Raw genomic sequence first — 70,091 nt, 5'->3', positions numbered from 1 at the left:
GATGATGGTGATGATGAATGGTGATGATGGTGATGATGGTGATGATGGTGATGATGGTGATGATGGTGATGGTGATGATGGTGATGATGATGGTGATGATGATGATGGTGGTGATGATGGTGATGATTGTGATGATGATGGTGATCAAGATGATGGTGATAATGGTGATGGTGGTGGTGATGGTGATGGTGGTGGTGATGGTGATGGTGGTGGTGATGATGGTGATGATGGTGATGATGGTGATGGTGGTGTTGGTGATGACAAGATAATGTCATCTTGCATCAGAGTGGCTTTCACTCTTAACTTAGTATTTAACACATGTACCTCACATCCCTGCTGGGTTAGATCTGAGACACAGATAGTCCTGAGACACCCATCCACTAAACTGACTTTTGCACCCACTAACTTAATGGGTGTTTTGCTTGGTGGACTTTCCTACCAAGAGCAAGAAACAAAATGTGAATCGTGTCTGCAGTTAAAGTTTAGACATTCAGAGGTATGTCTGATGACCTGAGAGATTAAAAACAATGTGTGTGTGTGGGGGGGGGGGTAATGGAAGTAAAGGAAGACACCCAGGCACAGGAAAGGATGGCTGTACCCCTTAGAGAAAATTTACCAAAAGGTGAATTGTGTACATTACATTGCGTCAAACTCAGTGGTAGGGCTGGATGGCCAGAGTGGCCCTGGGAACATGGATCCCTCTCACCCAACTTTCCAGCAACACATTCATACCCTGGTAAGGGGGCAAGTAAAGGGCTATGATTTCTGCCTCATGGAATGCTGTATAATTTCAGGGTCTCATGAGCCCTAATGTGTGAGCTATCCCATTTTCTGAAACAACAAGGAAAGAACAGATATTTTTCCCCCACATCTCACTGTTCAAACAACCTTTGATGGGCCACCATGGTGACAGTGATGGGCAGAATAATGGCACCCCAAATTGTCTCCACCTCCAAATCCCTGCAATCTGTGAATATGTGACCTTACATGACAAAACAGTCTTTGCAGATGTGATTAAATTAAAGACCTTAGATGGAGAGATAATCCTGGGTTATCCAGATGAGCCCCTAAGCAATCACAATGGCCCTAACCAAAGTAAAGTGTGTTTGTCAGGTTGTGGGCAGTGGGGAGTCAGAGTTGGAGAAGGAAATGTGACAACAGAATCAGAGATCAATGTGGTTGCTGGCTTCGGAGGTGGAAGGGAGCCATGACACAAGAAACGTGGGTAGCATTTGGAAGCTGGAAAAGGAAATGACTCATCCCCTAGAGCCTCCAGAAGAAACACAACCCTGCCAACCCATACGTCCACTTTAGCCCTATGAGACTCATGCCAGACATATGATCTGAAGAACTGTAAGATAGTAAATGTGTGTTGTTATAAGCTGCTAAGTTGGTAGTGATTTGTTATAGCGGCAATGGGAAACTCGTACAGTTACGTAAGAGTGTGAGGAGAAGCTATCATTGCCAGAGTGAGGGCAGGAGCTCCAGATTCATTGCTGGAAGGTAGAGGTGGTGGAGGCTGCCTCGAGCAGTCCAGGTTGGTGGACAGACAACCTTAGGGTGGCCCTCATGAGGATGGAGACCTACATTCAGCAGTCAAGACCAGGAGTGAGAAGAAGAGCAGGTCTGGGGGACAGGCTTGTGGATGCAGGATGTAGTGAAGTCTTACAATTTTATGTTGACTGAGCACCCATTCTGAAAAAGTTTCACTTTTTCATACCCAAATCAGGGCTCAGTGACCGTTGATACACTTTCCAGTTCTACAACACACCCAAATGGTTCAAGCTGGTGGCCAGAGATAAGAACTCAGAGGTGTGACTATCTAAAACTAGCAGTGACCATCTAAAACTAGCTGAGACAGACTTCATTTTCCTATCTCAAGTTATTTCAAAAATGTCTTGCAGTGTGGAAGCTTAGCATGGGCAGAGAGAGAGAGAGAGACAACCATGCCCTCTAGATGACGTCAGGGGCCTGAGCATTCTCCAGCAAGGTGCTGGATCCAGATTAGACCAATCAGAGGACTAGGTTCAGAATTGACCAATCAGCTTCTGCCTTTATCAGCCAATCAACCCTCATCTGTTCCAAGCAATGGTGCCACTTCATTACCATATTTCTCCTAACTTGGACATAGCCAATCCCTTATCGCCTCCTCATATGGCCTGATTCAGAGCCAGCCAATCAGGTTCACCTAGTGCCCCTTAAAAGCCAGTACAGCCCCAAGTTCTGAGAGACAGATTTGAGAGCTGTACCTCCTGTCTCCACACTAGTCAACTTCACCAATAAAGTCTTTCTTCTCACAAAAGCCAGTGCCATCGGGCAGTGAGCCCTTGCATGGTAGCAGAGGCATCTCTCTCCCCTGGTGGACCCGGGGAGGGAGCACTGTTCTCCTGACTCATTGCAACCTTCTTGCTCAGGATCTGTAATTAAAAATCTGTGAACTTATTTCTCATTGTGGTGGTGTATTGGATTTGTGCCTTCCACCTAACCAGGAACTTTTCCACACCTAGTTTTCCTCAGAACGCCAGAGAGAACACAACGGCAGGGTCCTAGAGGTACAGTGATGGCCAGGTAAGCATAAACTGGACACAGCTCAGACAACAGCCACAGGGCATCTGCCAATACAAATAAATTTCCTGTGCAAGGAACCCCTTGGTTGCGGGTCCAACAACTAGCCATTAAAAGTGTTGGGCAAATACACCCAGTTCAGTAACATGTCCCTACAGTTCACCACTATCTGTGAGTTTGGTGCTACTCAGAGGTGCAGAGGCAGAATTTGATCAGGAACATTCTTTTCTGAGAGCCTGAACAATTCTGCCAGCATGTCACTGTGGAATTCTAGAGAAAGAACTCAAAGGGAGAAGTTGCCAGTTAAAGAAATGTTTTGACATGTCGATCCTATCTGAAAAAAAAAAATAACTTGCAATGTTCCGTAAGCATACTTAACTATAAAAGTTATTAATAGCTCCAAGTTACACAGATTTCAGAATTTATTAAATACCTAAATGTATAATTTAACTGTGCTTTAAATAATTCAGCCCTTCAACTTGTAGTAAAATTTTTGCTGCAGAATAAGTCTGGAAAATTCTTAAAAAGGAAGAGTTTGGCATTAACCTTTGAAGTAATTTTTAAAAAATATTCCAGTTTCAATTATTTGTGAGGTGTGGTTCAGGAGATCTAGATTGGCTGCAGCACATCTATTTACCATTTGTATGCCCTGAATAAATCACTTAACTTCAACATGTTAGTATTTTGCATCTAAAATATATGCAATATGAACAGGATATAAGATAATTAACTAAGCTCACCCATGAGCTAGGTGATGTGCTCTTGCGAAACAATTTCAGAAAGTTTTTTGCCTCAGTTAAATTTTTAAAAAATTACAAGAAAAAAAAACAAACTAGGCATTAAGCCATCCGCCAGGTAAGAGAAGTATCCTGAGAAAGGCACACTGTAAACAACCACATCCAGCCCCCTTCATTTTCTGTGAGGGCAGGGTTGCTAGGCACTTTGGTACTGGAGCCCCAGCTGAGTTCCCAAAACAAGGCGGTGAGTTCAAAAGCTAGAATTCCTGTGTGGCAGGGTGAGACCTTAGAGAGAGTAAGATTGGTGAATGTTATCTCTTTTACTCCACAAGTTGACCAGACTTGGTGACAATTTTGTCACATTGTGTTTCAAGTCACCTCATTTGGTCATCAGAGAAAAGTCCTGAGTGACCGTGCCTTGTCCCCTGTCATATGGTGGGGGAAGAATTCTGACACAAGGCTTAGTTCCAGAAGTCCATCCCCCACACACGTCACCTTTGAGTTCATAAGGGACAGTCCAGCATTCTGAACACCACACATGTCACCTCTGAGTTCATAAAGGACAGTCTGGTATTCTGACCAGTGCACATGTCACCTCCAAGTTCATAAAACACAGTTCAAGCAGACCAACTATGTTGAGCAGAGTCCTTGATAGTCGCACATGTTTGGGTGATAATAATATTTTTTTTTCAGTAAAACATGTAGTAAATGACGAAACAAAAGACTTGGAAGATAATGGAAGCCTTTGTTTACTAATCCAAAATTGTGGACTGAATTCTATCAATTTGGGAGCCAGTCCTGAGGGTTGTGCCTGGAGTGACGGGACTCAAGCTAGACACCAGAAGGCTGGCTGAGCAATACCGTGTCACTGATGCGTTCATGTGAAGACTGCAGTAAGGAGTTTTGACGATAGTCCAAGTGAGGTCTCAAAATTGACTTCAGAATCAGAGCAGTGGTGGACTAAGAATGGGAAGAAACAGAGGAGAGAGGTCAATGTTGCAAACACATTTCAACATAGCTTTGTGAATGATTAAAAGGAAAGCAAGGGAGAGTAGGTATCGAAAAGGCATCCTAGGGCCGGCCCGGTGGCGCACTGCTACAGTGCTTCGCTTGGGAGCGTGGTGGTGCTCCCGCCGAGGGTTCGGATCCCACATACAGACCGGTTCCCGCTCACTGGCTGAGCAAAGTGCGGGAGCAACACCAAGGGTTGCGATCCCGTTGCCGGTCCCGGTCCGGTACTGGCTTGACACTGAGGGTTGCGGTCCATTGCTGGTCACGAAAAAAAAAAAAGGAAAAAAAAAAAAAAAGAAAAGAAAAGGCATCCTAGATTTGGGGGACTGGGAGCCTGAGAGGGCAGTGGCAGCATTAACAAAAATAGGAAAAGGAGGAAAAGCAAAATGTAGGAGAAAGATGATGTATGGGTCAATTTCCGCTGCAGTAACAAACAACCCCGGTTTCAAAATAAATGTGCCTGTTTTCTAGGAAGGCTGCAGGTCAGCTACAGCTCAGATGGTCTCTGCTATTCTACCATCCATATGTTATCTCTATACTTTTCCCCATAACCCCATAAAGTGAGTGGTGCTATCCCTATTTGACACACAAAAAGAAGCTCACATGTATGACACCCATGTTCCCACAACTATTAAAAGGCAGGACCTAAACTCAAGCCCATGTCTCATCCATTCAAAGCCCTGTTTGGTCTGCTACGTTTTCCTAAGCCCCCATCACTGGGCAGAACACAGCAATGCACACAAGTTCTGGTTCTGATTCTGCTACCCTGCCTAGGACGGTCAAGTCACAGCTGAAGCCATGTCATTGGAGCCATATCGATGGAGCCATATCATTCTAAGCACATTTCCCCAGAATTTGACTCTCCTGAGAGTCGTTGCAAAGCTTGAATAGAAAAAGGTATGTGAATATGCTTTGGAAACCATCAGTATTCAAGCAGTTGGGGAAATCATAGCCATACGTACAGAAACAACCAATAAGTACTAAGTACTTGTAATGGGAAAAAGCTCTGTTCTGAGCACCTTAATTTATAGTCTCGCGATGACATTAAAAGGTGAATATGTTGTAAGATTTTTTTCTTTCTCGCAAATCTGGAAACAGGGGAATAGAGAGCTTCAACACCACACAAGGTTTTAATAGCAGCATGGACAGGTACCACCTAATATGGTGGAAGTTATCCCAATAGATTGTCTAATAGAGTGTTGAATCATAAAGAAATACCCAGTGGATCACAGTATAGATTTGCCATACCACATCAGGGGTAAGTGGATTCCAGTGCTAAACACTAATTCTTCACCCCAACCTTGCTGTGGATTATAGTCAGCTGGGCTTCCCTCTCAGAGATTTTAACTTGTTAGAGATATGGCTAGTGTAGTGGATGGAATGGCAGCTGCCAAAAGACAGGTCCACTTCCTAACTCCCAGAATTTATGAATCTGACCTTATTTGGATAAGATGTAATTGAGTTAAGTGTATCAAGATGAGGTCATCCTGAATTAGGACCGGACTTAAATCCAATGACAAGTGTTCTTATAAGAGACAGAAGAGGAGACATAGATACAGAGAAGAAGCCACACGAAGACGGAGGCAGAGACTGGAGTGATGCGGCCACAAGCCCAGGGACACCTGGAGCCACCAGGAGATGGAAGAGGCAGGAAGAGTCCTCCCCTGGAGAATCTGGAGGAAACTCAGCCCTTCCACACCTGGACCTCAGACTTCTAGTGTCCATAACTATGACAGAATACATTTCTGTTGTTTTATGTCACTGATTCTATGCTAATTCATTACAGCAGCCTCAGAAAATAAACACACCTGGACATGATGATCTTTTAATCAATCTAGGGATTATAACATGAAGCCTACAAGAACCATTGGTTTATTGTTTCCTAAAAAGGTTAAAGAAAAGAAGACTGCTAAGAAGGAAGTGGATCAGCCCGCCTCTGACAGTGGAGTTAAATTGACCCCAGACACAGGGCGAGGTCTGGCTGGCCATCTGGGAACTCACCACCCCTCTGAAGGTTTATCATAAACCTATTACTGAATTTACACATAGGAGAGACATGGGTTTACATGGCAGAGGTGCAGAAAAAGCTCCCAAGGGGTTCGGCATTTTCAGATTGAATCCAGTAGCGGGGAGAGACACCCCTCACCTAGTCTAACACCCAGGTCTGTGTCATTAAGACAAACCTCAAATTACAAACCTCAGAGAGAAATAGACTGGTCTCAAAGAGCATAGCCTAGTTTGGGTTTTGTTTTGCAATGAAGACCTGGAAACAATTAAATAGTGACAATGGACTATTAGCTAAGGATTTTGCTTGTGCACACAGATTTACAGGCACATATATGAGATGTTAGAAATTAGCTGTTTGTGTGTGTGGGCGGGGGGCAACACCAGCTATCTCTTTGTTAGTATATTATTTACAAATAGTGATACAGCATATGTGCTTCCAATTAATGATCTGTCCAAACCACACATATCCCCATTGTGGGCAAACTGGCTTAAATGCCTCTTACTATGACTAAGCCACAAAGAACTAAATAGCTTTCATCATAACTGTTCCTACTAGAAAACTTTTAATATTTCTATTTGTTTACCAGGGCTGTTATATAATGAATCACCCCAAACTGGGTGGCTTAAAACAACAGAAATTTATTTTCTAAGAGTTCTGGAGGCAGAAGTCTGAGATCCAGGTGTGGCAGGGCCGTGCTCCCTATGGAGGCTCCAGCGGAGGATCCTTCCTGCCTCTTCCAGCTCCTGGTGGCTCCAGGTGTCCCCAGGCTGTGGCCGCATCACTCCAGTCTCTGCCTCCATCTTCACATGGCTTCTCCTCTGTGTCTGTGTCTCCTCTTCTGCCTCTTATAAGGACATCTGTCATTGGATTTAGGGCCCACTTAAATTCAGAGTGATCTCATATTGAGATTCTTCATTTAATTACACCTGCAAAGACTCTGTCTCCAAATAAGTGCGCATTCTGAGGTTCCAAGTAGACCCCAGGTTTTTAAGGACGTTATCCATATTCAACCAAAAACAAAACACCTTTTGGACTCTAGTCCAAATGACTGTGATTTTTTATCCATCAGTAGACACCAGGTCCCTTGGCTTCGGGCTGTAACTTTCTTCATATTTCTGCTGTCAAAGGAGCAGTTCTTACCTCCTGTCCATTTTGTTTTGCCCAGCCACCCTTCCCTTCTTGACTGGGACATAAAAATGTCTCTCACATGGCCATCCGACCCGGTCTTGTAGTCCCCTGGAACCCAACTGCTCTCTGAACCACCTTCAATATTTCTAAGTGTTTCATCAGACCATCCCCTCATACAAACACAGAAATTTGGGTAAATGGGATTTTTTTTTTTTTTGCCATTTTTTCTGGATGAAATTGCACTGAGGTGTGTCTAGCAGAGGAATCCTCTATACCGAGGTCGCTTTCCGTCCCTGGATCTCAGCTCCCACCTCCTCGCACTGAGGCAGGCCATGCAAATGAACATATTTCTAAACCTTCTTGCTGTGAGTGTTTATCTAGCGTGGGGTTTTTCCCACAGAAAATATGTGGCCATGTCTGGAGACATTTTTGGTGATCAAAACCTGGGGCAGGGGGTGTTATTGTCCAAGGGGGTTGGAGTCTAGGGACGCAGCTCAACCCCCTACGGTGCACAGGACAGTCCCCACCACAGAGAATCATCCAGCCCTGAATGTCCACAGTGCTGAGGCTGAGACACCTTGTCTTAGCATGAGAGACTCTATGAATCATCCATCATCTGCCAGTCATCTATCGTCTTTCTATATCCCTATTGATCATTGATTTATCATCTACCTATGCATCTATTAACTCTCCATCATCCACCTATATGCGTCATCTATCTATATAACTGCCATCTCTCATTTGTCTGTCTACCTATGGGTTTACCATCGATTTTTGGCACGAGACTGTCTATTTCTATATCTAAACGATAGTCATCTATCCATCTATCAATCAATCATGTATCCGTTCATCTGTCTACCTGTCCGTTTATCCTGCTGTCTGTCTGTACCAGGGCATTTCAAAGAGTTAATGGAAAGATATATATTATCTTTAAGTTATATTTGTCCACAAACTTTTTGTGTATAAATAAATACAAACTTTGGATGTATGCATTCATAATTTATCTGTACGTGTCTATATCTCTTTATCGATTTATCATCTCTCTATTCATGTATCTACCCATAAATCATTAATCAATCATCTTTCTGTTTAAGCTATCATATCTATGTATATCTATTTTCTGTCTACCTAACACTAATCTTTCTAGCTATGTATCCACCTATCAATCATCTGTCTAGCTAGCTGTCTGTCTGTACGTACAAGGGTGCTGCAAAAACCTCATAGAAAGGTTCTTATTATCTTTATTTCTACTTGTTTACTATGGGGATCTGAACCTTTGACCCTGGTGATATAACACTACGCTGTAAGCAACTGAGCTAACCGGTCAGACCCGACAAACTTTTTGAAGCGTCCTCTGATGTGCATATCTGTAATCTATCCATACCTATTTCTGTCTATCCATCTATCATCTGACTATCATCTATCCAATCTATCATCCATGTTAGTGACTCTCAGGTGGGGGCAATTTTATACCACCACAGGGGTAGTTAGCAATGTCCAAAGACATTTTGGGGGTTTCACCTGGATTGGCATGTACTGGATGGAAAGCAGAGATGGTGCTCCACACCCTCTAGTGCACAGCATGGCCCCCACCACAGAGAATCATCCAGCCCCAGATGTCACCAGTGCTGAGGTTGAGACACCCTGCTCTAGCAGTAGGGCCTGTCTTTTGAGCCTAAGTGCCAGGAGTACAACCTGTTTCCTACACATCTCCATATTCCCAGGGCATCTCTTTGTGCCTGGGATGCAGTAAGAGCTGTGCATAGACAGCAGATAAACACAGTGACAAATGAGACTCTGTGCTTCCCAGAGTCGTAAAACACCAGGCACTCTTCCGTTTCAGCGACTGGCATTCTTCAACTGCGGCTGGCACTGCCGTTCTTAAAGTGCAGACTGTCCTGTTCTTCCCAAATATTTATCTTAAGTTTGCTTTTTTTTCCCTTCCTCTCAGAGAAATCAAAAGAATGATAGTTTTGTGTATTTGAGGAATGCCAGCACTTGGACCCTTAGATGTTTTTTTTTTGCAAAAATAAAAAGAAAATTTCTGGAGGATGTTCTGTACCTCTGTTGTCTCGTAGTCCTTATATTTCTGCCTCTGTATGGGAATTGTCACCATATGAAACCGAGGGTCAGGCCCTGCCTTCTTGTCTGTCCAATACGTCATTTGAACCTCTGCCTTTGACTCAGTTTCCTTACCTGTTGAAAGGCTATAAAGAATAGAACTATTCAAACGTAATGGGTAAAAGCAGTTTTTCCAACCATTCTGATTAAAACCCAAATTTATTTGAAGCTCTTAAAAATGTCATTGTCACCACTGACCAGTTATTTGGAAAATATTATTTTATTATCAAATGTACACTATATGGACCTTAAAAATACAGTAAAGCAGTCATGGAAATAACAGCTCTTGTACTGTCTGTGGGCACAGACTGACCCGGGGCAGGGGCTGCTGCTTGGACTGGATGGATAGCTCGGACACTGCAGAGAAGTTTCCAGGCTTTTCTGGAAGCTCTGGATCCAGTTCTCTGGGGTTGAGACTTAGCTTTCTCCTTTCTGTACTCTCATTTCCCTTTACCACCGCTTTCAAGATAAACTCCATATACAAGGAAATCCAACATCCCAGCCTCCTGGGAAAAGTAATATAACAGTGGTTATTGAATTTGAAGGAGGTGGGGGAGGCCTTTTTTTAAAGTTATTTAATTGCATTTCCATGTCTGCTGTAATGTATCCAAGTCTTGTAAAGACCAATAATTTATTATTTTTAACGAGACAAAAAGTATTTCTCTTTCTAGTCTCATCGTCTGATTAGAAAGAATATATATATATATTTTTTTTTCTATATTTTATCACTATATAAAAAGAACTCCAGGGAGAAAGTTGTGGCTTTTTTTTTCTTTTTCTATTTTTTTCCCATATAAGATGGCACCTGTAATGTGTGAAACTGGGAATTGGAAAAACAAATGAGCAAAAATAGTCGATCACTCTGGTTTTAAACCCTTACTGGGCAAGCTGGAAGTGATGGAGGAAATCATTCAAAGATGAGTCCTCCTTCTGGCACGTTCAATCACGTTAAAACAGCAGCGGGTTAACTAGGTGATGCACCTTCAGTGGGGTGTGGAGGCACAGTTAACCTCTACTAGGGTTTATTCTCAGTGAATTGTCATGAGGGCGGTCCAGTGGCATTTGCAAAACCGAAATTGCAGCGAGAACCCAGGTACAGGCATGCTGCAAACATGAAAGAAAGTTCGCGCAGAGGCTCAGTTCCCCTTCCCATGTCTGTGTCACTCTGGTCAAGGTCACCCTCAACTTGAAACCCACCGGGGGGCCACCACGCCCCTTAAAGCTGCAAATCACCCCCCTCCCCCCAGGCCTGGCTTTCCTTACAAAGGCAGCTTTGTACTCCCTGGCTAAGCCACGCGCTCCGGTGGGCGCTTCAGAAGACGTGGACATAAGTCGTTTTGGTGTCGCTGCCCAAGATGTTCTTCGCGGTGCACTTGTAGAAGCCCACGTCCCTCTGCGTGGCATGTTGGATACTCAACGACCCCTGCGGGTGCAGGAATCTGTTTCCGTACAGGCGGGCCTGCGCTCCGGCCGACAGCTGCGATCTGTCCGGCAGCTCCCACGTTATCTCCGCTTTGGGAATCCCCATGGCCATACAGTTGATTTTCACGGTGTTCCCGGGCCGGGTGTAGATGACCGGTGTGAGCTCGCTGGTGATCCGAGGCGGATAAGCGATGACTATCACCGGGATGCTGGTGACCGAAGGCCCGTACTCGGTCTCCATCCTGCACACGTACGTCCCCCTGTCGAACACCGAGGTCTCGTGCACAGTGAGGGTGCCGTTTTCCAAAAGGGAAAAGCGCGCCAGGGCTTGGGGACCCTCCAACACCTGGCCGTTGGGCAGAGTCCAAGAGAAACGTCCCTGCCTCCCCCCTGGGGGGACACAGTGGAGCTGCAGGGTCTCCCCGTTGATGATGGTGACCAGGTTGTGATAGTGGTGGCTCGTCTCGGGTTTCAGCCCCACCTTCAGGGACACCAGCCTCTCCGTGTAGCCGGCCGCGTTGCGTGCCACGCAGCGATAAGCTCCCGCGTCCACCGCCGACAGCCCGCTGATGTGCAGCATCCCGTCGCTCTTGTGCAAGAAGCGCTGCACCTGCTGGCCGCTCCGCAGCTCCGTGCCATTGGGGAGGACCCACAGCAGGCTGGGCGCCGGGGTCCCCGTGGCAGAGCAGTTGAGGCTGATGGTGTGTCCCGCCGTGGCGGTGATCTTCTCGGTCACGGGGTCGTGGAAGATGGGTTTCTGCATCGGCTCCAGCACCGTGAGCTGCACAATGAGCCGGGCCTCCCCGCCCTCATTGCGTGCCATGCACACCAGCTGCACCGAGTCACTCTTTCTCAGGCTCCGGATGTCCAGCGTGCCGTTGCGATGCACGGTGACCCGGTTTCCGTAGTAGGGGGCCGGCAGGACCACGCCCTCTGGAAAAGCCCATAAGACGGTCGGGGTGGGGACGCCCTCCGCTTTGCAGTCAATGACTTTCCGACTCCCTCCGGCCGCTATCTCGCGCACCGTGGTGATGCTGTCGGGATTCCCGTTGATCTTGGGCGCCTGCACGTTGACGTGAATCCACACCGTCTTTCTGTCCTCCCCTGCGCTGTTCCTGACCAGGCAGGTGTAGTTGCCACTGTCCGACCGCTGGGCTTTCTGGATAAGGAGTGTGCCGTCCCGATAGATCTGGTACTTCTCAGAGGCGGTGGGGATCAGCCTGTTGGTGGGTGACAGCCAAGTGACCCTGGGCACAGGCTCCCCTTGGCCTTCGCAGGCTACGGTGACCACATCTCCATAGGGCACCTGGACCACGGAGTACGTCTTGTTGCGGATGGCTGCGGGCCCGGCCACCACTTTGACGCGCACTCGCATCTCGTCCTTCCCAACCTGGTTTTCGGCGAAGCAGGTGTAATCTCCTTCCTCCCTCATCCCCACCTCGTTGAAGTAGAGGGTCCCGTTGTTGAAGACGACATAGCGCTTGGTGCGTCCTCCGCTGTCGTCTGACTGCATGAAGGAGTTCACGAGGCTCCCGTCGGGAAGGCTCCAGGAGATCTCTGGGTTGGGGAGCCCGGTGGCCACGCAGTCGACTTTCAGGTCACCCCCATAGAAGACCCTGTGGTCGTTCTCCTCTTTGTGCTCGATCTTGGCTGGTTTCATCACCACGTTGACCCTGAGCACGACGTAGTCGTCACCAACCTTATTCCGGGCCACGCACAGGTAATCCCCAGCGTCTTTGTCCGTCACCGATTTCACCACCAGTGTCCCGTTGGTGAACACCTTGACTCTGGTATCAAAGCTGACGAAGAAAAAGAAAAAAAGAAGATGTCAGTCTCCCAAAGGCTGTACCCTGGCTTTGGGTCACTGGAGTGAAACAAAAGCACTTTTTCCTGAGACAAATCAGTGCATTGGCTGCTACTTGCAGAATGCGCAATAGTTTTTGCAGGCTGGAGAGGATTGTGTCCAAACGTGAAAAGGCTTACTCCAAAAAACAACCGCCTGGGTGCATCTGACCTTACGTTGGCCTGATTATTATTTCAGGGTGTGAAATGCATTTGAAGACTTCAGGCCTGTTTGTGTGTGTGTGTGGGGGGGTATCTCCGGGACAGTCATTGCACAGCTTATTATAACAACAGAATCAGATAAAATGCTACACGCATGGAGGGAATCAATCTGAGTTAACCTTTTTAAAGAGGTTAAGTTGTTCCTGAAGAAAATGCTTGAGACACTATTTTTACTCTTTCTGTTCCCCCACATGAAACCCAAGCACCTCCAAGTTAATATTTAGGAGAGGTTTTCAGTTTAAAGAGGCAACACAGAAAGAGTGACAGGAAAGCCTTCACTGTGCATGTGACATTTTTATAAACACTGGAGTATTCTTGACACACTCAGAACTAATGTTTTGAATAATCCAGTGAAAAGATTTGGGAGATTCTGACTTTAAAAGTGTCCATGTGAAAAATGTCAATTACACATATATTATAAAGGTGTCATGGGAAGGTATCTTTGCATTTTAATCCTTCCATATTTCCTAAATACTGCATTATGCTAATTGCATGTCCAGGATAGTACTGTGGATCTCTTTTTTAAGTGTCTATGATTGAATTCAACTTGATCATTGTTAATAAAAGCATCTACTGCAATGACCAAATGGTTTTTTTTTGCCCATAAGTGAGAATCAAGTCAACATAACTCAGTAAGTAATTTGATAGTAATTTTAATGTGCCTTGGAGTTTGGATCCAAAAATGTGTACAGGAGCATGTGTCTATAAACATCTGCAAGCTTCTATAGCAGTGATCTTCAGCCAGAATCAACTGAGCAAATCTGAAAAACACACGTGCTTCTATATCATGAGGAATTTGGCTTCAAGGAGTGAAGCTCCAATATCTGTATTTTTAAATAGTCCTGACATGTAGCCAGAGCCTCCCATGGGTTGTTTAATGACACTTTACTAAGAATATAGTAAGTCAGAATTTAGTCACAATAAAGCCATGGAGATAATTATTTATGACTTATTTATGATTTATATGGAGAGACTAATAGAATGGCTCAAATTCACACTGAAACTACATTCTTGGACTACTATCCATTCAACACTTCTATAGCCATGCCAAAGTCAAGGGAAAACAGTTCTCCAAATGGCAGGAAGCCTACTCATCTGGAAGACATTCCAGCATAAATTGGGTATGTGGTATTCTGGATTGATTGTGCAAAATCCTCTCGGCACCACCCCGCCATCTAAAGTTTAAAATACAGGCTGGAGGAAAATTTCTTATCCTTTCTGCTGCATTGGAAACAGTGCAGGGAGGCCAGAAAAAATGGCCCTGAAGGAGCCTTGAACATTGATGCTGCTCCAGTCCTGGGCTGGGACCCATGCTGAGGTGCATTCCTGCCTGAGCTGCTAAATGCTGATAACAGAGCATCAGCTGGGGATTCACCACCACATCACCATTGATGTTTTTTGATTCCATTTTCCCTTTCCTCTATTGTCTCTTTCTTTTATTTTTTGAAACACTTATTAATGCCTTTCCTTAGAGACATTAGCTCTTTGGGATCTAGCCCAGAGTTTCTCACCCTCGATGCAATCAACACCTGTGGTGGGGACCATCCTGGACACTGTAGGGTGTTAAGCAGCCCCTCTAGGTTTTACCTACTAATAGCCAGAATGGGCTACACCCCACCAGTTGTAACGCCCCAAAATGTCTCCAGGCATTGCCAAGTGTCCCCCAAGGAGAGGCACAATTTCCCAATTGAGAACCACCGCTATAAAGAGATGATACCATAGGTTGACTAGGTTGATAGAAGATAAATAGGTGATAGATGAAATAAGGAGATGATAGATAAATTAGTTAGATAGGTAGATAGATAGGTGATAGGCAGATAAATGACATGGGTAGATGATAGATAGATGACAGATATGATCGATTGCACAGAGACATAAATGCATAGATAGATACGGACTCTCTGTGCTAAAACAGAGTTTCTCAGCCTCAGCACTGCTGACATTTAGGGCCGGATGATTCTCTGTCATGGGGGCCGTCCTGTGCACTGTAGGGTGTTGAGCAGTGTCCCTGGTCTCTGCCTACTAGATGCCAGTAGATTCCCCATCCCCATGCCATGTCAGCCAAAAATGTCTCCGGACATCGCCAAGTGTCCCCTGGGGACACAATCCACCCCTAATGGGAACCATCCCCATATGCCTACATGCTGGGAACTGAAGGCACTTGATTAGAAAGTGTTGTCATCATGCCTTTAATTTTGTTAAAATTCTTTCATTAATGCCATATTCAAAGAAGTCCTGAAATGTCTCTGCATTTTCTTGAAATTGATAATGGAAATAGAAAGCAACCTAAATTGTTTTATCTAATGTGAATATTATCTCATAAAATACAGTTTGAATATAATCACTGAAACAAAAGTCTCTGGGTCCATGATCTTTTTTTTTTTTTTTTTTTTGGACGGGCTGAGGGGCAAGGGGGAGAAGAAATCAGGTATGTTTTGGATTCCAGTTTATAAAGATAAGATTTCATTGCATGCAAAAGCGCACACAGGGCGGAATGTCTGTGCGTATTTATTCTGGAGAAGGAATCATGTCGTTTTTAGCCACTGGGATTGCTCCCAACACACAAGACGAGTGCAGGGGCCCAGTGACTCAAGGGCATCCAGGAAAAGCCACCTACCTGAAAAGCGCGTCAACCATCCGCTTGGACGGCAGCCTCCAGAGGATGCGCGGCCAGGGGTCCCCCGAGGCGCTGCAGTCCAGCCTCAGGGTCCCCCCGTACTTGACGTCAGTCCTCCGCGGAGAGGTGCCGGTGATGCGCGCGTTGGCCGTGGCGCGCTGCACGGTCAGCTGCACCGTCCTGCGCGCCGAGCCCACCAGGTTGGCAGCCACGCACTCGTAGCGCCCGCTGTCCTTGGGCGCCAGGTTGCGGATGTAGAGTGTGCCGTTGGGGAAAACGAACAAGTTCCCGTGGATGAACTGTGAAGGGCGGATCTGGGTCCCATCCCAGAGCACCCAGCGCACGCTGGGCAGGGGCGCGGCCTTGGCACTGCAGTGGATGTGAATGCTCAGCCCCGGGGGCAGAGAGATGTTCTCCAACTTTTCCTGGTGAATGACCGGGGGCAGGGCCGCCACGTGGAGGCGGATGGCCAGGCTGTCCGCCCCGGCTGCGTTGCTGGCCACGCACTTGTAAACACCTCTGTCTGCAAAGGACGCCTCCTTGATGGACAGGGTCCGGTTTTCATGCAGCGTGATCCGGCCTTCTACGGGGGACACGGTGTGCCACACCCTCCTGTCAGGGAAGATCCAGGAAATTTGAGGAGCGGGAGTCCCCTTGGCCAGACACTCCATTGCAATGGTGTCACCCAGGTAGACCGTGACATCCTGGTAGTGGGATGCTAGGATTTGGGGCTGTTGCACCGTGACGGACAACAGCACCACCATCCTGTCCACTCCGTGCAGGTTGTTGGCTGTGCACAGGTATTGGCCACGGTCCTGCACCTGTACCTTTCGAATGAGTAAGGTGCCATTCTTGAGGACTTCAAACCGTTGTGTCCTGGTGTTAGGAGTCATGAGGGCTCCTGGAGAATAATAATACATACTATCAGCATTGACATACACTGTCACTTTTCATAATGATCCAGGGAGCGTAGTTAGTTAACTAATCTAATTCTCCTCTTCATGTTCAAAGCCGCATAGGTGGGGGTGTGAACTGGTACAGCCACTACGGAAAACAGTAGGGACCTTCCTCAAAATAATTTTTAAAAAGAATTACCATGTGACCCAGCAAACCGACTTCTGAGTATATATTCAAAGGAAATGAAATCACTATGTCAAAGAAACATCTGCACTCCCATGTGCATTGCAGCACTGTTTGCAATAGCCAAGACATGAAATCGACTTAAGTGTCCATCAATGGATGAATGGATAAAGAAAATGCGGTATCTATACACAGTGGGATACTACTCAACCTTTAAAAAAATTTTAAAAAAGGAAATTCTGCCATTTGTGACAATGTGGATGAACTTAGAGGACATTATGTTAAGTGTTAAGCCACACACAGAAAGACAAGTACCGCATGATCTCACTTATATGTGGAATCTAAAAGTGTCAGACTCATGGACACACAGTGGAATGGTGGTTAGCAGGGGCTGGGGTGGGGTAGGGGGAGATGTTGGTCAAAGGATAAAGTTCCAGTTCGAAAGGAGGAATATGTTCAAAAGATCTATTGTAGTTAATAAATATATTGTATACTTGCAGATTGTTGAGAGAGTAGATTTTAAGTGTCCTCAGCACAAAATAAAAAGTATGCACAGAGAGAGAGAAAATGTTTTGTTTCCCCATTTTTGTTCATTCATACACTAGTCCCAGAATCAGGGCGTGGGCTACCTTCAAGCAAAAAGCAGCCAACATGGGCTTCAGAGAAAATTCTGGAAGCTGGTAAGAGCCGCGGGAACTCCTAAGAGGTGAAGCATGTTCACCTCGGTTACTGGAGACACAGCCTCTCCCTCATGCATGCTGATGCTGTTCTGAACTCTCTGGTTGGCTGCATGGACACTCCAGGCTAGCAGCAGCTGTCCACACCTGCCCAGAGAGGCCCGAGTCCACAGAGGGTTAGATCGATCGGGTCTTTCCCTGCCTGGTCTGGCTGAGCTGAGCACTAACTCATGCTTCCAGGGGACATCTGACATCCCCACACTCCAGCCTCCACTGTTTACAATCTCCATATTGTACACCCTGTCTGTCCTCAGGAGCTCTACCATAGTCTGGGTCTGTACTAACCATGTGTTTCTGACGCTTTGACATCTGGGGTCTGGAGGGACCACCCCTCCCAGGGTGAGCCAATTTGTAAACATAGCAAACAACTCACCAGTGTGTGCACCTTAAGTGTACAAACCAACCAATCCAGAGCCCACACCCCAATCATCTCCTTTATAAGCTGTTTACACTGTGTGCCACTATCCCCTGCCCCAGTTTCCCCAGGACCAGGTACCAGACGACTAGGGACAGCTCTACATGCTCTAGAGTCTGGTGACATTTTTCTAAGTCTCACCTGTTCTTTGATTCTAAGCCTTGCCTGCTCCATCCCATAGAAACCACAATACAGGCTATTGCCCACCGTTTTCCCCTATCTCTCTGCCTCCTGACCAATGCTGGTACACCCCTGTGTAGCCCTGTATGGTACAATGTGCCTCCTCTTTTTGGAAACTGTAAGCAACAAACTGTTTTTAATGGTATCATCTCTTGATGTGTTGGCGTCATCCTACTGCAGTATAATAAAACATGCTTTTTAAAACTGGGGAACCCTGGAAAACGCTGAACCTTAGTAACCCCTTTCTTCTCCCGTGCTGCTGGTGCCTTCTTGGGTCTGGCCTTCATCTGTGGGCTATTCATTTTGTTTCTGACCAGCCCCTGTGACACTTCTGCTAACTTTCTCTAAGATGAGAGAGTTTTCTGCCTTTGGGAGAAGGTCTCAAACTCTGCAATCTCTCCGTAGTCTTCATCCTCACTGAAACAAAGGCACTACTCTGGTGTGTTTACAGAAGCTGCCAAGACCATGGCTGTCCCATCCAAAACCAAGCTTGGTGGCCAGGTGAGTCTGCCTAGCACAACAGGTCTTAGGAAGCAGGTGTTGGTTGGTTGGTGCTGGACCCTCCCTGCCTTCCAGGTAATGCAGCTAAGAACCTGTCCAGCTTTGTGTTTGAGTTTTCCTGAATGACAGGTGACTGGGCATGGGCACCCACCTGCTGACTTTCACTCATGGGGTCCCACCTCCCCGTTGAGGTATTTTATGATGCAAACACCAGAGTGTTTGTATTTCATTAAATTTGGAATAAAAGGGAAGAACCGCTGAATATCTTGCAGAAAATGTAACGTGGCCTTGTATTTGTCTCTGATGCCTTAACAACAGAGCGAATTTTGTTTATCCAACAGCTAAGGCATGATTAAATCATGTTGTGTATCTCCACAACGGTAGACTACAACACTCTGTGCATATGAGAGAATCTGTTTGCCATGCAGTGAGACAGAACTTTCTAAACACCAGAGCTAGCGACCAGAGGAGTCTGCATGGGGAGCTGATCCCTGGAGATGCAGAAAAAGAACATAGATGAACATCTCTGAGCAGGTGCGATGCCATGACGCTCTGAAGTGACTTGAGGTGTGGAAGACCCTGAGGATTAATTTCAACAGGATCTCCCAGTAGAGGGATGGCTCCTTCAAAGACATAACTGTTTTAGAATGAAAAAAATCATCATGTCCCCGTTTGCGACTTCAGGCAAAATTTAGTAATAAATCTTTACAGAGACATATGACTTCACATGCTGAGCTGATCAAAGAAGTAAACAGTGTCTCTGGGCTCAGAGCCACTGTGAACCTCTAGAACACTTCCAACATTTGAGAGAGAACCCTGAGCAGAGAAAGTACAGCTCTCTTCAGTGTCAGCAGCATGTGTCACTCCCGTATTGTCCAAATGGACACCAAAGATACCCTACAAAGTCCTCTGATCAGAATCCAGGATATAGAATCCAGAATGAAGGATACAGTTGTATGGAGAGAGCAAAAGAGAAAGGAGAAAAAGGGATGGTTTTTCATGGGGGCTACGATTCTCGGCTTTGATTTTTCTCTATTACCTAGGAATCATGTTGTCCTCCAGACAGAACAAATGGCCAGTTTATGAAACAGAGCATTCTGTGGGTGTCCTGGCATTACAACTGTAGATGATTGCTGTGGGGAAATTGTACCCTTCCAAAATGTGTATGTTAAAGCCCTAACCTCTAATGTGACTGGGTGTGAAGATAGGGTCTTTACAAGTGAACAGATAAGATGTTGATTGGGGGGGTGGAGAGGACACGAGGAAAAAGAGGAATTGGTAAAGATACACGAAAATCAACTATGTTGTATATTGATAAATTAAAATAATAAAAGAAAAGAAAAGAAAGTAGGGTCTTTAAATAGATAACTAAGTGAAATGAGGTCACTAGGGTGGGTCCTAATCCAATAGGTTTGGCATTCTTATAAAAAGAGATTAGGACACAGAGACACACAGAGGACAACCATGTGATGACACAGGGAAAAGACAGCATCTACAAGCTAAGGAGAGAGGACTTGAGAGAAACCGACCCTGTTGACAGCTTGAGCTCAGACTTCCAACCTCCAGGACTATGAGAGAATAAATGTCTGTTATGCAAGCCACCCGGTCTGTGGGACTTTGTTATGGCAGCCCGAACAGACTAACACAATTGTTACTCTAGTTTCGAATCATAGAAGAGCCTGATTAGTGCTTAGAAGATTAGAAGCTAATCTCTGGCCAAGCTGGGTGTACTTTTGCAAGCCAGTGGAAGGACAACGTGCATCTGCAGACTGCCCCTCACTATACTTTATTCTCCCATGGGTGATGGAGACTTTTGTACTGGACCCGATGGGTTGAAGATGAGAGGCTCCTTTATGGAATATTCCAAAGCCCAGGTTATTTCCTATTCCCAAAGGACCTATTACATGTTTCTATGGCCCCATTAACATCCCACATCCATACCGGTTCCTCACTTCCTGTCCCTGGAAAGGCATATGCTTGGATCTAGGTCATCAAATATCTCATCCCGTTCCACCAATCTATTCTTTTCCCAGAGTCTCTGGTTCCGCCTGGAGTCACAGACGCAAGTAACCTCCTCCTATGCAAATTCTGGTGAAAATGCACATGCTTAAACACCCTACCTGTGGAAACCTTCGTCCAGGTAACAAAAGGCTTCGGTTTTCCTGTCGCTTCACATGGGAACACGACATCTGTCTCAGCAGTGACAGATACGGTTTGTGGGGACTTGGTGATAATTTGGGGCTTTTCCCCAAGCATCCAGAATTTGGATGCAGGTGGTCCCCCAGCAAAGAGCTTTGAGCTGCCCTGATGGAAGTTTCTGGAAGACTGGCTAGACGATGTCATGAATGAGGTGGACCTCCGGGTGGAAGAGACCTGGGGGATATTCTGTAAGTTAGCAGAGGGTGATGCTGTGGTTCGGGGACCGTGCAAGAATGGAGGAGCTGGAGGTCCCAAGTCCATGTGGATGACGCTCTGGGAATGTATCCTATTGTAGGGACCTGGGTAGACTTTCTTCTCGCTTGTAACTGGGGCAGGCAAGGTGGACATCTGGGGCTTCAGGGTGGCTTTCAACTGTGGGAAAGAGAGGGTCCTGTTGATAAAGAAAGGGAATCTTCCATTGGAATAATGAGGAACTCTTGAACTTGGAAGCTTGCCAGCTGGGCTTCTTAGCTCAGGGATGTTATTATTCCCAAACACTTTGGAGTAGCCATTGAAGTGGTCGGCTCTTTGGTCAGTAGACTTACTAGCAATGCTGGATCTGGACATGTGTAATGGAACAGCAGTTGTCATACTTGGTAATTTTGCAGTTGTGATGTGTTTGTTCTCCGGCAAAACCCTTGAAGGATACGCAGTTATTTCTGGCTTGTTGGTCAAGTGACGAGGTGGCTGGAAAGTTGCAATGTATCTAAAGGGGCTTTCTGTGGTCATATGCGGTGGCCTCACTGTCCCCCTCGGTGGGATAGGTTTGGCAGGGACTCTCGCAGGTTGGTGAGGGACGTGGACTCCCCCACTCTGGTGGTGACTATCTGGGCCACGTGGTAGACTGTTTTTGGTCCGACTCTCAAATACTTCCTTTTCAAGCTCCTGCTTTGGAGATGAGTTAAATTTGTCCTGGTTGGAAGATGGGGTGGATAATTCATTTGGTCTGAATTGATGCCGAGTTCCCTCTTTGTTCACTGGTGGTGCTTTGGTTACTGGATGCCCCACATAATTCAAGAAAACATTTTCCCTGGAATCTGTTGATGTTGGAGGTGTTGTTGAAGTAAGAAGTGTGGGCTTAGTGGTGACTTGTTCCAAAGACACAAGAGTGGTGGGTGGAAATGGTGATGTTGTCTCCTCCACCAGGGCAGGGGTAGGGATGTGGTTCCGTGGTCTAGTTTCAGAACGCATATTAGCCAGAGCGGTTTCACGGTGATCCTGAGCACTGAGGGTGCTTTCTGCCTGACTTGAGGACAACTCTGCTTTTATGCTTGAGAGGGTAGTCAAGGCACCAACTTCCTCCAGTTGAAATAGTGTAGAGGTGGCAAAAGAAGGTGAAAACTCAGAAGTAAAATCCACATCCTCCAGCTCTTTAAAAAGGGGTGGGTCTGTAGGATTTTCCCAAAAGCTGGTAGCAAGTGTGTCTGTCTGTAGCCTTCCATACTGGGCTGTACTTGGGGGATCCCAACTTGGAGTTCCTGGAAACTCTGAAGAAGGTAATTCTTCCTTAAATTCTCCCACAGTGGAGACCAAGGATCCAGAAGTTGGTACAACATTAATGACTGACTCACCAGGATCTAAAGTGTCCATTGTATAGGCGTTGAGGTTTGAGACACCAAAATCCTTTATTTCCTTTCCTTCTGATGCAGGTTTATATGTGACTGGGATTGTCTCTTGGACTTTATCATGAGATAAATCTATTTTTGTTGTGGTTGTCATGACGTCTTCAACTGTAGTTGCCTCATATGTGTCCCTCGTATTCAGAGAAATAGTCCCAGGCAAGAGTACAGTTTCTGAACTGGGAGTAATAACATCTTCATGTTTCTTTTCTGGAGAAAGGCTTGGCTCAGTCACAGACACTCTTGAGCTCACTGTAGAAGTGCCATGCCGTTGTTTGTTTGGCCTCTTCCTGTGTTTCCTTCGTGGGGTTCCCTTGGATACAGGTTCTGCATGCTTTTCTACGTCCAACCGCTTTGGGATATTAACTGTATCATCAACCCAAGTTGTAGGAACCAGTGAACTCTCCACTTGGTTTGGAATCTTCATTTCAGGTACTTGAGTTGGTTGAGTAGGAAAAGTCTCTGTTGGGGCAAGAGCTGTCGGTGGGTTTTGCTTATACCGGTGACGGAATTTGTGCGGGTGTAATCTCCTCCTTCCACTAGGCCTCCTTCGAGAAGGGTGAGTAACCAGTGCTGATGGTGAGGCAGCCTTTTGGCTTGGTGTGGTCATTGCTGCTGTGGTCGACTCCCGGTCCAAGAGAGTGCCAAGTGTGGTTTCCCCAGGATGCTTAAATGCAGAAATGTTGTTCATCAGTCCCAGTGTGGAGTCAGGCATGGTGACGGATTTGGCGTCTTGCCCCTCACTCTCAGAACTTCCAAAAATTGTGGAGTCCCTCTCTTGCGTATATTCTTCCCATGGCATCTGATATTTCTCCTCTTTAGTTAGCAGGGTGCCTTGAGTACCTGAGCCACTCTTCACAAGCTGCATGTTGTCTGTCTGTGTTTGTAGATGTGATAGGTCTGGTCCATGTGGTTCCCCTAAAGTGGGAACTTGAGATGACTCAGATGTACTGGAGTCGGTAACCCCGACAGTGGGGGTTGGAGTCAAGTGTGCAGAGGTCTGTTCATTCATCTTGTCCCCATCTGGTTGTGAATTTGTCTCCAAATCTGGGTAAAAGTATTGAATAGTCTCCGATTCTGCCAAGGAGATAGCATCTAGGGGAGGCTCATGCTCGTTTGATGTGGGCAGTGGCACAGACCCAACATCTACTGATGAAAACCAACCCTCTGTTGCTGTCTCTTCACTGGTGAGCTCTTCGTAGACTGTGTCCAGGGTACGTAGAGTAGGAGATGCTTCGTAAGGCTCAGACAGCAGTGTAGTGGCTGTAACCCACTTCGTGTCAACTTTGGTAGAAGTTACATCCTCAGTCTTCTCAGAAAACTCATCAATGTCTTCTTCCAGATGTGTGCTTGTTCCTTTGGATTCAGCAAGAATAACTCCATGGTGGTTGTGCTCTAGTCCCATGCTGGTGGAGGAAACAGTACTCAAAACCTGTTCTTCCTCTCCAAAGAGAGACATGTCAGCTGAGGATTCTTCAGCACTGGTTGCTGTTTGCATGGGAGATACAGAAGGAGGAGAAACAGCAGGTGAAAGAGGAGTCACTTCTAGACCGATGGATGGAGGTGTCGTGGTTTCAATGACCTGTGGTACTTCGGTGCCCTTAGGGATATTTTTCCCACGTACTCTGGCTAAAATATCTGCCCAGCGCTCTGGGTTGATCTGTTTATTTGCCACATTTACCCTTCTCCTGGACTCAAACACTCTGCGACCTTCTGCAACATTGGTCTCTGGTTCTTTTTCAGGATGCTTCCAGAGTTTTGGTTTTCTTCGCCCTTTCTTGGTTTTCTTATCTTCAGTGATGGCATCTTCCTTTGTTTTGATGAACACTTCTTGGTCCTTTGGATGCAGAACTCTTCTTGAGGTGTTATCTTCATCTCCTATGCCTGAGCCTCCTTCATCCTCTGCAATGTCTCCCCTTCCTCTTGAGAGATTCTTTGTGCCTGGACGTCTCCCTTTTTTGGATGTTCTGCCAGATCCTTTCTTACTCACTGTGACTCCGATGGTAAAATGGTCTGCCCCTTGCTGGTTAACAGCCACACATCTGTAGTAACCATTGTCACCAACTTGGACCTTTGGGATGGAAAGAGTTCCATTTGCCAACATGTATGCATGTGATGTGTTAGCCAAATCATTAACTATTCTTTTGTTTGGAAGAATCCAGCTAAGGTGGGCTTCGGGTATTGCCAATGCACTGCAAGGCAACATCACTGTCTCTCCTGAATCCTTGTCAATTGTCACAGTATATCTCTCAGGGGACTGAGTTGTAGGTGCCTGCACAAGCACCCTGTACACCATTCGGTCCATGTCGTCCCTCACCTGAGCAATGCACTGGTACAAACCAGAGTCAGACAGCTCCATTGATTTGATCTTCAGCCAGCCACTGCTGAGGATGGAGAACTTGCTGTCCTGGTCACCCAAGGGTGCTTTCAGAATGGAGCCATCTGGAAGCACCCAGAAGATGGATGGACTCTCAGAAGCTTTCACATTACAGCTCAGCTGGCAGGGACTCCCTTCCAAGACAGTCTGAGCTCTTTGTACAGCTGCACTTGGCTCAATCATGACCCAGCTTCTGCTCTGAGCCTGCCTCATATCTTTGATGGACATGGTTTGAGAAAACTGGGCATAATAGGAGAGTAGCACTTTTTTGGCTGTACTCTGACGCCGATTCAGTTGGATATCAACAGACGGCTGCATGATCCATTCTGGTTCTGCAAGAATCTGGGCTTTGACACCTGTGTAGTAAAGCGCATCCTCATCCACATCTTGCCTGTACTGGTAGCTGACCCTGGGGTCTTTGCTGAGCATGATTTCTTGGTGAAGCTTAACCGGGACCTCACTGTAATATGCTATCAATTTCCATAGTTTTTCGTAGTTTTCGCGAGTCATGGGACACTCAAAGTCCAAGGCGACTGTTGCATTTATATCAATCTCTGGAGGATCCGTCTGGTTCAAGTGAATTTTGTACACATCCGTGGGCTTCTTAATGTTGCAGGCCAAGTTCACCATGTTCCCGTGCTCATCAGTCATATTCAAAGAGATGTTCCATGGGGGTAAGTGGAGCCCATCTAGGGTGAGCTGGTTGTCACTGTCCTCTTCTGGTTCCTGCTCCTCCTCGCTACTCCTGCTCCTGTTCTGTCTCAGAGGAGACTCTATGGAAGGCTTCAGACAAGTGATGTCCTTCAGCTTGTGAATCTCTTGCTTGTGCAACTTCTTGGGACTGGAGCATATGGCACACAACTGCCCACCTTCATAGGCTTTGTCCTTCTTGCATTTCAGAATCCCTGGAACAAATAAGCAAACACAAAGTAAGTTAACGGGCTCAAGAACAGCATGCCTTGCACAAGGCCAGAAGATACATTCTCTGCATTTTTATCACTCAGGTGCATTTGTATAATAAAGTGACACCACAACTGATTTGCCTCTGTGGCTTCACTTATGACTTTAACTCACTAACCAGTGTTTCTTAACTACAGTCATGCACCACCTAATGATGTTTTGGTCAACCACGGATTGCATATATGATGGTGGTCAGAGCCATAGGCTGTACCATACAGCCTAGGTGTGTAGTAGACTGTACCATCTAGGTTTGTGTAAGGACACTCTGTGATGCTTGCACAATGAAGTCATCTAACGATGCATTTTTCAGAATGTATCCCTGCCATTAAGTGATGCCTAACTACTTCACAATGAATAATAAGTACTAATGGGTTTCTTCTTAAGTGTTTTTTTAAGTTAAAAAGAAAACAAAATGTCATTCACCTATATCCTCCAAATTACCTTCTGTGCAAGTCCAGGAGAACTTACATAAATCATTGCAACCCATGAGCATATTTCCTGGTGACAGGATCAACCTTTGACGTGACTCATATCATATCTACCTTTTACGATTTTTTCTCTTACTATATATATATATATATTTGTTTTATTTGGGGGATTCGCATTCTGCTCTTTGTCTCCTGGATATGAAATCCTCCTGAATTTGCTCCTTCTTGTATGGCCACTACTCAGTCACTTTTACTGTCTCCTCCTCTGCCCAACTCTATAAAGATGAAGTCCACCTTCACATGGTCTTAGACCTTTTCCCTTCTTGCTTTGGTTCCTCATTGATAGCCCCGTGCACACACATGGTTTCAATTACCATCCATCAGCCAGTGACAATTTCCATATGTGGTTCTCAGGGACAAACACATCCTCTGAGTTCCACACCCAATTGCCAGATTGCCATGTCTACTTAAGTGTCACAAAGACTCCTGACACTGACATTTACAGAACAAAATTATGTTCTCTCCCAGCCCCAAATCTAGATATCTCGTGCCTTTCCTGCATCAGTAAGTGGCTCCACAATCTCCACAGTTGGGGAAACTGGAAGACCAGGAGTTCTTTTGGCAGTCCTCTTGGAATATGCCCACTTCGTTCCACTCCAGTTGAGAATAAGCCGGCCAAACAGCGTCATCTATGACATGAAGGACTTATAAGGCTCCTCATGGGCTTTGCCATATTTACTTTTACTATTAGCACAGTTTTCTATGGGAGGTTCAGAGTAAACACCTTGCCTTCCCCAACACCCACACTCATACAAGCATTACAACATACACATCTGTACATGTACACATTATACATACACATATGTACACACACATACAGGCAAACACATGCATGCCTGGGTATGCACACACAAAACCATGCACACATATCTCCAAACAATGGCAGAGATAGCCCTCTGCCCACCACAGCTTCATGGTCCCACTTCCACAGAGTAGTGCTGCTGCTGAGAAATAGCTCTCCTAATGCATTTCCAGGCTCCTTTGCACCCATTGGGGTGCAGGGACTAGTTCCCACCAATGAAATATGTGTGGAGGTGGCAGGTGTCTTTTCTGGTTAAGACCATTACCAAGAGGGTATTCCTCTGTCTGCCCCCATCCTTTGCCTGATTTTGCAACTCCGATGCCAAATTTAAGGTGGAGCCAGAGGTGGAACCACTGGGCCCTTGAATTTAACCATGGAGGAAATCCTCCTTGCAACAAAAAACACTCATATTTAATTGTAGTATAAGGCAAGTGTTTGGAAGGTTTCCAGGTGGGCACGTGTTAAAGGGTCTAAGTAGAGATCAAAGTCAGCAAGGCCTCTCAGAGGAGACAACCTTCTAGTAAAGCTTTGAAGGCTAAGAATAAGCCAGCCCCTTGGACATCTAGCAGAAACGATTTCCCAGCAGGAGACTGAGTTGGAAATAAGATTGGAAGGTACAATGAATGGGTAAAAAAAAATTTTTAAAAAAAGACAGTGGCCATGTGGCTGAAACTGGGTGCACAAAGAGAACAGGAGACCAGCAGGTGCAGTGGGGTGGGGGGCGGGTAGAAGGACTATTGTGTGGGAACTTTGGGTAAGGAGAGTGCATTATATCCTATGAGCAGTGGAAACCAGTGGAGGACTCAGGCAGATGTGGGGCACAGCTGGAGGCACAATCTGAAAATTGTTTGCACTGATGTGTGGAGAGTGGACTGAAGGCTGCAAGGAGGCCTGTTCACAATGTTTCACCTTCCTTCCAGAGGGAAAGGAACAGAGCTCGGTCCAGGTTGGTGGCTGTGAGAAGACAGGACAGGATAAACCCAGTGAGATCTGAGGATGTGGGGGGTGGGCTGTGAGGTGAGACTTGGGGAAGGAAGGGATGAGAGAAACAAGGAAGGAAGAAAGGAAAAGAGAAAGGAAGGAGAAAAGAAAAAAATGTGTTCTATATTTTGAACTATAATCTACTTTCTTGCAACTTGCACACACTGGTTATAATTGCGGGTATTCTCTGGGTCAATACAGAACATCTCTTCCCCTGTCCATAAAAGAATAATTTTAAAGCAACCCCAGCCTCCTCTTTCCCAGGCATCTTTTAATACTTCCTCATAGGACATGGATCTACAGACCTTCCCCATCCTAGTTTCCCAGAACCAGCTGCAGCCCAAGCCTGGACACCACACTGCAGATATCCATTCAGGGACAACCCAAGTCAACTGTACGTCATGAATTAAATGATACTTACTCTACATTTTACTGCGAGATAGATGCATTTGCATTATGTACTGGAGGTGTCTCAACGTTTAAGCTGTGACGTTGAACACATAAGTGTCCTGCTTTAATGACTTGGTGCTCTGATTTCACCCAATGCAAGATGAATGAAGCAACGTAAGATCCTTGGAGAATGGAGCTTCTCCAGAAAACTAAGAGTAGGCAGCTAGGAGTTACGTGTGCTCTCCTTACCTCTGGATTTTGCATCCCATTCCAGAAATGACCTCATTTCACAATCACAAGACCATGGATTTCCATGCAGGTAAAGATTCTCCAGAAGCGGCATGTTCTGAAGCATGCCGGTGGGAAGAGTTGTGAGCATATTCTCCGCTAGGTATAGGTGTCTGATGGTGGACAGTCTGAAATAATCCAGAAACGTGAACGTGGAGAAGGTGCCAGGGTGGAGCTGCTGGAGAAGGTTTCCTTCCAGGTGGAGAAGCCGCAGGGATGTTAAACCACTGAAGGCTTGCGGGTGGATAAACTCGATCTTGTTGTGGTCAATGTGCACCCTTATTAAGTTTGAGAGTCCCTGGAAGGTCTGTGCTGTTATTACCCTCAGCTTATTATAGCTGAACTTGAAAACCTACAGACAGGGAAAAAATTTTTTTAAAAAAAATTCTGTTTACACTTAAAAATGCCACAGCCAAGAACAGAAACCAGCACAAAAGGCAGGAAAGTAATAACATTAAGATGGTTTTTATGTCAAGAATAGCAATTTTATGGCTCACGAGAATGATATAGTTTTCTTTTTTTTTTTTACTGTCATAAAATCTGTATAATAAAAGGTTTGCCATTTTAAGCATTTCTAAACATGCAATTGTGTGGAATTAATTACATTCACGATGCGGTGTGACCACCATCTCTATGTGACCACTACCTCTACCATTTTCCAAAATTTCTTTATTAGTGCTCATCAAGGCTGCAGATAGTGATGCTTATAAGGGCCTAGGTTTACCTGGAGAGAACTGAGGTCTCTTAAAGCCCCGTCAGGGATGTTCGGGATCTCATTACCATGAACCATAAGAAGCTGCAACTTGGTCAGTCCCACAAATGAGGTTTCTGAAAGGGCCTGTATACTATTAAACCTAAAAAATAATAATTAAAACAAGAAACCATGAATACATAAATTTCACATGGAAGAGATTCTCCAGCCTGCCTAGGAGCACGCTAGCAAAACGGTGATTTCGAGGTCATATGGTGCCACTGCCAAAACACATTCACCCCTTTGGGTCCTTGTCCATCTCGGGGCTCAAAAGGGATCTGAGATATTTTATTTGTCTTTGTTTAGTTTAGCAATATTTAACAAGAATTTTGACTTGGAATATGCCAGTGTAGTCCAGATGCTGTTCCTTATAGCTCCTTGTTTGAAACTCTGCTCTGAAGTTGCAATAATAATGAATGACACATGACTAGCAGGAATGGTAGAAAAAACGAGCAATACTGGACATAGCTTTGCATATAAGAGAGGAGCACACTCTGGGCTGAAGAGCCAGATTAAAACACTGACCACCACACACCAACACTCTTATTACACAAGGAAAGTTGCAATGTCTGGTGGATTGTCTAAGTTATTTGTAAACATTCTGGGGTTTTGCTGCTGCTGTTGTTTTTGACATTGCATACACATTGGTCAAGATACTTTCTTGACCAGTTTGGAAATTCCTCATTACTGTCCAGGGGAATCCTCAAACTATATCCCTGGGGAACCGGTTATAATACGAATGGAAAATCCTGCATGTTGTTACATTACATCAGTGTTTCTGCTGAGGTATAACATACCTAGTCTGAGAGTATTGATTGGATCTCCTGATTGTGGCCTAAATAAAGGAAATGGACCCATAGAGGATACAGGAAAACAGCTCATAGCTAAATATAGCAAATGCTAGCCAGGTCCAGTTTTCTTGTAAACTCATCATGCCTAAACCCGGAGCCCAATTGCAAAGTCAACAGAAACACCCAGCTGGGTGTTTACTTCCCTAAGAGCCAGTCTTAAGAAGCACCTTTCAGCTACAAAGTCTTGAGGACAGGAAACTTATACTCTCCAACACCAAAACCATGCACCTGGATGGCTTCAAACTCTTCAACGACCTAACTTTCAAAATTACATTTTTATATATAAGACCAGTTTATGCAAAGAAAACATCAGTTGGAATTATATGTATACCACCTCATGAGGATAACATTGCATAGCTTCAGAATGGGGTATGGGAGCCATATAGTGAAAGATGACTCTATTTTCTATTATTCATTTTGATTTATGTAGTCAATGGACAATTATATAGTTTCCCTCTTCTGGATTACAGGACATTCTCTGCTTCCCTTCTTTAGTGTTTTGTTCCAATGACTTATCAGCTGAGCTGTGTTCTACATAACAACACTGTCAGGTAAAATATTAAAAGCATTGGGTTCATAGCTAACTTTGTACTTTATATTCATGCTTTGGACTCCCTAGAAGATGGGAGGATTAGCAGGAATTGAGCACAGCCCTCTGCAGATCACTTTTCCCGCTTTATCACCTAAACCCCATGATGCATGCATGTTTCACTAATTATACACAGCAGGAACTGAGATTCAGAAAGTTTCCCAATTTTGGTCACACACCAAGTAAGCAGGAGAAAAGGAGTTGAACCGTGGTAGGTCCAATTTCAAAGTTTACGTTCCTTTCATTACATAGCGCTATTTTGGTCCTGTTCCAACAAAGATGCGGGCTTTAAAATCCTGCAAGCAAACACAATGGCAACCACAACGACTCCTATTTTAGAGAGAAAACTTGCAGAAGACACTGAATGCCCTCTAAGGATACACAGCCACTCCAGGTAAGATCCAGATGTCTTGAGACTGAAGCGTCACCATGCACTCAGATACCATTAACAGAGATGGGAGAAGCCATCAATATCTACTTGACAAGGTGTTTTACTTGGTGAGTTCAAATGTGTGGAATTATGATGCAAAACTCCCCCAAAGATAATGCTGCAAACGCAAATGAAAATTGAGGGCGTGAAGATCCTTTTATGATGTTAGCGATTGTGACCCTCCACGTGCACAAAAATCCAAGGAATAGAAGAGAGAGGTGCATTTACCCCCATGAATAGCTCTGTGGTCTCCCGCAGCATCCAAAGAGGGAAAGGGAGGAGAGAGTTGATTGCGAACTGTTTGGAGAATTGAGATTCCAGTTTCTAGGTCTGCTTTGTTGCCAGCTAGAGATGAGATCCCTCTATGAGATCAGCATTACGAGAAAGGTACACGTTTTGAGGTCATACATGCTTCATGGTGCTTCCTGGCTACCCCAGAGAAGTTCCTTAATTTCTCGGAAGCCCAGATTTCTCACTAGTAATGCTACAGATATTATTCCAGAGGACTGTGTGTGGGTTAAACGATGTCATGCCTATAACCCCTCAGATGCTGCTGTGTGTCAGGGGCCACTACAGAGTTTTTGGAGGGAATCGTATCTACAAGGTAGGCCACAAGTAGACAGGAGCAAAATTCACAGCAAAACAAGACACAGAAAGAAACGGGATGAGCATTAGCAATAAAAAGTAGCAGCTGAAGTGCAAATGGGCAGGGAGATAATACAAAGAAATCATACGCATAAACATGCTCAGTGACAGCTTCAGCGTTCAAATGTGCAAAAATGCATACATGTTAAAAATAACATAATCAAATATTCACAACATGAGCAGATACATCCACTCAACGGTTCTTCTCAGAAACACCCAAACGACCAAGTTCAGACCTGCTAGAATGGAGCATCGAGCATGGTTAATGACCATCTTAAGATGCTTTTTTTTTTTTTTTTATGGAACACTTTGCTTGTTTCTTTTTATTTAATCATTAGCAGACATGATTTAGCACATAACAGAGGGTCGATAAGCTTTGGCAGAGTGGGTTTGCTGATGAAATTCTCAGAATTGTTCAAAGACTTTTCTTCAAGTGAAATACCAACCATGAGCAATAATTTAATGTACACGCATTAAAAGTCGGAAAGTCGGAAAGTCTGAAACTAAGTTTCGGGGAAGCCTGCTGGAGAACAGATATCTCACCAAGGCATTTTCTAATCCAGTTTTTACATCTGTTCTCAGCGACGGTACTGTGTAGCGACCATGACTGTTGCTTGAGATGCACACAAAGAAAAGGAATGAAGTACTGACACGTGCCACAATGTGGATGAAACTTAGAAATGTTATAAGTGAAAGAAGCTAGTTGCTAAAGGCCACATATGGCATAATTCCATTTATATGAAATGTCCAGAATAGTCTAATTCACAGAGACAGAAAGATTAGTGGTTGCCAGGGGCAGAAGATGGGGAAGGAAATGCGGAGAGACTGCTAGTGGGCATGGGGTCTTCTTTGGGGGTAACGGAAATGTTTTTGAACTAAATAGAGGTGATCAATGCACAGCGATGTGAATATTCCAAATGCTACTAAATTGTACACCTTGAAAGAGTGAATTTTATGTCTTTTGAATCTTACCTTGAAAATGCAAAAGCAACAGACAGGTCAAGTGTGTATATGTGCCTTTAGGATATAGCTGCCCGTGTGAACTAACTCCAATACTTTTAGAGATAGAGAAATAAAAGGAAAAATAAGGGAGGTGTTGCTTAAACTTCTCTCTATATGAAATGGTGCCCAGTGCAGGGCATTGCCAATGGAGAGAGGAAACCAAGATTTCCACTGTTTTATTCAAAGCCCATTACTTGGTTCACTGACCCAATTATGGACTTTTTTGGGGTAATGTCCCGACATTCCATAAACTAATCCATTTGGCATGAGTTTACCACTAGGACTTAGAAACGCTGGGGGGAAATCCATTCTCTTTCTGAAATCTATGCTCTAAGATGCTTACTTTTATTTACAGACTAATTCTCTGTGCACTTGGGCTTGGCCACATCACTTTAATAGAACATTTCATGGTGGACGATGGGTCAGCTGTCTACGTTATTGTGCTGTGTGCTGCTGTCTTCTGTTTCTTGGGCTTGCCCAGATAGCTCCACCTGTAGGGCACTTTCACTTCACCTGTCCTCTGCTGGGTCCTCCAACCAGGATTTCTCCACTGAGGCAATGTGCTCCAGGGGACATTTGGCAATGTCTGGTGACATATTCAGGTGTCACAACCAGGTGGAGGATGTTACTGTCATCTAGTGGGTGGAGGCCAAAGATACTGCTAATCTTCCTAAAATGCACAGGACGGCCACTACCACAAAGAATGATTTAGCCCCAAATATCAATAGTGCCAAGACTTGGGAGCTGCCTTAGCATCAGAGTATCTATCTATCTGTGTACCTATGTATCTATGTATCTTCCTATGTATCTACATATGCATGTATGGATCTATCTATGTATCCATCGATCTGTTCACCTATTTTTGTATCTATCCATGTATCTATCAATCACCTGCCTATCATCTGTCTATGTATATCTATCTGTCTATCTGTACATCTACCTCTCTATCTATACATCTGTTTATTGTCTATTTATGTGTCTATGTATCATTCATCTATCCATCCATCTGTGGCAGTAGTTCCCAATTGGGGGCGAGTTTGCTCTTAGGGAACATTTGGCAGTATCTGGAGACATTTTTGGTTATCGTAACTACGAGGGGAGGGTATGTTACTGGCCTCTCGTGGAAGAGACAGGGGACACTCCTCAACATCCTAGAGTTCACAGGACAGCCCCCACTCTAGAAAATCATCCAGCCCAAGTCAATAGTGTGGCAGCTGACAAAGCCTGTTCTAACCCAAGAAAGTCTACGGGCTGAGGTGCTGCCTCATTTTTTTTATTGCTAGTTAGCATGTTACGACTAGATCTTTCTGAAATGGTTCACATGCAAAAGTGAATGAATGTCAACGTCCAAACCCTGTTCCATTTCTTGCATCCAGCATTTTGTGAAGATATAGCAAGCCAAGTGGAGAATGGTATCTGGGCAGGCAGGTGGGATTTGTAGGGGACAGGTTAGCTAGGAACTTGGAAGACATAGGAAGGAGTTGGGGTTCCTTATTTAAAATGCAAAGGGAAGTTATCAGAGGGTCTTAACAAGGGGGGTGATGTGAACTGAAGTATGTGTTAAAATGGCATTGCTGACATCTACCTGGACCGTGAGTCAGAGGTGGGCAGGGAGGAAGCAGGAATCCTGGTGAGGGATTGAGGGATGCCAGTGCCCCTAGCAGGGTGGAGGAAGTGGAGATAAGAGCACGTCGAAAGTTTCTGGAGATATTTAGAGGAGGAATCAACAGGCATTGCTGAATGGTGGAATTATGAGTGAGGAAGATTGGAAGGACTTCTGCTTAGACGGGAGCAAATCGGTGGACGGTTCTGTGTACTGAGACGAGGAAAACTGGGAGAGACCAGTCTGGAAGAAACCTCTCAAAACTATATTTGCCACATTATGTTTGAGATGTTTGTGAGAATCCAAAGAGAGAGTAGAACTTACAACCAAGATGGAGACACAAGATGCACGTTCAAGAGATATGGGCCCACTAAGCAATAGAGTAGAGCCCTGGGAGCAGGTAAGATCACCTGAAGAGAGCCTGCAGGTAAAGAGGTGTGGAGAGCTCAAAAGGTGAAGGCAGGTCTTGAGGCAGAGGAGATGAGGGCCAAAGGTTCCATCTCTACGGTGGGTCCGAAAGAGCTTAACGTTCCTCAGCACGTTTCAGTCCAATGGCATGCGATTCTCTCCTCTCTGTGACCCCAAAATTCTCAGGGTCAGCTTGACATCCAACCATAACGGTGGATATTGAGGCAGATGAGAAAAGAAGACAATTCACACCAGAATAAATCCCCCTGTTTAGGAAGTCTCCCAAAGTCTAGGAAGGGGCCACATCAACTTAAGAACCTGTCTTTCTCAAACCTGATCTTTCTTGTGTTGGCTTTTAAGAAGCCTAAGAGAGATGCAGGTACTATTGGCGCTGGAGGTAGAAGCAGGGAGAATATTCTGGGACAGACAGAAGCTCAGGGAATAAGTTGACTGCCAAGTGGAGGGAGAATTTTCTTCTGTGTCTCAGGACCCCAGGGTATGGATGAATGCTCTTTGCATCCTTCTGAAAGCCTGCAAAGAGACTGGACAATGAGATGGCACTCATGGAAGAGAATCTACATGGAGACTGGAATGACCCTGGAAGGAGCCTAGCTCTGCAGCTCATTGAATACGTAGCCCACACTCCAGAGCATCCTCATTTCCTGTGGACTGGCAATACCTGATTACATCATAAACTAACTGAAGTATCTATGTTAACACAATTTACACGAAATAGTGTCACAGATATCAATGAGTATCACAAAACAAATTTTAAAATAAAAAAAAGGATGCATATCCGAGAAGTGACAGAAAGATGTCATCAACACTAGCTCCCCTTCCCCAGAGGAAAAAAAATCCTTAAAAGTCTGTAAATTAGACACTAGGTGGATGATGTCAGTTTCCTTAAAAAAAAAAAATGGAAAGTAATTTTCAAAAAATCTTTGATGCTGTCCAAGCAGGAAACAGCAATACTGACTGAGAGCCCTAAAAACAGCTGTGTGGGAATAGAAGGTTTCATGAGCATTCTGCCAATAATCCCTCATTCTCTGAGAGTTTTATACTCTCTCCAAACTTTGAAAGGCAAACCAGACCCTGAATCTTATCTGTGTTAGACACTGCCCTTGCTTTTCTTTTTCTTATGTCAAAACACATGATGCCAGCTTCATTATCTATTTTGAGATTGATTTTCAGACAAAAGGGCTGTGGTTTTAACAGTGCTTTAAAAAGTGATATATTGATCCATGTTGTGAATTAAGCCAGACAGAAGTCATGCATGTTGCTGCAGTAAAGGGATTCCTTAGAGATTTTTTTAAAAATTTTTTCTTTTCCTTTTAATATTACACAAAACCATCTCAAGATAACATTGGCATTCCCAGGAAAAGAAAGTATTTTGATATGTTTGTTCTACTTCAATGGCAACGTCTTTGGGGCACGATGGATTCATTGTCTTTATTATGAGTTTAAAATGAAACCACCAAAAATCATGTTCTACTTTAAAGGTTAGTTAAGTTTCACACTGAATTTGTAATAATGAGTATGTTAATAATAAACAATAAATTTTTTTAAAACCCTTCAGATTGAAGATGGGTGGGGAAAAAAGCATTCCAGAAACTGTAAGTAAGATGCCAACAGCTTGACAACTGTATCCCCAGTGTCACAAATCTAAAGCCACCATACAGTTAACCTTCTCCTTGGGGAAGGTGCATCGAGCAGCTTCCAAACCCCCATTTCCAGCCTGAGAGTCTGTTCCGAGCACACAACACAGGCACACACACAACTCCTGCACAGGAACATAGCAAGAAACAATTCTACACCAATCCCATTTCCATGCTTTTTTAGAGGGCTCCTCCAAGGCCTGCCTGAGTACTTCCAATTGTGTGCCCTGCCAAGGAGCTAGGCTTCAGGGACTAGGTGGCTAATCCAGACTAGTGAGACAGTGTGTCAAGTGGTTCACGAAAAGAGCAATCCCTAGCTGGAGCCATTTTTCATGCCAGGAGATGCAAGAAAGAAGATAAATTGTAGATTTGGTTCTACTTTTTGCTCTGAAAACACCACTCACTCCATCCACCCCTGATTCAAATCAGCTTTATCTCCTTTTCCTTTTGTCTCATCCCATTAGACAAGTAGTGTGTTCAAAAAAAAATTGTAAGATTGTAACAAGAGGAACTGTCTTATGTATTCATATTTGCTCTTCCGGCAAAGTCAAATTGTTTTCCCTACTGAGTCATCATCCTTGTGGTTGGATCTTCAGACAGTCAACTCATAAGGTTTTCCAAAATTTTTTGAGAAAGCTAATGATCTATTGCTACCGGATAGGGAAGTTTCTACCTTATTTTTTCAACTTTTCATTCTTTTATGCAACCACTGGTCTTTATAGTTAAAAGATGCAAGACATCTTTATAAACTCTGTACTCTAAAGTGCACAGGCACATTTACAATTATTTGCCCATTGATTCACATTTGATCATTTTATTTTATTAAAACACCCCCACAGTGAATACCCATCAGATGCTAATTGAATGTGTTGTTTTCTAGATAGTAGAAAATAGCTAATATGTTTTGTCAAAGAAATTCAAATGATTTTTGACTATTAAAATTATACATGAATACTTTTAAACTCATAGAAACTAACACTTACATACATAAATATTTATGTGTATACAATAAAAGAAAAAGAAAAATATTCTATCGGGAATGCTGCATAAAATATTTTTTAAAGATATTAATATTTTAAGGAGGCAAAATCTGAAAGAATTCTTTGGTTTCCTCAAAGTTACAATTCTGTCATCCAGGGGACTTACAAAATGTCACAGGTGTCTCATTGATACCTTTTATTATTCTTAAATAGTTTCTAAAGTCTGTTTAAGTAATCTTTATATATTTAAGTGTATGTCATATGCATTTACATCCACAACATATTTTTAAAATGCTATTAAGGAAATTTCTTGGCAAACTGAGGTTGCTCATGATGCTTTGTTAATAAACCTTATAGCATTGCAGCTGGTGGATGTGTTCAGATAACCGCCCGAAAGGACGGAATTTAGTATCGCTAAAAACTGTCACCTCTATTCTGCCCATGCAGAGGCACATAATGCTAAATAGAGCGACATACAGAGGGAATGTACACAGGAAGTGAAGAGGATGCACACAAAAATATGCAAAACCAAATAAATACACACGCAAAGGCATTTAAACTGTTCAGCAAGAATATGGTACAAACCCCAAATTGATTCTTTCCACATGTTTCGAAATCCCAGCAGGAACAGCAGACAAGGATCGAAACGTGCAGTGGACCTCGCTGGGAACATAGCAGGCACAAGGGAGGGGACAGGACTTTGCTGATCGCGGATGTCCCCAGACCAGAATCAGCACCACGGAGAGCGCCCCCCAGGGCGCCCGCGTCGGCATCGCGTGGGGGTGCGTTGTCCTTGGGTACCTGTTGTGCAAGGAAAACACGAGATGCGCTTATCGTCAGGTGGCACGGACTTAGGTTTATCAATGTTTAATGGAATTGTGCATCATGCTTCCCAAGCTTTCCAAGACTTCAGGTAATATACTGGAGTGGTCCCTGAAATATCTGAATTAAGGAAGGTGAGACATTTTTTTTCACGTTACGTCTTTCACTTGAATCATTGCAACAGATACACAGCCGTCACTTTTTGCTTTGATAATAAGATTTGGCAATCTTACTGTGGAGTGCTCTGGAAGAGTAGGTATGGAATAGACACACCTGCACACACACACACACACACACACACACACACACACACACACACACACACACAGATTTATGTTTCTATCGTAACTAAATAAATAATAAAAAAGTTATGTTTGTGCCTCCAACAGCGAGACTGAGTCTTTATATTTTGCATGTACTTGGATAAAAAAATTTCTCAAGAAAGCAATTTATTAGTAGGACTGTTTTCCTCCTTTAATTCTATCGTCTTAAAAGTGCTTAAAGAGGTATTCACTAGAGGGGGACTCATCCCAGCATTTGTGTTTTTTTTTGTTTTTGTTTTTGCTATCCCTAATGTTTCTCTCGGTTAAACCAAAGGGTTATGACAGTGCAATATCGTTGTTTATGGGGAGGAAGTTTGGGGGAACCTCCGTAAAATCAGCCATTAAATAAAGAGAAAGAAACTGCCTTATGAAATCTGCTCTGTCAAGCAGAAAAGACCAAAGAAATCACTCAAAAAATGAATAATAATAATAAAAGCGCTTAGATAAATGTTAGATTTCATCAGCTACCTCGTCTAGTAGTGATTTTTTTTTTCGTGCATTGGCTAATGCCTTCGTCACCTAACATTTCTGTCATTTCTTGAATAAAAGGTACTTTAAAATAGCGATGCTTGTTAAGGAAATAGTGATACACAATAAAGGGACACACGCCTGCCCATTCGCCTCTGTTCTGGGTGAGCGCTCATCGCTAATAAACTCTACGCTCGCTCTTGCAAAGAAGGAAGAAGCATCCCAACCCTATGGCTTTTTCCATCCTTTAAATGACCTCGAAATCATTATTCTCTTAAGCCCATCTGCGCCTCGCCTCTCAGCTGCCCCATAAAGAACTGGCGGTGCAGGCAGTTCTGCAGAAACCAAGTTCGGGCTCCACCTCTGAGCTCTGCAACGAACCGGCTCCTGCAGCTTTGCAAAGAGGAGTTTCCTCTCTTGCCCGAGCCCGGGCTTCCCCCGCCCCTGCCTGCGCGCCCGACCTCGCCGCTGGGATTCCTCCAAGAGCATCCTGGCCAGCGCCCCGCGCCCTGTGCCCTGGGCCTGCGAGGGGACCTGGCCCCAGGCGTCCCAGACGACTCTCCAGCCTTTGCTCTCTGTCCGGCTTCCCACCCCGATCTCCCTTCCCCGGTCCCCACTCCGGAAACCCAGGGAACTCGCCGCAGGGAGCCTTCGTCCTGGGGACGTGGGTCCCGTCTCTCCGCCCTGCGCCAGCAAGACCTCCGGAGACAGCCTGCGAAGCCGGGGCAGCTGGGGTGGGTGTCCCTTTCTCCTAGCTGCGGGCAGACAACCTGGAGCTGCCAGGCGGGCAGCCCTGCGCCCTGGCCGGCTTCCAGAGCCCGCTCTGTCGCGCCGACTCTGCTGCGCGGTGAAATATGTGCTTTCCTGGAACGCGGCTCGGGTTGCCCCGCGGGTCCCCGCCTCCAGGGACTGGGACATCAAAACCCCCAAATTTTCCTAGATGGTGACCTCCCCAGTTTCTGCACGGCTCGGATCACGGCTGGGCGTTAGGTCGCCCCCTCTCCAGGAAAGGCCTGGGAGGACCGGGGGAGACTTTGAGTACCAGGAGTCGGAGGAACTTGGAGAGAGGTCCTTCGACTGTTCTGTCCCCACCGATGGCAAGAGCAGAGGGGACTTTACTTAGGAATCCCGTTGTTAGCTTCCCGTTGGGTGGGTGCGAGGTAGCCAGAGGGAGAGAGTTAGTTAGACCTCTGCAAAGCGTCGTCCTTCACGATTCTATCAGCTCCCTCCCTGACCCCTCAGCTACTTGAAATAGTGACACAGAACGGCTCAATCTGCCTCTTGGACCCCTGCTCCCCAGTCTTTCCCCTGGAGGCCCCCCAACGCCTCTCAGCCCCTGCAAGCACAGCCGGCGGACCCCCGAGCGCCCTGGCCACCCTCGGCCCTCACCTGCCCTTAGGAAGCCGCGACACACGGGAGCGGTGCGCCTGGAGCAGCCACGGGACCAGGGCGCGCGAGTCACGGCCGAGAGTGCGCGGGGGGCATGCCCTTCCCGGGGCCGGGGGCGCGGCAGCTCGGCTTCCCAGCGCGGCACGACGAGCCAGCAGCGTCCTTTTATTCCCGTCGCCGCGAGGCTTCCCCGAGTCCACGCCTCGGCCCACCCCCACCCTGCCCCACCCCGGGGAGACGGGGCGCGGGCCCGCTGTGCGCTCAGCCTTCGTCTCGTCTCTTCATCGCGCCCGGTCCCGGGTGGGCATGCCTCGCCCACTGGCGCTGGAAGAACCGCAGGCACCAAAGGCGGACGGCCGTGGGCAGGAGTAATCTTTGTCCCAGAGAAAGTCCTGGGAGATGCAGAGAGCGCGGTGCAGCTGCTGCTGCTGCAGAAAAGTCCGCCGCACGAAGCGCGCCCTTCCAAGCACAGCTGAGAACGCTTTCTTTTCCTTCACGGGAGAGGGACGGAGCAGAGTTTGGGCTTCTCCGGGCGAGACGGAGTTGTGTCTGGCAGCGCCTCCCACCCAGCCCGTGTGCAGGCTGGAGCCGGCTGCCCCCGCCAGCAGCCCGAGAGCTGCAGGCCCGGCTGCAACGTGAGACCCGCCGCCACGCCCTCCGCCTCTCCTGGGGCTCCCGGACGCCCGCATCCCTCCCCCTGGCCAGAGTCCTCCTGCCGGAAAGGTGGAACTGCTCTCTCCACCCGCGTGGGGAGCCCAGGACAGGAAACTTCGGTGGTCCCAGCCAGGGGGAGAGTGGGAACGACCTGGGGACGAGGCGAGAAGTCGAGGCTGGAGGGGGTGGTGGGTCCCTACACCCTCCCCCCGGGAGAAGGCGGTTGTCTGGCTCCTTGGAGGAACCAGACCTGAGAAAGGTGAGAAGAGGTCAGGAGAGAGTCCCTCAGCAGAGCCCACCTGGGGGTAAATGGCAGAGGAAAGACAACAGGCTCACCCACCGTGGAGACAAGAGACTGGGGTCCACCGGCCAGGAAAGAAACCGTTCTGCTGTCCTGGTAGACCCTGCCCTGGAACGCCCAGCACTCTGCGGGGGGCTGTCACAAGCAAGCCTAGGGGGAGTTGCTTCTCGTGCCTGGAGTGTGGACCACCTGAGATCCTCGTAAGAAACAGTGTCTGGACATTGCTCCCTGCCCCCCGCTCCTCGAGAGAGTCCACAGTTCATAAGTGGGGGTTCACTTCTTCAATAGCTTTACTTTTCAATACATATTGACATATTTCCAGGAAAAACGCCATTAGATATCTTCTTTCTCAGCATGCCCAAAAATCAATGGTTAAATTAAAACAAAAACAAACAAAAAACATCCCCAGGACATCTCTTTATCCTTGTCCTCACTAGGTGGAATTGCCATCCACCTAGTTAGTAAACTGGAAATTCAAGTTATCCATGCGTCTTTTCCTTACATTCTCCTCCTGGTCAACTGGTTGCCAAATCTAGGAGATGTTGGCTCCTAACAATCTTTGGGTGCAACGGCCTCTTTTCTCCTCATCTGTCCCCTCAGTAGTGTGGGTATTCGTGTTTCTTAGATTCTGCCAACTTTTCCTCCACAAATTGCTTCCCTACTCAACCCCCAGCCCATCACGAACACTTGGAGGGCGACCGTTGTCCTCAAAACCACGTCCGAAATTCTCCACGGGTGGCCCACGACATGCCATGTGCTTTTAGCCAGTTCCAGGGATCTTGGGTCTGCTGATACTCATGGCTTATCAAGAACTAGAAGCAGATCCCCATTATTTTATTTTATTTTTGCTTTTTCATGCTTTTTCAAGTTGGTTTTGACCAACTTCTCCTGTATCTATCATACAGCATTTTCTTACATTCAGGCCCCTTGCTAACACGGCCCTTCACCTTTGTTATGGACAATCACTCACCTTCTTTTAATTCCGTGTTAGCTTCTTTGTGTGTGTGTGTGTGTGTGTGTGTGTGTGTGTGTGTGTGTGTGACCAGTAAGGGGATAGCAACCCTCGGCTTGGTGTCGCCCGCACCGCGCTCAGCCAGGGAGCACACCGGCCATCCCTATATAGGATCCGAACCTGCAGCCTCAGCGTTCCCAGCGCCACACTCTCCGAGACATGGGTTCAGCCCCCGTGGCAGCTTCTTGAGACCTAGAAACTAGCACCGAACTTGGCATACAGCAGGTGTTAGACTGAATGAATAAATTATGCATACATGCACATGTGAATGAATGAAGGAATGAGGTTTAATTCTTTTAAGAAACGTAGAATACAAAAAGTCACAGTGCATTACATATGAAACAAATCCATGCATAATGCATTACTGATTCTCAATGATTCAGCAATTTAAACAAAAAATTCAGTGTATTAGTCTTCTGTTTAGACATTTGTCCTGCCAGCATGGCCTGCTTGCTTCGTGGTTTTTTCCTGGGGTAAGAAGCATGTTTGATTAATTGTTGAGTCTCTTATAATGACAACAAAGTTCCTTAAACACAGGAGGTTTGAAGTACATGTCGGTTAAATTGAATTAATCTGTTCACTAAGAGTTCCACCATGGAGAGGGTGAAGAGGGAAGGTTGAATGAAGAACAGGCCAGCTACATAATAAAGTGCTTTGAGCAGAGGAAAACATTGACCTCAATGATTTAGCAAAAGATTAGAGCCCTCTCAGTCACCAAATGCCATGGAATCGGATGGATTGCAGCCCATTGCATGTACAACAGGGGATTGTTTTCAGCTATTGCTTTTCACAGTTCCTGTGTTTAGCAGCATCTCTCTTCCTGAACCAGAATGTTGACAATACGTGCTATTATCAACTTTTGCCTCTTGCCCACTGTGACCTACAGAAGATGTAAGTGAGTATAGGGAAACTTTTTTATTTTTTTGTCAGTCCTTTACCTGTAAAAAATCCTGTCTGCCGAGATGCCCCTGCAACAGTTCGGCAGCCACTTTTTAAAGACGATGCATGGAAAAGGCATAACTGAGAAGTGTCTGCTCTTTAAATTCAACCCCCTGTTGACCTTGGCCAGGCTTCCCTTTAGGAATGTGCAGACAGCAAATGCTCAAAGCTCAGGAGTCTCGGCAAACACTTGCTGTGGGGGAGTCACTGCCATCCCGTCTAGTCTGCACCATCCATCGTAAGGTCCCTGAAATCCACTCTTCTTGGGAGGTGCGCAGGATTGCCCTTGAACCACCAACACAGCAATAGGTAAATTGAGGCAGACAGACATCAGGGCTCAAACCACCCCCTCCTGCTGCTGCTATTTCTTGGCTGGATGCACTAGACTATGCTATTCACCCTTCCTAAAATCAGCTTACTCAAGTGTAGAATGAGAACAATTTTACCTCTGGGAGCTGTTGTAAAGACAGGATTCAATCCTGAATATAGACAACTGAACACGGTACCCGCACCACATCGACAATGAATCCATAGGATCTGGCAAAACTACAGCCATTCATTTTCACCTTATTACTGATCTTTCATCTTCTTACCCCATTTTTACTGAAGGTAGCGTCTCTAGAGGTGCCTTGACTATTTCTTCTAGGAGCTCAAGTTCTTAAAGAGCTTTGACAACAATGTGAGAGTTTAATATTCTAAAGGACTCTGTGGATTACTGTGTGAATTGGCTTAACATGTATTGCAAAAGTAACTTTCTGAGTCACATGACTGCACACCCCACTGCTTTGCAGCCTTCAAAATCAAGGGAAGGACTGACCCTGAATACACTAGGATGACTGGAGGGGGAAAAAAAAGAAAAGAAAAGAAAAAGCCTACACAGGAAATTTGTACTCAGAGCTCAAGGGCTTGCATAGCTCGGAAATCCCGGGGGTAAACTAATAGCTAGTGGGGATGTAACTTTATTTGAGCAGAAACAGACTTTTAGGAATGTTCCATGGGAAACTTGCCCCAGTCAGTCTAGGGTAAACCTAAAATAATAATACAGGCTACTGGCAATCTCGCAGAAAATGAGGGGGTATTACTGTTTTGCTTTGTTCCTACAAAGCAGTCAGTACAAGTCTCCTCTTATGCTGCATTTACTAAAATGCTTCCAGATTTTCTCAACAGCATATTAAAAAAAAAAAAAAAAAAGAACACCATAGTGGTAGTGGGTGGGGGGGGAGTAAATAAATAAAAGGTACATGTCAGAGAAACTCCTGCAATTTCCCGAGCATGGTTGGCTCTGCAAAATAGGCTGGAAAACATTGTGCTCACTAGTTGGGCAGAAACGTACAGCAAATGAATAGTGCATTGAAGTGAACTTAGTCTGACCCAGGATGGGGCACATGCTGATAGGGATTTCTGGGCTCAATGGAAGCCATTTATCCCTGACAGTTTCTTATGTGCACCACAGACGTGGGCTTCTCCACTCTGGATCTCCAAAATTCTGCTTTATAGAAAACCAGTGTAGAAGGATGAGATAATAGAATTTTACACCCCCCCACACACACACATACACACATTTTCTTTTCTCGTAACACAGAGACCAGTGAACTGCAAACTGGATTACGCAGGGAGACGTGATCATACAGATGTGTCCCTTCAAAGACCTCAACACAGAATGGCAATTTGGCAGAAATCAAGACCTGTCTCACATTCCAAAATAAAAACTGTAAATGGTCTCTGCTTCAACATGAAAATATTTGTTTCAGGAAGATATTCTATAAAGGATGAATACTCAGAATTCTATAGTTATACAACACCAAAAATGAGCCCTAATGGACTCCGGATATAGTGACGTATCGCTGTAGGTTCATTAACTGTAACAAATGTACCCCTCTGATGGGGGATGTGGTCATGGGGGAGGCTGGTCAGTGTGGGGGGAGGGGTATATGGAAATTTCTATACCTTCTGCTCAATTTTGTTGTGAACCTAAAACTGGTCTAAAAAAATAAAATCTAGTTTTGGCTGGCCAGTTAGCTCACATGGTTAGAGTGTGTGTGATAACACCAAGGTCACGGGTTTGGATCCCCGTACTGCCAGCCACCAAAAACTAAACATAAAAGTCTAGTTTTAAAAATTCTATACTTAAAGTTTCAAGACTTTATTTTTATTATTATTATTCAATCTTTTCTGGCTTACGTTTATGCTGACTCCTCTTAGCACAGGCAAGCTGCCTCTCGCAATAGAAACCAAGTAGCTTGTAGGGGATCCCACGTGGAAACTGCCCTAGAAGCTGTGAGAAAGAAGGAAGGAATGTCACTAAAAGGTTAGTGATGCTAAAAGGTTAGTGCTCTGAAGGCTGCTGGAGATTTTGCCTTCCAGTGGCATGGTAAAGAAATATCCTAGGGCATTCTTCTTACTTGTAGGTGCCCTCAGGATGCCAGGTGAGGTACCTTGCTCCTTGCAAAATGTCTCTTTCATGAATTGAGAGGAGTGGCCTCAGTTAACAAACAAGAAGTGACTTATGAAGCACATTTAAGTCATCCTGAAAACAGAGAGGAAGGAATATGTCCTTAATCACAGTGACTTTCTTTTCTCTCTACATATCATGAAAGTGAAACATACTGAGATTTACCCGTTTGTAAATACAGATGCGTGTTTGTAAGCAGATAGGCTTAGAGATTAACTGAAACCTTAACTAAATTCTAAGGAATATTGTGGTATTTCAAAGGAGTATCAAAACACTTTGGGACATGGTCTTTAACGTTGTAAATAGAATTCGCTCATGAATAAAGTAGAAGAAACAAATGCATCAAAATGATTAGAAAACATGGGTGAGAAAATAAATCCCCTAAACACTGCAAAAAAAAAAAAAAAGACCCCAAAACATTTAGTTTAAACAGGAACTGTGTGGTTGGGTAGGGTAATTATTTCCAATTAGCTTCCAAACATGGATACAATTTGTATGAGTTTGCATGGGTTGCCATAACAAATGACCACAAAAAGTGTGGCTTAAAACAACAGAAATTTATTCACTCACAGTTCTGAAGACTGAGAGTCTAAAATCAAAGCATTGGTAGGACTGAACTCCCTCTGAAGACTCCAGGAGAGGTTCCTCCTTTGTTTCTTCTTATGATGGCTCCAGGTGTCCCTTGGCTTCTGGTCACATCACTCTAATGTCTGCCTCCATCTTCCCATGACCTTTTCTGTATTTGTGTCTTTAAGGACACTCATCATTGGATTTAGGGCACAGTCTACTCCAAGATAACCTCATGTTAACTCACGATCTGCAAAGACCTTAGTTCCAAATAAGGTTACGTTCCAAGATCATAGGTGGACGTGCATTTTGTGGGGACACTATTCAACCCAGACCATACACACCTGAAGGAACCTCATGACAACTTTAAGTGTTATGTTTTTAAACTAATAATGGAAAGACTGCAATAGAGGAGATAGAAGCACATCATATTTCTTAGCTGATAATACAGGTCCCTGGTTGACTGTAAAGTGATGTAGGGTAGATATAGTTTTCTTTCTTGATTTAGTGCTCTTCCTTTTTCTTCTAGGATTCATGACTCCCAGCTTCCACCCTGCACAAATGCAGTCCTTGGAATTGTTTCTTCCTCATTTCTACCATGGGATTAAAATGGGAATTGACAGATTTGTACAACCAAAGAATGCCTGGCCATGATTACTTGGATAGAGATGGGCAATCTCTAATGTACTTTCTGCACCAATCAAAATGTTCAGCTATTGGGGATTGCTGTGGATTGATTGAATTGTGTACTCCAACCTTTATGTATTGGAAGCTTAATTCCCACTGTAACTGTTGAGGGTGGGAAATCCTATTACAGTAATTGAAAGGTGGGGCCCTGAAGAGGTGATTAGATTGTAGGACCATGCTGTAGTGAATGGATTAAAAATGGTGGTTGGGGACATGGTTAGGAGGGCTTTCAAAGGAGAGTGAATGAGGAGGTCAGTCTCTTTCTGCTTCTTCCATCTCTCAATGTGAGACCCCTGGGTCACTGTTACCACCCACAAGACCCTCACCAGATGTGTTCCCTAGACATTGGACTTTCCAGCCTCAGAAACTATAAGCAATAAATTTTGTTCTCTTATAAATCACCCCGTTCCATGTATTTTGTTATAAGCAGCAGAAACATACTCCAACAGGTATAAATGATTGGTCCAGGGGTGAACAGAGGACCCACACCAGGCCAATCACAATCCACACCCAGAATTTCTCAGATGGAAGCTGAAGGGACATGTGCAGTGGGGAGGTGTGGGGGCCAGGAGCTGCCACCTTTCCTGTGACGTGGGGGAAGCCAGTTCAAGAGAATGAGATCAACACTTAGAGAAGCAGAAATGGGAGATGGATCACAGTGTTTGCTTTTTTACCAAGCATAATGTGCTTTCCAGTCATCTCCTTGTTTTGCCTGTTGCTTCAGAGGGAGCTTCTGTCAGATGAGAAGACAGGTTTTATGTCATGAATCAAAATGGAAATCCCCCTAGAAGACATCAGATGCTGTGCTAAGCCCAGAAGAAAAAGATGTTTGCCCTCAAACATGTTGGTCTAAGGAGGGAAAATACACATGGGCTCCGAGTGTCATGTTTAATTTTGTGTGCCAACTTGACTGGGCTATGGGATGCCCAGATAGCTGGGAAAAAGTTACTTTGGGTGTGTCTGTGAGGGTGTTTCCATAAAAGCTTAGCATTTGAACAAGTAGATTGACTGAAGAAGATCCACCCTCACCAATGTGGGTATAATCCAGTCCATTGAGGGCCCGAATAGAACAAAAAAGCAGAGGAAGGGCAAATTCATTGGATCTGTTTGAGCTGTCTTCTTGTGCCCTCAGACATCAGAGCTTCTAGTTCTCAGGACTTTGGGCTCGAACTAGGACTTATACCAGTGGTCCCCCTGGTCCTCAGGCCTTTGGACTTGGACTGAGTTACACCACCAACTTTCCCGGATCTCCAATTTGCAGGTGGAAGATTGTGGGACTTCTCAGCCTCTGTGATTCCATGAGCCAATTCCTCAGAATAAACCTCTTCCTACATATCTACACGTGGCTTCTTGGTTCTCTTTCTCCGAAGAACCCCAACTAGTACAATAAACCCACAATGGGGTGATTTCTGGGACAGAGGGTGTACAAGGAGATTCCTGCTGGACTGTAGTCAAAGGAAGCACAACGGATGACACATGTTTGGTGTGAGTCCTCATGATGGCACCCCAGAAGATAAAGGCACAGATGGGTAACCCATATGCTGGACTTAGGGTTCTTGAGTGGCACCAATAAGAAATCCATTTTTTTAAAATTTACTTATATTTATTTTTGTGGGGTACAGCGTGTTCTTTCACACATGCATATACTGCACAATGATTCATTTAGGGTAGGTAGCATAGTTTTGTACTCATTAGTCCACCAGTTCTCCTTCCCCCACTCCCCATCTCCCAAGTTCTAGTAACCATTACTCTGCTCTCTATTTCTATGAGAACCACTTTTTTTTTTTTAAGATTCCATGTGTGACTGAGATCATGTGGAATTTGTCATTCTGAGCCTGACTAACTTGACTTAACATAACGGTTTCCAGTTCCACCCATGTTGCTACAAATGACAGGATATCATTTCTTTTTATAGCTGAATGGTATTCCACTGTGTATATATACCACAGTTTTTAAAATTATTATTATTCATTCATCCATTGATGGGCATTTAGGTTGATTCCATCTCTTGCCTATTATGAATGGTGCTGTGATGCCTATGGCAGTGCAGGTGTCTTTTTGATATATTGATTTCATTTCCTTTGGGTATACACCCAGCAATGGGAAAGCTGGGTCATAAGATAGATCTATTTCTAGTTCTCTGAGGAACCTCCATATTGTTTTCCATAATGGTTATATCAGTTTATATTCCCACCAACAATGTAGGAGGTTTTCCCTTTTCTTCACATCCTCACCAGCATTTGGGATTTTTTGTCTTGTTGAGAATAGCCACTATAGCTGGGGTGAGATGATACCTCACTGTGGTCAAACCTATGTTTGTCATCACAAGAAGACGTCTTTAAAATGTATCCAGGAGAGATCATTTTCCCCAGGGCATGGATGGAACCTCATGATTTTTCATTTAGTTTTATGTAATAGGCTTGTAGTTGGCAGAATAATGAATGGCTCCCCCAAAGATAGCCATGTTCTAGTCCTGGGATCCTGTGATATGTCACCTTACATGACAATAGACACATTATGGTTGGAGGAGAAAAATTAAAATTGCTGATCTTAAAATAAGGAGATTATCCTGGGTTATAGGTGATCATCATGTAATCATAAGGATCCTTAAGTAGAAGAGGAGGTCAGAATAATAAGACATGAGAAGAACTTGACCCACTGTTGCTGGTTTTGAAGATCGGAAAGGGGTCAGAAACCAAGGAATGTAGGAAGCCTCTAGGAGCTAGAAAATGCAAGAAAATGAATTCTTCTCTAATACCTCCAGAAGGAACCAGCCCTGCCAACACCACGGCTTTAACCCTGTGAGATTCATTTAGAACTTTTAACCTCTGGAACTGTAAGAGAATAAATCTGTGTCATTTTCAGCCACTGTTTTTGGTATTTGTTTCAGCAGCCACAGGAAACTCATACAAAGCTGTCGTACCGTCTTGCCTTCGGGAGGGAGTACGATCATTTTCTATCCTTTCTTTTTGTTTGCCGGCTGTGTCTCCCACTTTTGGAGATGCTGTTTCAATGAAGACTATGACATCAGGAATAAAGTGGAGGGGACACCTAGAAAAGACAATGCATTGGAATATTAAATATGAGATAGATCAAAGGTGGTAGTACACCTAGGATGACACCCAAATGCCTAGTTTTCAAATAAGAGGTGCTGACATTTATTGATTTGGGGGCTTGAGGGCAGAGGAAGATATCTGCAGGGTAGATAGACATTGGGCATGTTGAGTTTGAGATATATAACAACTCACAGCATGGGTTTGGGAGCCCGACTCCCAGGGTTAGAAACCCGGTTATGCTGTTAGTTACATAACCATGGGCAGCTAGCTCAACCTCACTGTGCCTCAGTGTCTTCTTTCATTTATTGAGGATAATAATATAGTTATTATGATAATGAGATGAGCTAATTTGTGTAAATTATCTAGAACAGTCCCTGGCATATAGTAAGGATTCAATACTTGCTAGTGGTCTCTATTTCTATTCTTCTTAATAATAATAATGGTGATTATTATTATTGTTGTTGTTGTTATTATTATTTACAGATGGAAACTTCTTATCAAAAGTCTGATATAGGGACATAGAGATGCTTATAGCAGATATATGAATACAGAAGGGAATTTTCAGTATTGACATGATGGTTGAAACTTGAGACAGCAATGAGATTGTGCAGGAGGACTCTGTGGAATGGGAAGAGAAAAAGGCTTGTGACAAACTTCTGCTGGCATTGCCATGAAGGGGTAAACAGAGTGGGAGGGACTGGAAAGGTTGGAGGAGTACACAGGAGGGAAGCAGAGACGTCACAAACCAAGCGAGGGGGGGATTTCAGGAAGTGGGTTGACTTTGTCAAGTGCAGCAGAGTGTCAAGTGAGATAAAAAGGAAATATTTAAGAAAATTTCTTTTTTTAAACGTGCTCCTACAGCTTTACATTTCTTGTGGGAACACCACAGTGCATCGGAAGAAATGGAGCAGAGTTTTCTAACATCCGAAGGAACACTATTTTATAACAAGCCCACCTGGAAGGATAAACATGGCGTGTTTGCCAATGTTTATACCCCAAGCACTATTTCTGGAGAAAAAAAAAAAAAAAACTTCTCTAGAACATACTCCTGCAAACGAATAAAAATAAAAATAAAAAAATAAGAATAAGTAAACCTGGGGAGAATAAAACAAGGAATATAAGGAACAGGGGAAATAATAAGGGTTTGTGGTGAGGAAATGCCAGGAAGACCCTGTGCATGAGCCCTGGAAAGAAATCACTCCAAAATGGCTGGCTCCAAAACGCAGTCAAAATAAAGTAACTCTAGGGCCGGCCCGTGGCTCACTCGGGAGAGTGTGGTGATGATAACACCAAGGCCCCGGGTTCGGATCCCACATAGGGATGGCCGGTTAGCTCACTGGCTAAGCGTGGTGCTGACAACACCAAGTCAAGGGTTAAGATCCCCTTACTGGTCATCTTTTTAAAAAAAAATAAAAAAATAAAAAATAAAGTAACTCTATGTGCACTTATGTAGGAGAATCAAAGTCCTCTATCCTCTCTTTGCTTTGTTCCTGTGCTCAGGGTGATGACTGCCACCAGGAGATACAACTCTAGTTCTTAAAGTTGAATTTTCTCAGGTTTTGAGAAGTGATATCTGGAAGAAAGATAGTGTCTTCTCTCGCTTAATACAGAACCATCTTTGGTTACCAGCCAAGATACGAAATCACTGTACTGTACATCGTCAATAACTGAAGGTTTGCTTCAGGCTAAAAAAAGAAAAAGAAATAAGAAATAACTCAAGATTAGCATGAAAGAAGAGAGGGCTCTGCAGAGAACATCTTTCAGTGTCACATGCTTGAAGCAGAGTGAATGCAATAAGTCTCTATCTAACTGATAGATGAAAGCCAATTGGAGACTCTAAGAAAATAGTAGCTGGGCAAAAACGTTGTGGACCTCATAGGTTGATTTTAGCTGCTTTGCTCCACTTCTTGGGAAATCTAAGTCCCTTTAGCAATCGTGAGGGGTCTACCAGCTGTCCCTGTAATTTATGCATAATGCATGATGACAATGATATGGCTCCTGGAACAGGTAAGTGGGTGCTGATGGGAAGATTCAGTACCTCTTCAATCAGCAGAACCAGTAAGGAGATACTGGTAAGGAAATACAGTCATGCATTGCTTACCGAAGGAGATACATTCTGAGAAAGGCATTGTTAGGTGATTTTGTTGTTGTGACAACATTGTAGAGTGTACTTACACAAACCTAGATGTCACAACCTTCCACATGCCTAGTCTATACAATGTAGACATTACAATGTTATGGGACCACAGCCATACACGTGGGCCATCATCGGAATGTCATTATGTGGCACATGACTATATGGGAAAGAAGGAAGAACCAAGAAATACAGGCAGGTTTCGCTTTGTTTTTATAACCATGCCAGGTTGTATTACTATTCTGAGGTGTAGACATTTACCATGAGTTTTGTGTTTTTCCTGAAAATAATCATTTACGAATAGTCTTTTCACTTTTATTTCTCAAGCATATTCATTATAAACATAAATACGGGCATTAGTTTGTTCTTTCCTGATTTACAATACTTTAAGTAGCACACATCTGTATACACACGTGTGACTATAAAAATTCACAAAGATCTTAAAAGAAATTGCTGAAGGTTACTATTGATGTTTAAGACTAAAGGACAAGAGAGGGAATAGACCAAAAAGCTTACAGTGTGCTTTTTTTTTTCTTTTTTCACTATATGCATTTTTAGTTTTATACCAGAAAAGGAGATTTGTTTGGTTTAGAAGGAGTGTCCTCTGAGTTTTATGAAAAGGACAGCTGAATGCTTTATTGCCTTTCCATTAAATAATATGAGCTTAACCTAGTTAAACTTCTAAAAAGATCCAGGGCGCATAGCGCTTTTAATCTTCTGAGCTATTTATTTATTTATTATGTATTTTTAATGTGGAATAATCTCTTAGAAAGAAATGCTACCTGTTTAAATGGAATGTTTCTGAAGTGTAGTAATTCCTTGAGTTTCACTTTTTATGTTGAGATGAAACTAACCTAACAAGGAATTTACTATTTTAACGGTTTTAAACTACACAGTTGAGTGGCTTTTTGTACATTCATAATGTTGTGCAACTATCGCCACCATCTGGTTCCAAACCATTTTCATCCCCCCAAAAGGAAACCCTATACCCTGTTCTTGCCTTCCCCCAGCCCCTGACAACCATTAGTCTGCTTTCCCTCTCTGTGGATTCACCTCCTCTAGACTTTTTTATACAAATGAGTTTACAGTGTGTCCAGCTTCTGTCACGAGCATCATATTTCATTCATGTTGTAGTCTGCCTCAGTGCCTCATTCTTTTTGTGGTTAATACTGTTTCATTGTATGGAGAGATCACATTTTGTGTATTCCTTCATCTGTGGATGGATGAGTAAAATCAAGAACAGCACTTTTGAGAAGATAACTAAAGATGTCAGCCTCTATTCTTGAACTGGTGAAATAGGCACTGGGTTCTGCATGTCAAGAAATGACCATCTCTAACTATGATGTGCTGGACACCTGACAGCCACTAGGCTACCATAGTTACTGTGTTTCTCCAGGTACAGGTGAAATTTCTGCTCATCTCTCTCTTCCCCACAGGCATAAAATGCATGAGCAATTTCTTGGAGACCCACGTACAGCATCATTAAAAAGAAACTATCGATAAAAATCATTTTCTGAAATCCATGTATTAGCCATGTGGTATGGTTCACTTCTACTTAGCAGCCCTTAATTAAAGACATTTGACTCAGCATTTCCTGGCTAGGTGCAACGGTTATCTCCACTTGAAATTTGCATCAGCAAAACAATATTTAAGAGTAGTTAGCAAAGTATATCCAGCACAAAAACTTTTCTCTAAAGCCTAGACAGGACTGTACCATTTTTAGTAGTTCAAAACAAAGAGCCATCCTTTTGTCTGCTACTATTATAAGTTTGATATGTGAAAGGAAAATTAAGTTTTATAATTGTCTGCATCTTAACCAATGAATCTTTAGGCTAGTTGTCAACTTTTAGGTCTGAATAGAACAAGATGTATCTTGTCCCAAGGTGGATAGATACTCAAATAACCATGTACCCTATCACAGAAACAAAAAAGATAAACTTCATTCAACTTAAGGCTCGGACCTCTATCTTAAACCCAAAGGAATTATGTGCTATTCTGCCATATAGGAAGGTACTTCAAAAAGTTCATGGAAAAATAGAATTAAAAGATAATACAAATCTTTCCATAAACTTTTTTGAGGGACTCTTTAACACTGGCAAGACAAGAGTGAGCTAAGTATAATCAAATGCCAGACCCTCAAATACAATGTACTTGGTGCATTGTGATGTTGTGGTTTATATTAAGAAATAACTCATTTGGTCTTTATCCAGTTTCCTGGCACACAGCTCCTAAAACCCTTGGAATCTCTGAAGTGATATGTGTCTTTTTGGATGCTAATGAGTTTGCTGGTGGCTGGGACCTCCTGGGTAGCCTCAGAATGGGGGTTTATTTTGAGGAGGAACTCATGTAATTACGGGGCTGGAACTTTTAGCCCCAACTTCAGAGCTCTGGGGAGGAGACGGACGGAAGGTTGAATTTATCACCAGTGGCCAGTGACATAATCATTCGTGCCTGTGTAGTGTTAAACAAAACTTTAAGAAGCCATTTTTGGGGGGCTGAGCTCCTGCACTAGTCCCCAACAGATTAAGCAAAACCGAAAGGACGTCAGTCATGCTAAGTGCCACATAATCAAACAGAAGCTTTAAGGAAGCAGGCAGATCTCAAAACAGAGCAGTATTTTCTCCTGAAAACAGGAGATTTCAGCATCATAAGGAAGTCCCCTCTGCTCTAACCCTTGCAAATTACCACCTACTGGGTGGCTGAAAGCAACAGAAATTTATTCGCTCCCGTTTCTGGTGTGGGCAGGGTTAGTTTCTTCTGGGGTCTCTGATGGAAAACTGTATGCCTCTCTCCTAGCTTCTAGTAGCTGCCGGAAATTTTTGGCATCCCTGGGCTTGTGGTCGCATCACTCCAGTCTCTGCCTCCATCTTCACGTGGCTTCTCCTCTGTGTCTGTGTCTCCTCTTCTGTCTCGTATAAGGACACCTGTCATTGGATTTAGGACCCACCCTACTCCAGGATGATTCCATCTTGAGATCCTTTCCTAATTACATCTGCATAGACCCTATTTCCAAATGAGGTCCCATTCTGAAGTTCTGAGTGGACACGATTTTGGGGGAGGAAGGGCACTCCATCCCAGGACACTGACTGTCATCTGGGTCCCCAACGTCCTTCTGTCTCCTGCTGGTTTCTTCTCTTGGCCCATGGGATCCCACCCTCTCACATTTAACCATTTCCTGGAATCTTGCTTGCAGGCAACTCCCCACTTCCCTGGACTGGTTCTTACTGGGTTATGTATTCTCTAACTAATTTTACCACCCCAAATGACCAACCCTGGTGATGATTTGTCACCTAGATATTCTTTTTTTTTTTTTTTTGTCTTACAATCATATATTCATTGCTATATTTATTGAGCATATACTAAGTACAGGGCATCTTGGGGGGATACAAAAATGAATCAGACATCCAATTCTGTCTTCAAGGTATAATCAGACTTGTATGAAGGATTCATTCATTTTTTTTTTTGCCATTTTGTTTATATATATATATTTTTTTCACCTAGATATTCTTGATAATCTTACCATCCTTGTAATCCAAAGATCACAGTGTCTCCTGGCAACGTAAATCTAATTTTCATTATTCCAGTTTAGAGACATTACTCTGGACCATTTCTTTAAAATCACTTATAAAGTTGCTCACTGCTAGTTAGACTGCCTAAGTAGATTTATAAATAATACATGAATTTAACAATGTAATTGGATACCTGACTGTCTACCTGTCGTAGAAAAAAGTGCTCATTGCTCGTGAACTAGAAGCTTATAATATGAGCCCCATGTTCTAAAGGAGCCACGCCATTTGTCTTCACATGTTGTACATAGGTATGGAAGAGGAACTGACTTTGTTTACTTAGCCGAATACTCTTCATCCTAAAGTGACTCACAGCCTGTTGTCATTACGGAACAGTTTCCAAGAGAGACTAAACATGTCAGGATTAAGTAAGCAAAATGCAAGTAACATGTCCACACAGAAACTTTAACCCTGGAGCCAAAGCACCTATGAAACACCTGGAAATTTATATCTTTCTTTTTTTTTTTTCTTTTGAAGGAAGACAGATACACTTTGCATATTTTCCACATATGGAAACAATAGTCTGCCTGTATATAACCTAGGTGGCTAAATTAAGTACAAATAAAGACACAGTAGCAATGATAAAAGTATAACCTTGATATGGAGGAAAAAGAGCAGATCCAGAATAATTTGGAATGACGTGAACCCGTATACACCTTTATTCATTAGGAGTGCTATAAACACCAGGAGACAATGGCTAATGTAAAGATTTAAGAAGCAACAGAGATAACATATATCAGTGTGCTTTCAAAGGAGATAGAATTGACTGCGTGCAGTTTACTGTTTGGTTGTACATTCCCAATCTACTTTTATCACCCGCTGATGACTAAGTTAATTCCATGACATCCTTACCAAAAGCCTTCCCAGCCTTCAGTGATATGCAGTGATACAGCTGGATTCTTTTAGGGGCAGGTGTCTTCCACACACAGCCAGCTTCACTTGGTGGTTTTTCCTTCGAGGGATGCAAAAACCCATCCCTGGGTAACTTTCATGAGTCACAGGTACAGCCAGAGGAGCAATGAAGGATGTTTGTGGTATTTTGACTACATGGTAGCCCTTCAATTGTTAAATGCACAAAAAAAATTTCTGTACTTCCTGTGTTTTAATTTTGTTTAGAATAGATGTGTTGTCATGCATATTGTGGTTGATGGCTTGAATATCTGTACGTCTACCCTGCAAAGTTCCTATGCTGAAATTCTACTCCCCAAGGTGATGGTGTTAGGAGGTGGGGCCTTTGGGAGGTGATGAGGTCATGGGGGTGGAGCCTCATGAATGGGATTAGTGTCCTTATGAAAGAGTCCCCAGAGAGCTCCCTTGCCCCTTCCAACACGTGAGGACACAAGAAGGAGCCGTCTATGAACCAGGAGGCAGGTCCTCACCAGACATGCCTTGATCTTGGACTTCCAGCCTCCAGAACGGTGAGAAATAAATCTCTGTTGTTTATAAGCCACCCAGTCTATGTCATTTTGTTATAGCAGCCCAAATAGACTAAGACACGGTTTTTTACACCAACCTTTCGTTTTTCAATATCTGTTCAATCACTGCCTCAATCATGATATCCACGTGGGCTCAGGTAGGGAAAACCGTTGTGTCTACACTTCAGTTAATAGAAGTCAGTGTCACAGCACACTGTTTACTTTGGATGGGTATGTCTGACTCTTGATTCATGTTAAGCCAGTTTCAGACATTCATAAACATTTTAGAGCTTCTTCATAATCTCTGCCCATCAAGTATGAAGTGGAGAGAGTTGGAGTACATGACTTAACCAGGTGGACCCAATGTCATCATGGGCATCCTTATAAAAGAGAAGCAAGAGGCTCAAAATTAAAAGAGAGCTGGGGCCGGCCTGGTGGCGCACTGCTACAGTGCACCGCTTGGGAGCGCAGTGGCGCTCCCACCGAGGGTTCGGATCCCACATACAGACTGGTTCCTGCTCACTGGCTGAGCGAGGTGAGGGTTGCGATCCCGTTGCCGGTCCCGGTCCGGTTCGGGCACGACACTGAGGGTTGCGATCCATTGCCGGACACTAAAAAAGACAAAAAAGGAAAAAAAAAAAAAATTTAAAGAGAGCTGATGCAGGAAGCAGAGGTTGGAGAGACATGCTCTGAAGACGGAGGAGGGAAATGAACCAAGGAGTGCTGCAGCCTCTAGAAGCTGGAAAAGGCAAGACACAGATTCTCCTCTGGAGCCTCCAGAAGGAACCAACCCTGCCAGCACCTGCGTTTAAGGACTTCTCATGTCCAGAACTGTAAGAGGATAGATTTGTGTTGTTAAAAACCACTAAGTGTGTGGTAATTTATTACAGTGGCCATAGGGGATGAATTCCCTCAGCATCCTGGTGCTTGTCATATGCTACAAGATAAATCCACCTCAGGACCTTTGCACCTGCTGGGCCTCCTACCAAGAAGCCTCTTTCTCCAAATGCAGAATGATTTATTGAAACATCACCTTCTCAGAGAGGCTTTCTCAACCTCTTCTCCTTTCAAAATAACCTCCTTCCACCCCTTTGCTCTGATTTGCTTTTAGAAAAAGCTGTTAGAACTTGAGTTTAGTATATATTGGACTGCATCTGACCCTCTCACTAGAACATCAGCTCAACGGGGACTTCAGCTTTCACACTCACTGTTCTGTCTAAGACAGCATGAATGCCTATTGAATGAAGCATTGGGAATGGCCAGGTCCAAATTTAGAGGGTAGACCATTGAACAGGTGCATGACGTCTCTTAAAAACAGGGGAAGCCATGAAGCTCTCTTAGGGAAAGATCCAAATCACATCTACCGCAAATAAAAACCAGACTCGGGGGACACCTGCATGCGTCTCCTTGATTCTGAGACACCTGACTGCAGGGCAAAGCTCCTTCAACTGGTGGTTCTCAGCCCCAGTGCACAGTGAAGCCACCTGTGAGCTTCCAAAAATACCTATGCCTGTGGTCCTACCCACAGAAATCTGACTTCATTGGTCCTGGGTGTGGTCTGGATACTGGGCTTGTTAATATTCTCCTAGTGAATCTAACCTCTTGTATATAAATATGATGATGCTGAAATTCCAGGATAGAAACCAACTTACAGGAAACATCACATTGACCCAAAAAATGAGAGGGGGGGAAAGGATGCCAGGAGTTGAAGGAAATGAACGATCCTGAAAAAGCGGCTCTTCATTGTAAAGATGGTTGTATTTTCTTCAGCAGAGTAAATCAAACTGAATCTTAAACTTGAGTGAAGCAAAATGCGTGTGTGTGTGTGCATGTATGCGTATCTACCGATCCCTTAAGAACTTAAGATTCATTTGCAATTTACATTTATGAAATAAATGCAGTTCCCTGCAGGGTAAAAAAAAAAAAAAAAGTTGTAATTTTCTTTTATTTGAAGCCAGCCCAGTTTTCTTTGGCCGTGTGTTCAGCCATAAGTGGGACTGGCAGAATTTTACATGTCCAAGATCATTGTAACAAATGGAAATGGAAAGTAATAAAACCAGAAGTGATTGGCCGGGCAGTATGTTTCCTATCAGCTCTCAAAGAGAATGCTGACATCAAAGAGCATATTGCTTCTTCATGAAAAGGACTCTTTGAAGAGTATTTATAGCAGATCTCAGAATGTCCCAAGGTCACAGAAAAAGAGGGTTTAGACTTGCCCATTGGCACCTGCCCATCGGCACCTGCTGTTATAAGATGAGTACCTCTGAATCAAGTGGTTTAGTGCCCATCCTGAGGACAGGAATGTCTCATATATTTTATCATCTGCTATGGCTGAAGTGTGTTCTCCAAAAGTCCACGTATTAGAAATTTGAACCCCATTGTAACTGCTAAGGGGGTGGTAAATCCTACTATGGAATTTGAAAGGTTGGGCCTGTAAGAGGCAATTAGAGTGTGCGGTCTGGGCCCTCATGAAGGGATTAATCCATTCGTGGAGTCACGGGCATGGTTCTGATGGCTTTATCGGGGAAGCGAGTGAGCAGGTCAGCTCTGTCTTGCTCAGCCCATTCTCACCATGTGACAACCTGCATCGCTGTAGAGAATCAGCACCACAAAGAAAGCCCTCCCCAGATGGGTTCCCTGGACTTTGGACTTCCCAGCCTCCAAAACTGTAAGAAATAAATTTCTTTCCTTTCTTAAACTACCCAGTTTCAAGTATTCTGTTGCAAGCAACAGAAAGGAGCTAAGACATCATCCATTTGAAAGACTGTAACTAGTCTTGTCTGTCTCATATTTGAGGAACAAGGTGCCATATTAAAATTTACTCCTATCGGGCCGGCCCGGTGGCGTACTGCTGCAGTGCGCCACTTGGGAAGTGCGGCAGCGCTCCCGCCGAGGGTTCGGATCCCACATACAGACCGGCCGCTCACTGGCTGAGCGAGGAGCGGGGGCAACACCGAGGGTTGCGATCCAGTGGCCGGTCCGGTCCAGTACGGGCACGACACTGAGGGTTGCGATCCGTTGCCGGTCACGAAAAAAGACAAAAAAAGACAAAAAAAAAAAAATTTACTCCTATCATATAAGGAAAACACAAACTAAGTCATAAGATTCCTTGAAATATGCAACCAGAAATGGCTACTCTCTCGCACTTTTCCTTTTCTCCTCTTATTCCCTTCTCTGTGTATAAAATGATTCCTCATTAGATTCATTTTTCTCATTCCATTTCAATTCAAGCGTCTCCTCCTCTTCAGTGTAGGAGTTTCCTGTGGCTGCTGTAACATATGCCACAAGCTCGGTGACTCAAAACAACACGCCTTCATTATTTTGCAGTTCCAGAGGCCAAAAGTCCAAAATGGGTCTTGCTGGGCTAAAATCAGCCCATTGGCAGGACCACTTTCCTTCTGGAGGCTCTAGGGGAGGATCTGTTTTCTGGCTATTTCCAACACCTGAGAGCCTCCCACATCCCTTGGCTCATGGTACCTTCCTCCATCTGCAAAGCCAGCAATGGCCAGTCTGCTCTTTCTCATGCTGTGCCTCTGTTTCCATCTCTTCCTTCCTGAAGGACCCCTGGGATTTACACTGGGCTCACCTGAATAACCTGGGATAATCTTATTTCTAAGATGCACTGACGATTAGCTTTAATTCCAACTGCAACCTTAATTCTCTTTTGCCATGTGTCATGCATAACACACTTACAGGTTCTGGGGATTAGGGTGTGGACATCTTTGGGTGCGGGGATTAAGCTGCCTGATATGATGATTTAAAGTATGCCAACTTCCCCTTCTAAGAACCATTTATTTCTATCCTTTGCCTTTTTTTCGTTGAGTTTTGTTTTAATTTTTTGTGTGTTTGTTTTAATTAATATTTTTATTGAAACATATTGATTGTAACTATTTATGGGGTACAGAGTTATATCTCAACACATGTATACAATATGTGATGATCAAATCAGGGTGATTAGCGTATTCATCATTGCAAAACTTAATCATTGGTGATGTGAACATTTGAGCTCATCTCTTCTAGTCATTGGATAATATTCAGTAAATCGTTGTTCATTACAGATTCCTGGGTCGACTGTACACCAGTAGGACTTTTTTTTTCTATCCAGCTGTAAGATTGTGTTCAATATCCAGCCCCTCTCTTCCGCTCTCCCCTGCCCCTTTTCCCACTTCTAGTAACCACAGTGTTTCTCTCTTCTTTTAACAGTTCAATTCATTATTATTTTAATTTATTTGTTTGTTTTTGTTTTTATTTTCAGCTCTCACATGTGAGAACATGTGTTATATCTCTTTCTGTGCCTGGCTTTTTCATTTATAAAGAAATTCTTTGTATAGTCTAGATATTAACCCCTTGTCAGTCAGTCTCATACTTGTGTGTGTGCATGTGTGTGTGTGTGTGTGCGTGTGTGTGTGTGTATCTACTTTTCCAGCCAACTGTTTCTAAGATATTTTTTCTTTCTTGTCAAAATTTAAATACTTAATCCAGATGCACCTAGGTTCTCTTTTCTTTCCGTGACTTTCATCTGGGACTAATTAAGAACTGGATTGCTGGAAAGATCATCCTCACTATCATTTTAAAAATAAAAATGACGTTGTTGATGTTGCAAAAATTCAATTGATTGATTTCCAAGAACACTGCCTTTATTTTATTCTCTTAGCGCATCCCCAGATTCATTTTGCAGGTCACATATCCTCACCCAGAGTAGCATTTAGGGTCAAAGCGTCTGTGAAAATCATTTGTTTGGGGATGGAGTCCTGGAAGCAAGAGTCCAGAACGTAGGGGAGGAGTGTAAATCAGGGAAAGAGGGAATGCCAATTTGAGGATTTATGAGTGGATTTCTGCCAGTGTTGGCAAGTCAAGTTTGACCCTGGAGGGCCTCTTGAGGATTTTGGAATAATCGTAAGACTCTGCCCCATGGAGATGAAAGGGGGAGTTATTTATCCATCACACATGCCCTGTTAATCAAGAATAGCTGACCCTCCCTACTGATCATAAATGCCAGTGCAAAGCTGGAAGGATTCCCATGGAAGTCGAGTGAGTCCAGCCAGGCTGGATTCCGGGGAATTCTGGTGAAGTCTGTAGGAAACCTGTCAAACCAGCAGTGTCTGGAGAGAGAACAAGGGTTGACAGGGTTTGAGGAGGTGGTCAACAAGTATTTTATACAACCGGGAACATATGTTCTGCAGCATATAAAATAATACCCTCAATCACCATCATTATCATCATCATCATCATCATCATCATCATCATCATCATCATTATTATTGATGGTCCTGCAGGTTTGTCATTCCTGCACAATGGGTCTGTTCCAAATAGATTCTATGACCAAATACACTGCAGACATGTTGGATATATATTTTCCATGTTGGTGACTCATAACCCTGTCAGCTATTGCTATGTAACAAATAACCCCTAAACTGAGTGGCTTAAAGCAACACACAGTGCACACATGTTACATCAGTTTCTGAGGGTCGGGAATCTGAGAATAAGTGGGTGTGGCTTAGCTGGGTGTATGAATGAGGATCTCTCAAGAGGTTGCAATTGAGGTTTAGGCAGGGGCTGCAATCATTTCAAGACTTGATTAGGAGAGGGTCTGCCTCCAAACTCACTCACATGAGTTGATGGGAAGCCACCATCTTTGCATAACCTAATTGTGACAGTTGAATCCTTTCACGGTTGGCATATTCTGTTCATTAGAAACAAGTCATGAGTCCATCCTGTGCTCAGGTAGAGTCATTGTGCCAGGGCATGAGTACCAGCAGGTGGGGATCTTTGCAGCACGTTTTGTCTGTTTTCTGTTGCTGTAACAGAATACTTGAAACTAGGTAATTAATGAAAAATGAAATTCATTTCTTACAGTTTGGAGGCTGGGGAGTTCCAGGGGGCACATCTGATGAGGACCTTGTTTTTGATGGGAAATCTCTATAGAGTCCCTTGGTGACCAGGGTGTCACATGGTGAGAATGGGCTGAGCAAGAGAGAGCTGACCTGCTCACTCGCTGTCCTTCTAAAGCCATCAGAACCACGCCCATGACTCCATGAATGGATCCATTCATTCACGAGGGCACAGTCCTCACGATCTGATTACCTCTTCAAAGCCCCACCTTTCAAATACCAAGATAGGATTTCTCACCCTCTTAAAACTGTTACAACAGAGATCAAGCTTCCAATGCATGAACTTTGGGGGGACATGTTTAATTCATAGCAGGGCCCACCTTAGAGTGCTCCTCTATATGCTACACCTTGGTAGCATATAGAGACATCTGGTATATCAGGTTCAATTGAGAAAGGAGAACCACCATAAGTATTATAGAATAAGAAATTATTACAAGAATAAGACCATTATTGAAGAAACTTGTGAAACAAGGATACAGGGTGGGAGGGGGTGACCTGGAGGATTGGAGAAAATCATTAATCAGCTGTCCTGAAATGGGACCGTGAAGGACAGCCATAGAGTTACCCATGGTAGTCTGTTGCGTCTGAGTTGGATGTGGGCCTGTGGTTGCTGTTGGTCATCAGAGACTACAGCCAGTGAGAAGAGATAAACATGCATCTGGAAGAGTCTGGAGAAGCTGAAATGCACCAACACCCCTGTCTGTCTCTCATCCTGGGGAAGAATAAATCAACTGGGATTTGCATCGGTCTCTCTTTAAGTTTAATCAGTTCCTTCAGAGAACAATGGCTGTTGCTCTAATTTCTTTTTGCAAACTTTGCACAAATCCCTCTTTCAGCCCAGTCCAGCCAAAAACCACATAGGGAAGAAGAATTCAGACGAATATCTTTGCAGCATAGCCAGGGGGACATTGTACATACTGACCCGGGAGGTGATCGGGCATTTATGTGTCCAAACTCAGCATTTCAGATATTAATAATTCCAAACTCAGTTACGAGTTTTGTAGCTCACATTTACACCTACAGAACTTGGGTTCCATGGGGGCGCACCTTGGTAAAGTCCTCTCTTGGGAATAAAACTCAAGGCTTTGATCAAATCTCTATTTAGGTATAGAAAGGACCCAAAAATGATTTCTGAAGGGAATTACTGTTTGTCCATGGGGATCCTGGATCTAAACCAGCATCTTTCATTCAGGCAAGGGTCCTGTTTGGACACCCCAGATTGTATAGCAGACTTTTAGCACTTACATGATTTACTTTTATCCATTTCTCCCCAGAGTGTAGGGACTCAAGAGGCCTGCCAGGAAGCTCTTTCATACTCTGATAGAAGTGTTATTTTCGGAGGATGGTCTATGTATATTACACCCCTGATTCTGCACACTCCAAATGCTATCCTCCAATCAAGCTGCAACAGCAACACATTCAAAATCTGGCAAGATAATTTGGTTATTACTGCCATGCCTCGGGAGTTGGAGTTTCAGGAACTACCAGCAGCTGCTATTGAAGGATGCACTAATAAATCCCCACATGAAATTGATGACTGGATCAGCTGCCGAAGTTTTTGAAAGTGATGCATCCACTTTTTGCATCTCTCCCTTATGTATAAAGTCCTATAAAAGCAGCAGTCCAGGAGAAGAAAAAGACTTGCTTTCTCATGCACACCACTAAACATCTTTCTCTTTAAGATGGAAAACCATGTCAGTGACTGTTTCTTTTATTTCTCTTATTTTATTATTTTTTTTAATTTTTATTTATTATTAGCATATTAGTTCTTACAAATCATGGTATGTCTTTATGCCCTTCACCCAACCTATTACCTCCCAAACTCCGTCTCTCTGTCCCATCTCTAGTATCCTTAGCTTTGTGTTCTCCTTCTGAAAGTTCAACATATCGATCTGGTCTTTTCTTTCTTACCTTCATTCTTTCCTTCCTCCCTCCCTCCTTGCTTCCTTCCTAGGAGCCAGTTATGACTGAGAACACATGGTATTTCTATTTCTTTGTCTGGTTCATTTCACTTAACATAGTCTCCTCCAGACTCATCCATGTTGCTGCGAATGGCAGAATTTCATTCTTTTTTACAGCTGAATAGTATTCCATTGTGTATATATATACAACAGTTTCATTATCCAGTCATCAATCAATGGATATTTAGGTTGGTTCCATGTTCTTTATTTAGACTGCCAGAAAGCACAGATACATTCTAACTTGAGATTTGGTTCTGGTGGTGCATGACATTTGGTTAATTCTCCTTAATGAGGAGGGTGTAAAGTTTCCCATAGGCATGCACAACACAGCTTCTTTGAGTTCAGTAACTGGTTTGAATTTTCCCATTCCCACTCTCTATTCATAGCAAGTTTTACAACAGACACTCACGTTCATTTCATTTATAGCATCTTCAATGATTGTGCAATGTATTATTTTGCCATATTTGTAAGAATTCTCAGTGGGTGGGCAACTGAATTTAAATGATTAATATGCATCACACCCATTGCCTAATATATTAGTAAGGGTCAGGGTTCTTCAGAGAAACCAAATCAATAGTGTTTGTGTGTGTGTCTGTGTGTCTGTGTGTGTGTGTGTGTGTGTGTGTGTGTATATATATATATATATATAGTATTATATACATATAATATTGTGTGTGTGTGTGTCTGTGTGTCTGTGTGTCTGTGTGTCTGTGTGTCTGTGTGTCTGTGTGTCTGTGTGTCTGTGTGTCTGTGTGTCTGTGTGTCTGTGTGTCTGTGTGTCTGTGTGTCTGTGTGTCTGTGTGTCTGTGTGTCTGTGTGTGTGTGTGTGTGTGTGTGTGTGTATATATATATATATATATAGTATTATATACATATAATATTGTGTGTGTGTGTGTGTGTATATATATATATATATATATATATATATATATATATATATAGTATCATATATATGTGTGTGTGTATGCAGAGACAGAGAATTTTTAAGAAATGACTTATGTATGGAATTGAGAAGATCTGGGAAGTCCAAAATCTGCAGGTAGACCAGAATTCTGGAGACTTAGGGATAAGCAGACATTGCAACCTGAATCCAAATGTCACCTGAAGATGGAATTCCCTCTTCCTCAGAGACCTCAGTCTTCTTTTTCTGACTTAAAAGCTTCAACTGATTGAATAAGGTCCATCATATTATGGAGGGCTATCTGCTTTACTCAAAGTCTGCTGATCTCAATGTTAATCTCATCTAAAAAGTACCTTCATAACCACATCTAGACTGCTGTTTGACCAAATATTTGGGCACCATGGCCTCGCCAAGTTGGAACATAAAACTCACTCTTGTACGTAAATTTTGAAATGCTTTTGAGGCTGCCTGGTTAGCTCCATTGGATAGAGCATGGAGCATGGTGTTCTAAGACCAAGGTCAAGGGTTCAGACCCCCATACCAGCCAGCTGGGGAAAAAAAATTAAAACATTTTTGTATTCCAAACTTCCACTTTATTTGCTTTTATTTTATTTTAAATTTCCACTGTCTGTATAGGACACCTCCACACTAAATCCTCCCAGCTGCACCTCTTCCTCCAGTTACAGCTGCAATAGCCAGTTCTCACAAGCTTCAGCCTCCTTTCCCATGGTGTCACCTGACCAGTCTGTCTCAGGTGTGTGGGCAGCACCTTCTCTTCCTGCCACAGTGCTTTTCGGCAGGTTGCTCCCATTTTGCACGCAGGTGAGAAAGAACCAGAAGTGCAGGGGACGTGGTGCAGTCCTTTTCCAGTAAGAGTGGCAAGCCACTAGGGAGATGCTTGTCCTTCCAGCCCCTGAGAGGGCAGTACTGAGACGCATTTCTCAAGGCCACCCCTTGGAAAATCCAGGCTAGATTGGACCCCAGTCATCTGCAATTGTGACTAAGGCCACAACACAATCCTGTTTGCCTTTGCTTCTTCCAAACTCCATTCTAGGGTCCTTCCTCCCTTAATGCTGGAACCACATAGCTAGAAAACTTCCTACACACAAGCCCTGTTTCAGGGGAGCCCAGGACGAAGTACCCTTGAGTATTTGATAAGCCCAAACTATTAAGGAATAAAAAAATACAATGATTTCCACAGATAAGAATGCTAGACTAAAAGGGAAGTTCTAGCAGTAAGAATAGCCATGACGTGAGTTAGAGATATGGGACCTACTGGCCTGGGCTCAACAGACTCAACAGACTCAACAGAGGGTTGGAACTGGCTCTGTGAAAAATAAAATTGGACTGTGGTGTATACGTGAGTGTGTATATGTATGTATGTAATATGTTTGTATATATTTGTATATATACATAAATTAGCATGAGTATATCCACCCTACAAGATTCCATCCTACTTGAGACAATACTTATCTTCACATACACAGGGAACAAATATTATTGTCACCCCACAAAGTTGCCTACACAATCCAAAACTGTTAACATATTTTAACTCTACTTTATTATCCAATTTTATTTTCCATATGTCTGTTCAAACATATATAAGGTGATTCAAACTCTTAGTGAATATCTACATCTATATATACATACAGTATACATAGGTAGATAGATGATAGTTACATAGATAGGCAGAGGAATGGACGATAGATAAAATATGAATGGATGGATGGATGAATGGACAGATGGACGATATATACTTGAATAGATAGATATGGAAGATAGATAAATAGATGGATAGATAAGTAGATAGACAGATAAATGGACCATAGATGATAGACAAAGGATGGATGGATGGATGGATGGATGGGTAGACAGATGGATGATAGATGAATAGATATATACGGAAGGTAGATATATAGAAGATAGATAGACAGATGACAGAAGATAGATAGACAGATAATAGAAGGTAGACCAATAGATGATAGAAGGTAAATAGATAGATAGAAGGTAGATAATAGAAAGTAGATAGATGATAGAAGATATGTAGATAGTAGATAAATAGACAGACAGATGATAGATAGATAGAATACAGATAGATAGATGATAGAAGATAGATAGTTATCCATTAAAATAAAATGCAATGCCATGTGGCAAATGCTGAATACAAAAAAGTGAGGGAGAAAAATCTGAAAAATCTTCTCCCTGTTGGACTTCTAGGCTCCGTGTATAGCTTTTCTACATTGGGAGAGGGGAGACCCAATTCCATACTAACTCCTCATACTCTGAGGCCTCCCACTATCCACCCAAAACTAGTTAGGATCTACATAACATTGGCTTTGTCACAGATTTGTGTAAAAAGAAAAAAAGGAAGACATGGCAAAGTCAAAGAAGAGAAACAAAAGGCAGCGAGAGAATGTTTGCAAAAATGGAAGCCTTTTTAAATCTTCATTTTACTAAATAACCAAAAACATAATGAGCACCAGTAAGTTTCTCTTCCCCTGAACACTAGTGGCCCCTGCTTAACTGTCATTGCTTTTTAATAGTTTTAAATTGGTTGATTTGTGGGAGAGGGTGATGCTGGGGACTGTATTCTACTGTCTTGACCAGCAGGGACAAAAATTTATTTTCTTACAGTTCTGAAAGCTAGAAGTCCAAGATCAAAGTGCCAGCACGGTCAGTTTCCAGCAAGGGCTCTTTTCCTGGCTTGTTGATGGCTGGCTTCTCACTGTGTCCTCACATGAGAGAGAGAGAGAGAGAGAGAGAGAGAGAGAGAGAAAGAGAGAGAGAGAGAGACAGAGACAGACAGAGACAGAGAATGGCCTGCTCTTAAATTCAGGTGGTTAGGAAACACCTGAATTTAAGGGCTATGGGATGTCCAGAGATAAACTGGTCAAGGTACCTTTGTTCTTAGGAGCCACAAAACACTCATTAGCATCTCTTGCTAATTCATTCTATGGCCACTGTTTCTTTAGGGAAGGCACAGATGGTAATCTGATCCTCTAGGAATGGTTCCAGCAGTAATTTGGCTCAGAGCCAAGTGATGGGTTGAGGGAATCTCCCAGAATGCCTATCTCTTTCAGGGCTGGTGATCCTTCCATGCAGAGCCTCGCTCCTGAAGCTCTGAGTCTGTAGTATCTGCCCAGCCCTTTTCTCAGGTAGGCACCATCGTACACTCACCTGCTTCCTGAGGCACTGAAAATGCACAGCTCCTTGAACATAGTAGGGTTGCTGGATTAAATACAAGATTTCAGTTCAATTTTGCTTTGACATAAACAATGCTTTTAAAGAATTTTAGTATATCCTACATATTTCATGGGCCATACTTATGCTAAAAAAACTTTTGTTATGAATCTGAAACTCACCTTTAACTTTACATTCTGCATTTTTAATTTGCTAAATCTGGAAATCTTAGTATACGTCATTTGAATTTTGAAAAGTAAAAGTAAGTAGGTTGACATGAACCCAAATATTTGACTCTTTAGCATCACTATATATACATAGATAGATATAGATATATAGACAGGTTTGTTTCTTTTGATTGGATAATTTCTGTTTGCTCCAAATCACAATCTGTTAGGATGTCAAAGATAGTCTTTATGAAATAATCTAGGCAGACAAAAGAAGGAAAAAAAAATTAAATGAAGAAATTCTAACGGAGCTAGCAGACAACCTTAAGCACACAAACATTTGAATCATGGGTGTTCCTGAATGGGAGGAGAAAGGAAAAGGCATTGAAAACCTATTCAACCAAATAATAACAGAAAACTTTCCAGGTATACGGACAGACACAGACCTTCAGATCTAGGAGGCTGAAAGATCCACAAACAGATTTAATCTAAAAAGATCCTCTTCAAGACTCATTATAGTCAAACTGACAAAGCTCAGAGACTAAGAGAGAATCCTTAAAGCAGCAAGAAAAAAGCATTGAGTCACCTATAAGGAAGCCTCC

The 70,091-nt window shown here is 43.9% G+C and overlaps 1 protein-coding gene across 1 annotated transcript; it reads right to left on the bottom strand.

Moving 5' to 3' along the window:
- Positions 1-9,771: 9,771 nt before the first annotated feature.
- On the bottom strand, positions 9,772-40,726 carry MXRA5 (matrix-remodelling associated 5). The gene is made up of 7 exons (XM_008582681.1): positions 40,607-40,726; positions 38,190-38,405; positions 29,415-29,544; positions 28,652-29,042; positions 20,707-25,686; positions 15,674-16,574; positions 9,772-12,791 (listed from the first exon to the last, which is right to left on the bottom strand). The coding sequence occupies exons 2-7, from the start codon at positions 38,375-38,377 to the stop codon at positions 10,883-10,885; spliced, it is 8,499 nt and encodes a 2,832-aa protein (XP_008580903.1). The 5' UTR covers positions 38,378-38,405; positions 40,607-40,726; the 3' UTR covers positions 9,772-10,882.
- Positions 40,727-70,091: the final 29,365 nt, after the last annotated feature.

The sequence above is a fragment of the Galeopterus variegatus genome, unplaced genomic scaffold, assembly GCF_000696425.1.
Source record: "Galeopterus variegatus unplaced genomic scaffold, G_variegatus-3.0.2 Scaffold94, whole genome shotgun sequence".
In the NCBI taxonomy this organism is placed as follows: domain Eukaryota; kingdom Metazoa; phylum Chordata; class Mammalia; order Dermoptera; family Cynocephalidae; genus Galeopterus; species Galeopterus variegatus.
The sequence above is the reverse complement of the archived record's forward strand: the minus strand, read 5'-3'. Positions and strand labels throughout refer to the sequence as shown.

Bases quoted from the DNA above. Each gene is read 5' to 3' on its own strand.
- MXRA5 (XM_008582681.1), bottom strand. From the start codon at position 38,377: ATGCCGACGCGGGCGCCCTGGGGGGCGCTCTCCGTGGTGCTGATTCTG. The intron at 29,043-29,414 runs GTAAACCTAGGC...CCCTGTCTGTAG, and splicing joins GAGACCTCAGTTCTCTCCAG to GTTTTCAAGTTCAGCTATAA. The intron at 12,792-15,673 runs GTAGGTGGCTTT...TTTCTTCGTCAG, and splicing joins ATGGTTGACGCGCTTTTCAG to CTTTGATACCAGAGTCAAGG.